At 37.5% G+C, this 72089-nt stretch overlaps 3 protein-coding genes and 1 pseudogene across 4 annotated transcripts; 1 reads left to right on the top strand and 3 right to left on the bottom strand.

Moving 5' to 3' along the window:
• The first annotated feature begins 34176 nt into the window (after window positions 1–34176).
• On the top strand, window positions 34177–37292 carry LOC109014852 (pentatricopeptide repeat-containing protein At4g14190, chloroplastic). The gene is made up of 3 exons (XM_018997346.2): window positions 34177–34617; window positions 35054–36205; window positions 36960–37292. The coding sequence occupies exons 1-2, from the start codon at window positions 34231–34233 to the stop codon at window positions 36188–36190; spliced, it is 1524 nt and encodes a 507-aa protein (XP_018852891.1). The 5' UTR covers window positions 34177–34230; the 3' UTR covers window positions 36191–36205; window positions 36960–37292.
• A 4755-nt stretch (window positions 37293–42047) lies between these two features.
• Window positions 42048–45152, bottom strand: LOC109011708 (annotated as a pseudogene).
• LOC118343725 (protein THYLAKOID FORMATION1, chloroplastic-like) lies at window positions 43499–43825 on the bottom strand. The gene has a single exon (XM_035683769.1). It carries the CDS (start codon window positions 43823–43825, stop codon window positions 43499–43501), a length of 327 nt encoding a protein of 108 aa, XP_035539662.1.
• A 3685-nt stretch (window positions 45153–48837) lies between the features above and the next one.
• On the bottom strand, window positions 48838–71201 carry LOC109011706 (protein transport protein SEC23-like). 2 transcript variants are annotated; one of them, XM_018993003.2, is made up of 13 exons: window positions 71112–71201; window positions 70177–70936; window positions 69911–70084; window positions 68252–68413; window positions 66529–66671; window positions 66128–66203; window positions 65816–65988; window positions 65600–65681; window positions 63930–64007; window positions 63026–63187; window positions 62615–62878; window positions 62300–62404; window positions 48838–49442 (listed from the first exon to the last, which is right to left on the bottom strand). In XM_018993003.2, the coding sequence occupies exons 2-13, from the start codon at window positions 70924–70926 to the stop codon at window positions 49296–49298; spliced, it is 2316 nt and encodes a 771-aa protein (XP_018848548.1). In that variant the 5' UTR covers window positions 70927–70936; window positions 71112–71201; the 3' UTR covers window positions 48838–49295. The 2 variants fall into 2 exon arrangements, with proteins under 2 accessions (XP_018848548.1, XP_018848547.1); XM_018993002.2 differs by lacking the exon at window positions 71112–71201 and having other exon boundaries at window positions 70177–71080.
• Between the last annotated feature and the right edge of the window lie 888 nt (window positions 71202–72089).

The following is a 72089-nucleotide window of genomic DNA, read 5'->3' as shown; positions in this document are numbered from 1 at the left end:
AACCATTCCAATAACCCCTTCATACCAATAAATATATATATATATATATATATATATATATATTCCACTTCACTACCATTGTAACGCCCCGGTCCCGAAGGGGTCGAAGAGTTACTCCCTAAAACTTAAAACTCACAATTCATCAATATATTTACAGACTCCAAAATATAACGTCATCAGAATACTACAAAATCTCTTAATAAAATCCGCCACTTCTCAGAAATCTTCTATGAGTAATCCACTATGCATAAATAATCGTCTCATCGATGCTCCATAATCCTGATTCCTAGCTGGACTTTTCAAAATCATCTGAAACATATATGGAGATAAGGGGTGAGTTATCAACAACTCAGTAAGTAGAGGACATATACTAGTATGTAAACATGAGCATTTACAGAGTTCGGAATGCTGAACAAAATATTTTCTTTCAGAATGCTGAATCAGTATAATGTTTTCAAAATGCAGTGTCAGAACATGTTATCAAAAATATCAGAGCAAAAGTTCGAAAATATTCATAATCAAAATCTCTTTGGCATAGCATAAACTGAATCATCACATCTTATCTTATCATATCAAAATAAATACCATGTTTAACCCTCGTGGTAGAGTTGTGCAAACCTCAGAAGCTAAACGAGCAGAAACAGAATGTGAATCTTCCCCTTATTCATTCTCGAAGCCCCGAGTGTGCACATAGGAAAGATCACGCAGAAAACCACTTTGTTTCCAAAGTGGGTGCACCAGAAACAGAAAAGTTGGTACCAACCCGAACAGATGCCACAATTTTACACCTGTGGTGAGGTCAGAATGGAACAGAAACAGAAATAGAATGTTATGCCAGAGGTTTTCAGAAATCACATCAGATCATATCGGAGTACAGAAAATCTTCAGAACATAACAAAATCATTACACAACATAATTTATGCACAAAATTTCATATTCGCTCTCTTTTTCAAAGTTTAGAAACAAAATGTCAAAAATAAGCTCATGTCTACACCAGTCATGACAGAAAATAATTTCTTCTTAAACAGAATCTCATGAGTAATGCAGAACAAATAACTGAGGCAGTTCAAATTTCTTTTCAACATCAAATATGTATATTTTTCAAAAATAACCTCAGCTCATTTTATTTTAATGCAAAGTCTAGCATAGGAACCCCGCTTACCTGGACTTCTTAGCTTTTTCAGAATTTTCCTCAAAATGTTGAACAATAATTAATCGTCACCTATAAATAATCACATAATTCTCGTAAATTTCCAATTAATATCATATTTCGATATTCAATCCTACACTTCTAAAATAACCTATTAAATTCCTCAAAACCTAAAATTTCAAATTATCACTTTCTAAAATCATCTTTGTTGATTTAATAACTATGACAAAAATATTTAAAAGTCAGATTTATTTATTATTGAAAGCCAACTATAAAGTTTAATACTAGATAATATAATTATCCCAAAATATTTTAAAATAAACCATAACTATTTTTAAATAGACTAAATCATATCTAAAATGTGAAAAAAAAATAACATTACACCAATATTGTTTACTCTTAAAATAAAACTTTACTTAATAACATGATAAAATACATAAGTGATTTTCTGTAAGCACAAATAAAAATAGAGTACACTAGTACATATTTAAAAGTATAAAGCACGCCAATACAGCTTGTACTCAAAGGGTAAAGATGTAACTTACCTCAAATAATGTATGCTTGACCAACTATACGGTAAGCTTTGTTATTTGAAAACATGCTCATACTACGTGAGGTAGTTTACGCGGCAAAGGCACACCGTGAGGGAAGGGAACGTGCAACAACGTATGGAGCTGGCTAAGGTTAGCGGTGGTGGGTGCGGCGCTCGGTGCGGTGGAAGGTGATGAACTCGGTGGAGCACAGAGAGAGAGGGAGAGAACAACACGGTGAGAGAGAGCGAGGGCAGCTCAAACGTGCTTGCGATAGCTAGGCCAGGCTGTTTCCGATTGAGGCTTGCGGTGGTGAAGGTCATGCAGGGGTTGATTAGGGGGTTGAGAACGTGGAGGCTAGGCTTCTAGGGAGGTGATGGCATGGAGGATAGAGGGTTGTCCATGGTGCAACTACTCTGTTTCGGGGAGGAAAAACAGGAGAATTCTGTGGTTTGCAAAGGAGGCTACGAGAGGCGTTGGGCAAAGGCTTCGCGTGGCTGGGCACGGTGGCTTATGGTTCCACAAGGGGCTGGGCAAAGGCCAGAGGCTTCCGTCGTGCATGGTGTGGTTTCCGTTCAGCTGCGTGCACATGGGCGCTGGTTTTTCTGATGCAGCAACACTCGAAAAATGACGCCAAGTTGCGTCTCGACAGTCTCGTTTGTGGCAGTGGAGTGGTGGTTGAAGAAGATAGCAAGGGCTAGACCTTGAGAGGCGGAGGTATCGGCGCGAACTGTGTTTGGTGGATTCACGTCACGAGGATTGGCTTTGGGTGTGGCGGTTTACTGGATGCAAACCGAGCCCTTCGGTTGGTGTTTTACGGAGAAGGTGGTGGCTGGTTGCAGTCTGTACTGAGGTTCACGATGGGGGTGGTCTTTTTCCTAGTGGCTGAGAACCGGGCTGGAGGGTGGTGCTGCTTGCAAAGAGGAGTTGTTGGCTACAGTTTTGCGTGGCAGGGCAGCGGCGTGAGGTTTCTTCGTGCTGGAAGTATGTGTGTATTTATATTGGTGATTGAACAAAAAAAAAAAAAAACCCTAGAGGGATGAGGGAGGCGTGCGTGCAGAAGAAAACTGAGTTGTGCGTGTGTATGGAGTGGATAAAAAAAAAAATACACTAGACGTGTGTGATCATGGATGCCGTGGGCGACAGGAAACTTAGGGGTAAAAAAATATATATAGACGGAAAGATGAAAAAAAAAATTAACATGCAGGAAAAAAAATTAACGTGTGAAGAAAATATAAATAAATAAAATGAGCTTGACTAGGCCCGGGTGTTACAACCATGTTCTTCACAAGCCTATATATAAATTTTTAATATCTAAACCAACACAGACTATCACTAATTTTTAATATATAAATTAACTTCACTATCAGTAATATATAAATTAACATCCTATGAACGCAATTGAACCTTTACATCTACTTTACCAGGAGCTTCATGCAATTAAAGCCTCAAATAGCCTTCGAATGAAGGAGGACTAAAAAGCTTGTACCTTTAGTCGAGCTGGAGACAGTTGGGAAAGTTTTGAAACCGCCCTACCAAAACTATCTCACAATCTCACTTAGACATAAAAGCCCTCAAACCACATGTTCAATAAACGATAATAGGAACAATAGAGGTTGAATCCCAAACCAAAACTAGCGACTGACGACTAAAACAAAAGCCCCCTTCACAAAAGCTACAAAACCCACAAACCATAATGACCCCCAAACCAGGATATAGAGTCACTGAAGATGAAAATCAATAGAATTGGTCAAATGGAAAGACTCATAACTGTTTGATCCTTGAAGGGAATTCTCGTGAGCCTCTGTTCTTCGGTGCAAATATGAACCAAAAAATGGTAGCTTTCAAAGCAAAAATCGCCTTTGCCTAAGAGTGGAAAATAATGGAACCCTAGAATTAGTCTTTTGAAAGAAGTTCGAATAGCAAAAGTGTTTTGGAGGTAGATATGTTTAAGTGGTCTTTTCAATATATCATGGATGGGCACGCTTTGTTTCTCCCGCGCGAACATAGATTGGGGAAATTATAATATCTGGACTTTCTTTATTATTAACCCTTAATATATAAATGGCTAGCTCATTTTAGGTAAAAATGTATTTTAAATTTTTCATCATGAATTTTGTGCCTAGATATTAGCTAGAATTGTACAATAAGTAATACTTAATTATAAAGCTAGTACTTGAATGGTAATGCTATCCTAAAAATGCAAAAAATATGTTATTTTTTGTGAAAGCCAATTTTATTAATTACGAGTGAAGTATTCCATGGCATCTCTCGAACGAAACATCTGCTCCATCTGTTGTCCGAACTACTGTGCATGTTATTTACATACTAAGCCACATAGAGTCTATCGAATGGACGAGCCAAATAGTAAATTGTTCAATCATCTCTCCAATCCTTCATTTTACATAGGCAGATTAGAAGTGGCCGAACGGAGAAAGCTGAAGGGTCTGTCATTCAATCAGCTTGCAAAAGGAGAACTTACATTACTATCTTAGAGTTCAACAAACGAACTAGTGAATGGTAGGTCGGTCGATCAGTAACAAAATACCACATTTGAAAGAATAGCGTATCAGAGTGGCTCGAACGGATTGGATGAACAGGCATCAGTTCAAACACTGGAACTCGAGTTGCATCATTAGTTCTTAACAGATTTTGTCGAACAGATCAAAGACAGTTTGCCATCCGAACAGTGCTTCAGGTAATGATGGTTGAACGGTGATTCAAAGGATATCTAGTTCGGACGACCCACTTGCCTTAAATACTCCCAAATCTAGTGTGTCTGAACTGCATCGTTTTGAAGCCCCTCCCCCACACTCTGTGATCAAACAACGCCTGAAGAAATTGAAAAAGAAAATGGTTACCACCGAGCACCAAGGTAACGGTTTCCTTTTGTTGAGTGTTTGAATGCTTAAATAAAAACACTCCCAAGGGACCATTCTCTGCTTATTCTTCACAAATCTAGACTCTATTTAAATCCTAGATCCTATCAGCTTCAATGTCACTCAAAACTCCATTTGATGGTACTTATTCTTCTCTATTTATTTGTTTCTCAAATAAGATTGGTTGTGTTGTCATATTTGGATTCCAATGTGTTTAAAATCATGATTTTTATTTGAGGAAGCCTTTTGTTTTCTCCAATATACTTTGTTCTCCCTTTCTCAAATCTTGCACACCAATTATTTGAAAAAAACTCTAACCTACCATGACCACTCCATTTGTTCATTGCTTTAGGCATTTCTAATGCGACATATGTTCATTCATGCTTACGAACAACACTTGATATACATCACTCATGTCCTTAATTCACAACCTCACCAATTATGTAATTCAATGTCTTTATGTATGTAAAAGCATAGTGGACACTAACAGGATACCTACCATTGTGACGTTTGTTTAGAGAACCATTGTACAAGTTAAATTGGACAAGGGTAAGTCATTCGTTTTGTCCAATATCATTTGTTCTGGATTTATCAATTCTTGCACACCAACTGTTTCATAAAAACTCTCACTCACCACCAGGAATCGAGTTGTTGGTTGCTCAACCTTTGTTTCTTGTCTATTAATACAATATTGTTCATTCATGTAAGTACATTAAGTCTATCATATTCATCACTCGGGTCATTATTTCACAATCATACTACGTTGAATGTAACTCAATCTCTTGATGTCTATAACTTCATAGTGGACAGTAACATATATAGATCTCGTTCTTTTCCATCCAACAGTAGGTTGGTGATATACATTACGACCTAATTTGGCTTACTCATTTACAGTCTGAACTTGTTATATCTTTTCATGGTCACATGTTAGTTAGGATTTGTCCTCCTGATCTCACAAAATTAATACATTATTCCCATACATCTTTGTACGCAGTGATGACTGGATCAAAAGGCAAATGCTACAAGATGCCTGCTGGCAAGTTGAAGAAGCATAAAACCTAGGCTGGGCCCTCTTCGACCAGAAGTGGTGATGTTGGTACCAAGTTCAGGAATCGAGGGAGTGAGAAGACGTACTATAATAGGTTTCAGAACCAGCCCATACTAGGTGAACGGGCTATTAAGCTATCTAATTTAACGGGGTAAGGCTTTCAGTTTTATACCACAGATATTTTAGTCCCAACATTGGGAATACTTGACTTTCGAACCAAGATCAATCTATGTTGAACTTGTTAGAGAGTTCTATGCAAATTTCACATCATTTATTGAGGATCCCCTAACATTTATTACATTTGTTAGAGGCACTCAAGTTGAGGTAACCCCATAACTTATCTCCCATGTCACCAGCATTCCTATAATAGATAATCCTACATACCCCTATTCTAAGGAGAATGCTCCCTTAAAAGAACTTATGTCAATAAATTTTGTCCATGTAGATAAGCCTTGTTATTGGTGTGAGCATGATTGTTCATTCAGTTTGGTTGATATGTCAAATCCAATGCATTTACTTGCACGGATACTTTTTCAAAACATCTATCCTATCAACCACCGATTTGGCATTAACATTCAAAGAGCAACGTTCCTCTATGCGTTGCTCAATGATGACAGCATTTGTTTTCCATCTTTTGTCATTGGCATCATGGAATCGGTATTCCACAAGAAAACAACTAGCTTGCCTTATGGGGTATTGATTACTCAAATTTTGTGCCATCTATCTATGAGTATTCACACTTCCGAATCTAGTCAAAAACCTCAACTACCTTTCTCTAAACTGATTGTTCGGAAATTTGTGACCCAAATATTAGAGATGAAGGCGAGATTCATTGACCGTGTAACGCCTCGGTCCCGCACAGGTCGGAGAGTTACTTCCTAGCACTTAAACTCACATTCCAACAATATAAAAATAGACTCCAAATTCCCAATATCATTTAGAAAATTCGATTCAATCTAATTTCCTCAATATAACCAATTTTCCAAAATGCCAAGTCATTACAACACAATAAAATTTCTTAATAAAATACGACAATACTCATAAAAAAAACTTCCTATGCTTGAACCACTACACTTAAAACATCTCACCCAATGCCTCATAATCTTGATCCTCAGCTAAACCATCATAATATCCGAAAAATATTATGGAGATAAAAGGTGAGTTATCAATAACTCAGTAAGCAAAGAGCATATACTAGCATGTAAACATGAGCATTTATAACATTTGATAAGCAGAACAAAACATTTACTTTCAGAAAGCAGAAACAAAATATTTTCTTTCCGAATGCATAAACAAAACTTTGTACAAAAACATAAGAGCGAAATTTTCAGAAAAACAAACTTATTACCGAAAAGAAAATCCTTTGGCATTTCCAAACTGAAACATTATAATTAAATCATCTCTTAGCATCACATCGAGACAATACCATGTTTAACCCCCGTGGTAGGGTTATAAACCACCATTATACTCGTGGCTGGGCCATATTCCATGTTTCACCCCCGTGGTAGGGTTATAAACCACCATTATACCCGTGGCTGGGCCGTATACCATGTTTCACCCCTGTGGTAGGGTTATAAACCACCATTATACTCGTGGTTGGGCCCTATTCCATGTTTCACCCCCGTGGTAGGGTTATAAACCACCATTATACCCGTGGCTGGGCCGTATACCATGTTTCACCCCCGTGGTAGAGTTATAAACCATCATTATACCAGTGGCTGTGCCTTAACAGAAACAGAACAGATATCATCGAAATCCAATCATAATCATATACAGAATCAGAAATTCATGCCAAGGTTTTCAGATGACACATCATATCAAAACAAAATACTTAACAGCTTTAGATCACTTCACATGTTCGAGATAAACAGAATCAAAATATTCTCATTTGTGCATAACAAAACTTTTAAATTTTCATATTCGCTCTTTTGCATAGTTCAGAAACAAAGTACACAAAACTAGCTCATGTCTACACCAGTCATGACAGAAAAATACTTTCTCTTATAGAATTTATGCATATGCAGAACAAACATCTGAGGTTGTTTTTAGATTTCTTTTCAAAAATAAACATGGATATTTTCAAAGTCAACCTCATTTCATTTCTTTTATGCAAAACCAGTATATGAACCCCACTTACTTGGACAACTTAGCTTTTCAGAATTTTTCTCAAAAAATGTCGAGTCGAATATAAATCGTCACCTATAAAAATAATCACATAATTTTCATAAGTTTTCAATCAATAACGGATTTCGATATTTAATCTTAAACTTCTAAAATAACCTATTTTTATATCTCAAAACTTAAAACCCTCGTAATCCCAAAATATATCATCACTTCCTAAAAATCTCCAATATTCACCATGACCATCGTCAAACTCAAAATACCAATATTCAAACCCGAAACAGCCAACAAATTTCATAGCATAAACCAATCTCACACAAACAACTCCATCATCAAATCCAACCGACCCCCCTTACTCCTCGGACTCAGTCCGGCACAACCAATAAACTCACAGTAAATATGAATTAGCGCAGAAATACATTTAAATCTCAAAAGTTCTTTGGGAAAAATACTTACAATACTATAATATAATTTTTGAAAGATCACGGAGGTGCTAGAAAAGGCAACGCAGCAACAAAACAGTGTGAAATGCACTGTGGCCGTGGGTCTCAGAAACCCACTTTTGAATGGGTGTAAACGAAGTCCCAAGATTGATAGCATAGGGCCTAGGGATGTTGGTGAAGCTAGTGGTGGTGGTGGTTGGCCGTGGGTGGCGGCACAAAGGGTGGTTGAAGTGCAAAATACCCAAAATGGAAATATTAATGGTGGGGCTTCACCGGTGACAGATCGGAGGTGGGGTTGGGTCCATTGGGTTGCTAGGAGGTCGAGGATGATGTGGTGAGAATATGGTGGCCGGAGGTGGCGCGACGGCGGCGCAGCGGCGCAAGGAGTGCCGCGGCTTGGTGATGCGCGTGGAAGCTAACTGCGGCGCGGTTGGGGCTGAGATTACAGGGAAATGGTCGCCGGTCGAAGGGGAGGTGAGAGGGAGGGGCGGTGTCGGTCACCGCCGGCGCATGGCAGCGAGCTGGGGGAGAAGAGAAACGGACGGAGAGAGGGAGGGGGGCTTGCGGCGCGCGGGAAGCAGGGGGAGAAAAAGAAAAGAAAGAAAAAGAAAAGAAAAAAAAGAAAAGAGGAAAGAGAAAATGTAGGAAAAAAAAATGAGGTCCAAACCTCATAACTTGGGTCACAAAAATGATTCAACGGAAACGATTTTAAAACAGCAAGTAAAATAAAATAATTCAAACGTAATGATTAAAATGAAAATAAATAATTAAACCCAACAATAAGTTAATTTAATATGAAAAACAATTTAAATGTATTACAATAATCAATTATAAGAAAGCACTTTAGAATAATTTTTACAAAATTAAAATTATAAAAATAAATCCACTAAAAAATCCAACCAATTTTAAAACAAGAGAATAAATTTTTAAATTAATAACAAATAATCTTTCAATTAAAAAATACACTAAAAAAAATACGGGGTGTTACAGATCGCCCCTTAAAAATTCCAATCGACCCAGTCATATGCTTTAGCCATGTCAACTTTGAGCATAATATTCCCACCATGAGACTTTTTATTGATGGAATTTACCATTTCTTGAGTGAGACTGATGTTCTCAAAAATACTCCTACCTAGAAGAAAAGCACCTTATTCCAACGAGATCATTTGTGCAAGAAAACCTAACAACTGGTTAACAATAATTTTGGAGCAAATTTTATAGAAAACCGAACATAGGCTAATAGGCCTAAACTTATCAAAACTCGTTGGGACATCTACCTTTGAGATCAAAACAAGATAGGAAGCAGAAAAAAATCTTGGAAGTTGTTTATGAGTAAAACAAATTTGAAATAGCCTCAAAGACATCAAGTTTCACAATCTCCCAACAATTTTTAACAAAACCCCATCCAAATCCATATGGCCACGAAGCAGTATTAGGCGGAATGGAGGACACTACATCTAAAATTTCCTCCATAATGGGAATTGAACAAAGACGATCACATTCTTCCTCCAAAATAACTGGCAATATTAAGTGAGACAAATTAGGAGTCTCTCTCAGTGATTCCCCTTGAAGGAAATTAGTAAAGAAATCAGCAACCCCTTGGTGAATCTGTTCAGGCGGCTCATAAACAATCCCGAAAGGAGACCCCATTTCAAGAACTCTTTTACGCCTTTTATTTGCTAAAACTGCATGAGAAAATTTGGAATTATGATCCCCATCCACTTGCCACTTCAATTTGGCCAATTGAGCTAGTCCGTTATCATCTCTTCTATGCCAAGATGCCAATTGTATCGATGCATTGTGAAGCTCCCTATCCGTCACCTCATCCCAACCCCTTTGTAACCTGTTTTCCAGCTCATCAATATGAATTTCCAGCCTATCAATCTTGTCATTAGTTTTTTCGAAGACCAACTTATTCCACTCACGAAAAGCCACCTTAGTCTTCTTAAGTTTAGCACTCAATTCATACAACCCCTAACCCGGCACCTCTTTAGATCAAACCTTCCTAACGCAATCTAAGAAGCATGGGTGCTCAACCCACATCTGTTGAAATCTAAAAGGCTTCAAACCATAAGAGACTGGATCAGAAATGAACTCAATGAGTAAGGTAAAATGATCTGAAGTGGACCATAGAAGGATAGAACACGCAATATTCGGACACAGAGATAGCAAAGAAGCATCCAATAAAGCTCTATCAAGTTTTGCCCAAGATCTAGCCCTCCCAGACTACCCATTGCACCAAGTGAAAATGCTGCCCTTGGTCTTCATCTCAATCAGTCCCTCTTGATGAATCCAAAAATGTAACGCCCCGGTCCCGCACAGGTCGGAGAGTTACTTCCTAGCACTTAAACTCACATTCCAACAATATAAAAAAAAAAAAAAAAAACTCCAAATTCCCAATATCATTTAGAAAATTTGATTCAATCTAATTTCCTCAATATAACCAATTTTCCAAAATGCCAAGTCATCACAACACAATAAAATTTCTTCATAAAATTCGACAATACTTATAAAAAACTTCCTATGCTTGAACCACTACACTTAAATCATCTCACCCAATACCTCATAATCTTGATCCTCAGCTGAACCATCATAATATCTGAAAAATATTGTGGAGATAAGGGGGTGAGTTATCAACAACTCAGTAAGCAAAGAGCATATACTAGCATGTGAACATGAGCATTTATAAAGTTCGGTATGCAAAATAGGACATTTACTTTCAGAATGCAGAAACAACAAATTTTCTTCTAGAATGCAGAAACAACATATTTTCTTTCAGAATGCATAAAAAAAACTTGTTACAAAATATCGTAGCGAAATTTTCAGAAAAACAAATTTGTTCCCAAAAAGAGAATCCATTGGCATTTCCAAACTGAAACATTATAATCATATCATCTCTTAGCATCACATCGGGACAATACCATGTTTAACCCCCGTGGTAGGGTTATAAACTACCATTATACCCGTGGCTAGGCCATATTCCATGTTTCACCCCCGTGGTAGGGTTATAAACCACCATTATACCCGTGGCTGGGCCATATTCCATGTTTTACCCCCGTGGTAGGGTTATAAACCACCATTATACCCGTGGCTGGGCCATATACCATGTTTGACCTCTGTGGTAGGGTTATAAACCACCATTATACCCGTGGCTGAGCCTTAACAGAAACAGAACAGATTTCATCGGAAATCCAATTACAATCATATACAGAATCAGAACTTTATGCCAAGGTTTTCAGATGACTCATCATATCAAAACAAAATACTTAATTGCTTTAGATCGCTTCACATGTTCAACTAAACAGAATCAAAATATTTTCATTGGCTCATAACAAAACTTTTAGAATTCTTTATTTGCTCTTTTGCATAGTTCAGAAATAAAGTGCACAAAACTAGCTCATGTCTACACCAGTCATGACAGAAAACACTTTCTCTTTGAATTTATGCATAGGCAGAATAAACACCTGAGGTTGTTTTCAGATCATTTCTTTTCAAAAACAAACATGCTTATTTTTCAAGGTCAACCTCATTTTATTTCTTTTATGCAAAACTAGTATATGAACCCCGCTTACCTGGACTTCTTAGTTTTACAAAAAATTCTCTACAACAGTGTGGCCCCCCAGACCCCCATGTAAGGAAACACGAGAATCGAGACGCCGGGATGATGACAACATGGTCACGCATCCCAACGAAAGTGCCAAGTGTGTGTACATGCGACTGTGTACAATAACAACACAGCGGATAATTAAGTCTACTAAGTACCAGAATTTAAACACAAGTAAATATCAGTAAAAGGGTTTAAATAGTTATACAGTCATCCAAAATAAAGTTTAACACATGTTCCAAAATACAAATGAGTAAAATAAGATAACTAAGCCAGTGATCCCAGATCACTACTCGGGCGGAGCCATCTCCTCAGGCTCGCCCTCCTCCTCCTCATCTGCATCAAAATCTGCGTTACCACAGAATGGTACCGCAGGTAAGTATAACCCAAATAATTCTCAGGAATAAAATGCATTAATGCAACCAACATGCATGCATATGATGAAATATGCATTTTCCTCAAAACATCATTTTTCCCGAAAATGATAATTTTCCAACACACGCCAAAATCCCATTTGGCCCAAAAATAATCCGTAAAACATTTTCCCAGAAAATGATTTACACAAAATCCAACTCACACTATTTTCCCAGAAAATAGCCAATTAATTCGTTATTACCCTATGCACCATGGCCTCCCCTAGGGACCATCCGCACGTCCTAGCTTCGTAGCGATGCCCAGTTCCGCGCCCAGCGCGTTCGTAGCCAAGCACCCACTACGCAACGAGCGATGCCCAGTTCCGCGCCCAGCGCGTACGTAGCCAAGCATCCTCTAGTCCCTGCCAGCAGAAGGACCACGGAGTCGGCACGAATCTCTCGTCCGATCCCATTGTCGCCCAGCGACAATCCAGGGGACGTTACTCAGTATATTCCGCTCCCGAGTAACCAGAGGAGCTCCACTGAGATAATACCCCATCTCGGCTTGGGGTCGTGATACGCACGCACCCAAATTCCATTCTTACATGAAAATCCAGTTTTCATAAACACATGAACATGAATGCAATACACGAAAACCCAGTTTTCCTTTACAAACATGATCATGCATGATATCATGAAATGTACATGTACCGACACTAATCAACAACCATCAATAATCAACCCAAACAAATCCAACCAAACAACTCCATTCACCAAACCATCCGAACCCCGTACTCCTCGGACTCAGTCCGGCAAAACCAATCAACAGTTCAAATACAGTGAAATGTGTTAGTGCAAAAATACATTAAATTCACAAGAATTCTTTGGAAAAATACTTACAGTGCTATATAACAATTTCCGGAGGATCACGAAGCTGCAAGAAGTGGAAAAACAGCTGCAGGACAGTGTAAAATACACTGTGGCCGTGGGTCACAGATACCCACTTTTCAACGAAGACAAATGAAGACCCAAAATTGATAGAGTAGGGCCTAGGGATGTCGGTGAATCTAGTGGTGGTGAAGGTTGGCCGTGGGTGGCGGCACAAGGGGTGGTTTAAGGCCAAAAATACCCAAAATGGAAATGGAGTTGGATGTGCTTCACCAGTGACGGATCGGAGGTGGGGTTGGGTCCAATGGGTTGCCAAGAGGTCGAGGATGAAGTGGTGTGAAGATGGTGGCCGGAGGTGGCGCGACGGCGGCCCGCGAGCACAAAGAACACCGCGGCTTCAAGCCGTGCGTGGAGGAGAACGCCGGCGAGTTAGGGGCTGAGATTGATGGGGAAGGACGACCAGCGGGAGGGGAAGCTACTGGGCTGGGCGGTGTAGGCCACGGTGGCGGGGCGACAGTGGGTTGCGGGTGAGCGACGGAACGCACGCAAGAGAGGGAGAAGCAGTTCGCGCGCGGGAAGAAGGAGAAATAAGGAGGAAAAAAAAGAAAAGAAAGAAAAGAAAAGGAGGAAAAGAAAAATAGAGGGAAAAGAAATGAGGTACAATCCTCATAACTTGGGTCCCAAAAATGATCCAACGAAAACGATTTCAAAACCTCAAGTTAAATAAAATAATTTAAACGTAATGGTAAAGTCAAATTGAAATAATTAAATCCCACAGTAATTAATTAAATATGAAAAGTAATTTAAATGCACAACAATAAATAAATATTAAGAAAGCACATAAAAATTAATTTTCACCAAATTAAAAATCCTAAAAATAACCCAATTAAAATCCAATAATTTTAAAATAAGAGAATAAATTTTGAATCCATAAAAATAATTCATTCAGTAAAAATACACTAAAATACAGGGTGTTACATTCTCCCCCCCTTAAATAAAATTTCGTCCTCGAAATTGGCAAGGTCAACATTAAGACTAAGACAGGAGAAAGATTCAACTAAGAGCAAACTAAGAACATACCGTCAAATTCGATCAAACAAGTAAGGATAAAGCTCCCTCATGTCGACTTCTCTCTCCCAAGAGAAATCTTGAGCCAACGGATCACCCCATGACACTTTCACCAAACGTATTGTCTTGGACCTTAATCTTTGCTCTTTCCGATCCACAATCTGCGTCGGGGCAACTTCATAAGTAAGGTTAGGCTGAAGTTGAATGCGTTCAGGGTCAACAAAACGTGGCTCTTGCTGCCCAAAACTCTTCTTCAAGGTTAGGCAAGCTGATGTGCTCGAGGATGAGTCTTTAGGGTAGGAGGTTGTAAGTTCAACGAATTTCAAGGTTAGATTTATGATAAGTTCATATGAGGTTTGAGGCTTCATAGTTTTTAGGAAATAAGTTTATGAGATTTAAGGTGGTAGGTTCAACAAGCAATTAAAGGATTACTTAGATTAGAAGTTTTTGATCTTGCTGACCTTGTAAGCAATTTGATAACATTTGGAGTTTTAGAATTTACAAGTTTTATAAGGTAAATATTTTAGATTTAAGGTCACTGATCTTCAAGATTTTGGAAAATGATTTTTATCTGGGTTAAGGTTTTAGAATTGCAGAGTTGAAGGGCAGAATTAAAATAGGATTGAAGAGAGATGGAAATACGGGAATCGAGACGCCGGGATGAGACATCATGTTTGGTGTATGATAAGATTTTTGAAGTTGAAGCTTAGGCATTAACAGTGGATGATATGATCAAGTATGTGAGTTAATAAAACATTAGGATCCATGGGTGTTGTGCAATGGCTTTTGGTGGATTAAAGATTTGAGCAGTATGGTTTGCTTTGAGGTTTAATAGTGATGTACTATTGAAGGAACTAGTTGTGTTAATGCTAGCTTATTGGAGTAGAAATAGGTGGGCCCATAACCCACAAACAGTACTGATCAATTGTCAATCGTCACCTATAAAAATTCATGTGACTTAAATAAATCTCCAATGAACAAATAATCTCATATTACACCTGAAGTACCTATTTTAATTCCTCAAAAACCTAAAATTTCTCTTAATTCTAAAATACCATCACTTCCTAAATTCCTCAATATCCCACATACCTATTAAACTCAAAATATTTCTGAAATTGCATAATAATATTAATAATAAATACAACTATGCCATAAAATACATTTTTGGTTTAAAGACTCATTAAAACAAAAATTGATTAAAGTAGGAGAGAAAATATTTCATTTAATAAAAAATAGACTAATTAGTATCTCTTTAAAGAATTCAAAATAGAAGTCTTGCACTACTATGTTCTTCAAAAAAAATATATATATATTTAGCACTAATACTGTATTTTAAATATTTATTTAATCTGTATTTAAAATAAAACTCATACAAAGTGAGTTTAATATATAAAAATTAAAACACGATCAATTTATAATTACTTTGTTAAAAGCATAAGTAAACTGACTTAGTAGTAAAAGGCCATACGTCTACGTCCAAATAAAAATATAACATGCACCTAATATAAAACTCATGATTTCAAACCCAATATAAATAATCAACTCATTGGAATATAAATCTAAACATCTGAAATAATATATCTGAAAACATCATAGGGGCAAAAATGGTAATGGAGTTCATAATCTATTAGGTTAACCGAGACACCACATATTTCATCTTTTAAGTAAAGCTATCACAAAAACAAAGCAACGGTAGTAACACTTACCCAAGGAAAACTACGAGGCAGCGGCACCGAGGGGAAGGAGGTCGCAACGGAGTTGGGTTACGGAGGAAGGTGGCTGTCCCGACAGTCGTGCACTGAGAGAAAGAGAGCGAGAGAACGGTGAGAGAGAGACGCCAGAGAGATGAAACACGGTGAAAGGGATCCATGTGAGATGCTCACCGAGGCAGCAAGAGACAGCGACAAGGTGGTTGGGGCGGCAGCAGATCGCGAAGTCGTTGGGCGTCAACGTCGCTGGACTTCCCCTACCGTGGCTAGCGTCACCGAAAGGGTTGAGTGGTGCTCTGTTTTGAGATGCAAAAACAGGGGTGTTTCGGTGATGCGTGCGACAGAGCTTTACGTTCGGCGGCTAAGTGTGGGGTACGGTGGTGCAAGGCAGAGCAGTGGAGGTTTAAAATGTGGCTCGGTGGCTTTCGACGTGCGTGGGAGAGTACCTCGGCATGCTGGTCAGCGTCGCTAGATGCTGTGCATGGAGCTGGGCAGTTTCACACGGTGGTTAAACAGGGGTGTTGCATTGGTCGTACGTGGAGGAGTCGAGGCTTACGAGGTGGTTGGATGGTGCCGTCCGTTGGAGGTTGCTGGGTAACTCGGGTTCACGCGGGCAGTAACTGGTTTGTGGTGGATTCTAGGTGCCTTCGACTTGATGTAGAGAAGATAGAAGAAAAAAATAAAATAAAGGTAGAGAGCATCGATCTAGAAGGTGAAGTTTATTGAGAAACCAAAACGCATGAGAAAAGGGTGGTTACACGCATGGGGCAGCGGTTACATGCAGTTGCCGTACTTGATGCGGGGAACTTCTTGTATGTGGGCATGAGGAACGAATGAGTGAGAAGAGAATGGTTGGGAGTAAAAAAAAAATATATATGTATATTGACTGCGAGCTCTATGCTAGACCCGAGTGTCACAATAAAGCTTGACACTCATACCTATTGCATATAGCATATATGAAAGTACACAAGAATTGAGAAGAACCTTCACCAAACCGAAGCATTATGAACTGCAAACCCACATAAACAATCTGAACAGCAATGTCCTTCTCCCAGAAGACCCAAAGTTTACCACCTGCATTATCATTAGCAACCATAGAATCCATATGCAAAAGGGTCATCAGACCTTAAGCTCGATCTAAACTCTAAAACGGTTCAAACAAAGCAGCTTTTTTGGTTTAAACTTGCCAATCAGCTTCTTTAAACAGCCCCTTGAAGTGCCAATATGCCGTATATTCCAAGAAAATATAGGACCAATCATTGAGACCAGATGAATTTCGGGCCTAAACCCAAGTGGAGCTTCTGTTTTCACGAATTGCTTCTTATGGTATTTCTTTTTCCTTATCATATCTTCAATCTCCGTATGATAATCTTTCTCTTGTGGGAGGACTTCAGGAAGTATTTCATGTTCTGGCTCCGAAGAGCAATCATCCTCCAAAACAAAATCTTCTCAGTCCCCATTTCATTTGACAATCCCGTGTCCTTAACTTCTCTATCACCATTAGGATTCTCCACAGGAATAAACAAAGCTTCGTTAGGTAACCCAGACTGATATGCAAGAACAAAAACTATACTCTCAACACCTCTAGACACACCAGTCAGATGTTCCTCAGTCTCAATCCTTACTTTAACAAGTGACGAAAGAACACCTGACTCATTCAAATTCTTCTCTGCATCTGTAATTGCGGCAGTGCTTTCCACACCTTCAATATAATTTTTATCAGATTCAATATCTTTCAACTCCTCATTTTTCCCTGTATCACTATCTTGCATATTCATATCCGTAGCCATTTCCTCGGTACTACCTTTTATCTGCACTTTCTTGTGAACCCAAACTTTCTCACCAGGCCCCTATTTCTTTAAGGAACGACAGTTACTTGAGTTATGACCCTACAATCAACATTTACAGCAAAAAGCTGGGAGAGTTTCATACAAAATCTCCTGTTTTCTACTAGAAAAGACCCCTGGCGCACCAATCCAAAAATGAGGAAGAGGCACCTTGGCTACATCCATCTCTACACATATTCGGGCACCATCCATCCGAGTCACACACCTTGTAGGATTATCCCTTCGATTGAAACATCCAAGAGGTGTCGTGAGAATTCGTAAGAATGATTCATGATAAAAGTTTGGCGGCAAACCTGGTAAGGAGATCCAAACAGGGACCAACAACGGCTCTTCATCCTCTTGAAAATTAGGGGTCTAGTGGAAGACATGATACGAAACTCCATTCACTTCATTTGCTTCACGCGAGAAAGCCGTCACAAAGTTGGATTCCAAGGAAAACCATATAAAATCATTTCGTGGCCGCCTCCTAGCAAGACCATGGGCATAGCCACCAAGCCCCATCGACTATGAATGAAAGCACGAATAGAATCCAAAGATGGGCGTTGGCAAAGAAATTTTAAAACCATGGAGAAACGGAATGGGTCTGCAGATCAACTAATTTCTTCCTTAGAGAATTGAAAGAAAACTTCCCCATCCATGCACTTCTGCACCTGAGGTGCAACAACCATTTCTAATGAAGGTTGAGGGATCGCCGCCACTAGATCAGCATAAGTCTACCGACTAGCACTACCTTTTGCGGCTGCCATGCAGCCTTATGTAGCGAGGACCAAAAGACGTGTTTTCGTAACCCTAGCAGAGCGTCAAAACAGGAAAAAATTTCATAATCTTGTGCACATGTTACGATGTGATATGCTCACTCAACAAGGTTGAGTATATACATTTATGTAATCTCGTCCACTGATTACATTTACAAGTAGATATATACTTCTATTTGGTGAAATAGCAATTTCTTAGTTAAGTAAGAAACAAGGTTGTGTTGCAAAGTCCACAATGGAAGCTAAATATATTGCATGTAGCACTGCAGTTAGTAATTGATATGGATGAAAGCTTGAGATTAGATATATCTACTAGACCAGTCAATGTATTTTATGATAATAAGTATGTTATCTCATTAATAAAAAATGGTACACAGAGCTCCAAAAGAAAACACATTGATATGAATTATTACTATAGTTTAGATATAGTAAAAATATGAGAGATTAAGGTCAAATTTATTCCCTTGACTAATATGGTAGCCGATCCCGTGACCAAGGGATTATTTCTGAAAAACTTCGAAGAGCATGTAGCTAATAAGGGGTTCAAAAATACCTAGGCAAAGTACTCGCATGATTAAAAGACAACTCAAAAAATGTTTCATGTATTCGATCATAATCTTCAATTGAGTAAAAATGTAGTGAGATGAGCTCACCCTTAATATGTAATCAGTGGAAGAACATATGGCAAAGGATGTGGTCAGATAAAGTAATGACAAACCAGTGTGCAAGTAAAACTCTATCATAATCTAACACCGATTTGTAGGTGTTACAGATGAAAGTTGACATGTAGCAAACTTATTATTGGTACCAAGGGAAACATGTTCAACTATATTCATCATTGTTTTTGTGTATTCAATTGGGAGATGTAGATGGATGGGGTGATCACACAATAACAGTGTTCAACCTACATCATATTCAAACTCTCCCATAGTGACGATTTTCCATGGGCTGATGCATAGGTAAGAATGGAGAGGCAAATATTCAGTTATATCCAAGAATTGTGCCTCTTGTTAACCATTGCCATTGAGTCTATAAATAAGGCCCCATGTGTAAATGTCAAGGCACTTTTTGCATTCTCTGTTTTCACCCATCCACGAGACCAACACCCTAACGGGCCGGGAGTTCATCATTTCGAACCTTATTTTCCATCAACTTACACAAGAATTCTGTTAACTCTCAGCTTAGGGAGAGTGGGATCTACACGTCTAAAATGACATGTAAGGTTCATATTAATAGATGATCACAAGAAATCAGTCTTGATCACAGCAAATCAATTTTTCCTTGATCTTGACTAGCACACATTGCGCAGTCAACTGTATTTACTTTCCATATTTTTAGCTCATGTATCAATATGTTTTACTATGTACAGCAGATTAAATCAATTGCTCTTTCCTTTCTCGTCCATACAAGTAGATATGTATAAATAAGAACTTCCTCTATAATACACGATGTGACAGAAATTTTCAATACAAACACTAAGTGCTCAACCTTTCCCAGTTCTTTCACTGTGTTTCAATTCCCTCCCTCTGTCACCAACTCTACCAATTTCAACCTTCCATCATGCAATAATATTGTTGCCATTAACGCCCATGCTCTGCTTCCCTACAAGCTCAACTCCTATAATTTTCCTGCATGGTGTGCCCAACTTGACAGCCTTGTCATTGGGTATGATCTTCAAAGCTTTATCGATGGATCTAATCTGTGTCCTATACTTGGGACTAACCCAACTGCTGAAGCTCGTGCTACTCGCAGTCGTTGGATTCATCAAGAAAAACTTCTACTTAATGGTATTTTTGCTTCCGTCTCTAAAAGAATCATGCCCTTGATCACTTCCTCTGGCACTTCAAGAGAAGCTTGGCTCAAATTGACTCGTCTCTATGCAAATCGCTCTTGTACGAGAGTGATGAAACTCAAGGATACTCTCACTTCCTTGACTCATGGCTCCAAAACCGTCACTAAATATCTCCAGCAAATAAAAACCACTGCTAATGAACTGGCATTGGTTGATTCTCCTCTCACGAATGATGATTTAACGCTATATATTCTCAATTGCCTTGGATTTGATTTCCGTGTTATTGCAGGTCCGATTTGCACTCGTGAAACTCCTCTCACATTTGAAGAACTTCATGACCTACTTGTTAGTCATGAAACCTATCTCAAATGACTTGAGACACTGTAGCAAAATACTATTGCCACTGCAGACTATCACCAAAAGAAGTCTTCTTCTCCCTCACATAGAATACACCATAAATCACTTACGGCCCAACCAGCGACCCTCTTAGCCACAACATTCTCGTCACTCCTCCAATAAGAATTCTGTGGTTTGCCAATTCTACTCTATCTCTGGTCACACAGCTCATCAATGCAAGAAGTTCTGGACTCCATCTTCACCAAAGTCAATTGTGCTGCCATTGGCTCTTTGATGGATAAGTCTTGGGTTGTTGGCTTTGGCGCCTCGCATTATATCACCTTCGATATGTCCAAGCTCTCTATCCATTTTGAATATGGTGGAACTGACAAGGTCATAATAGGCGACAGATCAGGTTTGAAAATCTCTCATGTTGGCACTATGAATTTTCGATTACCAACTAGAAATGTCACTCTCACCAACACATTGTGTGTTCCTAGCATTCATAAAATTCTAATATTTGTCCATCAATTCACCAAGACCAATAATCTTGCTCTTGAATTTCACCCTTATCATTTTTTTTGTGAAGGATCCGAGGTCAAGGTTGATACTAATGCAAGGACAATGTGACAATGGCATCTATAAACTATCTACTTCCTCCTACAGTAATGGCACTTCGAAGGCAGCATTTTCTACTGAATGTGTTTCTTCAGAGATCGGGCATAACCATTTGGGTCATCCCTCTCGGCCTCTTGTTCATCATTTGATCAACAAGTTTCAATTACCTTCAAATAATCAACTCTCTGAATCTTTATGTTCTACATTTTCTATTAATAAAAGTCATAAACTCCCATTTCATGCTTCTACCATTTCCAGTTCCTTGCCTCTTGAATATTTGTTCACAGACGTCTAGGGTCTTGACCCTCACACATCTCTTGAAGGATATCGCTATTACGTTCCTTTTGTTGATCACTTTACGAAGTACTGCTAGTATTTTTCCATGAAATTAAAATCTAAAGTTTCAACAATTTTTCCCCAACTAAAAGCCATTCTTGAAAAGCAATTTTTCTTACCCATTAAAAATCTATATTCTGATAATGGGGGGGAATTTGTTGCTCTTAAAGGCTATCTTAGCTAACATGGAATCAATCACCTAACGGTAGCTCCTCACACTCCAGAACAAAATGGAGTGGTTGAATGCCACCATCGGCATATAGTGGAAACAGGCATGTCCTTAATCCACCAAGCAAAACTTCCACCATCATACTGGAATTTGGCCTTTCAAGCCTCGATTTACTTGATAAATCGAATGCCAACCCCTTTACACTCTCTCAAATCTCCCTTTGAGGTCTTGTTTAAATCTAGTCCCAATTACCACAAACTTCAAATTTTTGGATGTCAGTGCTTTCCCTGGCTCAAACCTTATTCTCAACATAAACTGGATCCTAAGTCTCATCCATGCATTTTTATTGGCTACTCCACCTCACAGAGTGCGTACAAGTGCTTAGATCCCAACACTAGTCGAATTTTCTTGTCTCTTCATGTTCGATTTGATGAGACTATTTTTCCTCACACTCACAAACCTCCCACTACTCCACTCTCTCAGCCTGAGTACTCCTCATCTAAGCTTTTAATTCTTTATGCTCATATGCCAACTCAATCCAAGAAACCATCCATTGTCAAGCTGCCTCGAGTTCCTTGTTGGAAGCTGCTAGTCAATAGACGTCGTCACCTCCTTGTGTTAGTGTCTCCCCTGCGCAGCCTTTACATGATGAGGTACCTACACCCATGGCTTCTCCTAATTTAGCTACTGAAAAGGATGTTGCACCCAGACCACCTTAGCCTTCTCACATGGTTAGACGCTCCATAAATAACATCCATAAACCCAAGAGGCTATTCATGGCTACCAAACATCCATTACCTCCAGCTTTAGAGCCTACTGGTATTCAACAAGCTCTAAAAGACCCTCACTAGCGTCAAGCCATGAGTGATGAACTCACAGCATTTGTTTGGCATGGCACCTGGAAGTTGGTTGCTCCTCATCTCCGATAGAACCTAGTTGGCTCAAAATGGGTGTTCCGCATCAAAAGAAAATCCGATGGCTCCATTGACCACTACAAAGTGTGTCTAGTTGCCAAGGGGTTTCATCAAAGACTGGGAGTTGATTACACAGAAACATTCTCCCCAATTGTAAAACCTACCACCATACGCATCATACTCTCACTTGCTGTGATGAATGGTTGGTCCATTCACCAACTCGACATTAATAATGCCTTTTTGCATGGTACCCTCAATGAAGATGTGTTCATGGTGCAACATGTAGGCTTTATTGATGCCTCATGCCCTCAGCATGTTTGCCATCTTCAAAAGCCCATCTATGGACTGAAACATGTGCAGTGGGCTTGGTATCGTGCTCTTCATGACTGCCTCTGCAGTTTTGGCTTTATAAAGTCTGCATCTGACCCATCTTTGTTCATCTACAATCAACAAATATCAATGGCATACTTTCTTGTTTACGTCGACAATCTAATTCTCACTAGAAATGACTCTAAGTTCATCTCTAAAGTCATTCATCAGCTTGGCCTTCAGTTCTCATTGAAAGACCTCGGGCCCCTTCATTTTTTTCTAGGTATTGAAGTAATCCCCACAACTAATGGCTTATTTCTCACACAACACAAATACATGTGTGAGCTTCTTCTCAAAACAAGTTGGATGGTGCTAAAGATTTCACCACTCCTCTGGCAACCTCAAGTCGACTTCAACTAGATGATGGTTCAAGTGGCGCTGTCAGCACTACATATAGGAGTGTCACTGGGCTGCAGTCAAGAGGCTCCTCGTGTATCTCAAAAATACTCTCTATCATGGCATCCACTTTTGTCGTTCATCCACTCCTTAGCTCCTCACCTTCTCAGATGCCGATTGGGGAGGAAACCTTGATGATTGCACTTGTACTTCAGCATAAATATTTTTTCTTGGTGTCAATCCCATTTCTTGGTGCACTCAAAAATAGTGAGCCCGCTCTTCCACCGAAGTGGAGTATAGGGCACTTGCGAGTGCCACCTCTGAAATTGCATGGCTCCAATCCCTTTTCTGTGAACTTGGTGTCATCTTTCCGTCTACTCCAAAAATCTTATGTGACAACGTCGGTGCTACACAGTTAAGTTTGAATCTAGTGCTTCACTCTCAGATGAAACATATTGCAATCGATTTACATTTTTTGTGAGACTATGTCAGGAAAGGTATACTTCAAGTTGCACATGTATCCACTCAGGATCAACTTGCTAACTTAATGACTAAGGCACTATCTTGTCCGCGATTCCAGCTTCTACGTTCCAAGATTGGTGTCGCTGATGGGAGCACCATCTTGCGGGGGTGTAATAGATGATCATAACAAATCAGCCTTGATCATTGCAAATCAGTTTTTCCTTGATCTTTGCCTAGCAAACATTGCGCAGTCAATTGTATTTACTTTCCATATTTTTAGCTCATCATGTATCAATTTGTTTTACTATGTACAGTAGAGCAAATCAATTGCTCTTTCCTTTCTTGTCCATACAAGTAGATATGTATAAATAGGAACTTCCTCTATAATACATAGTGTGATAGAAGTTTTCAATACAAACACTAAGTGTTCAAATTCTCTATACATATGTTTGTGGAAAATGGAGGGTGGGTTGTGAATGTGGTAGATCAACAGATTGGTCAATGCAAATGGCGGCACACATATACTGTTGGGTTGGCCAATAAGCAGTACTAGATTGGGCATTAACCTTCCCAAAAAACAAAGGAACGGAAAGAAGCCAAGAACAAAAAGGCAAATTGTACTTCATTTAAACTTTTTAACACACCAATACTTCATCTTTAGGATTCGACCAGAAATAGGCAAATGACCTATGGATCAAATAATACTATCACGCACTACATCTTGCAGGCTCGACCAACAAGAGCTAAAGATGAAGTATTGGTGTGTATAATGCTCTATGGACCGATAATACTCCCAAGCATTATCTAGGAGGCCTATCCATGAAGATGCGATGCCCTGTTAATTCTTTCACACAAAGACAATGCATGTACATACAATAAGAGTTGCAATTAAAAAAAAAAAAAGAGTAATGCTACATGCAATCGTAGAGTGCACAAGCACCGTAAAATCGTTTTGAAAAAGAGTAGGATTTTCTATTAAAAAATTAATTTTTTCCATGTAGGTCCCGTATTTATTCACATTTTTCAAAGTGATTGTGTGGTGCTTACGCACAACTGCAACTATCATTTCTAAAAAAAAATAAAAAATGTTTGCATGGAGAGATTTGAATCTAAGGATTATATGTAGTAGTTATTATCCCTAAAGTCTCAAATTAATATTTTGTACTTTGCACTTTGCACTTGAAACTAAGAAAATGGATACATTGTCCAACAATATATAGCTAAGGAAAATGTTGCATCCACCAAAGATGCATCCTGACAAAAACTAGCGATTCCATTTTTTTTTATTTAATTTTTAAAGAAGTGTTTTTAAATGATTTTTTTAATATTTTTCTTTTTAAAAAAATTAAAGGGATTTAAAAAATACTTAAAAAAATTACAAAATAAAAAGTACATTTTGCACTTCTCGACAAGAATCCTCAAGGGGGCCACTCTCGGCGGCCTATGACCCTATAACTAATTTTCAAACAAGAGCGATGCTACGAACAATCTCTAAATGGGGACTACATTGTAAGTTTAGTTAATTTTATCTTTAAATTTTTTTAAAATTACAATAATATCCTTATCAAAATAGTACTTTTTTTCTTTTAATGAAGGGCTTGCACATACAGTCCCCAAATAAGGACTGCAAATAGAATTTCTCTTCAAACAAAACCATACAAGAAGATCTTTAGAATCAAGATTACGCCGCGCGAATCGCTATTTTTCGTTATCCTAATTGCCATATCTTGACGAGGGTGTTACTTGCTAACTAGTTCTTGGTAGTTTAAAGATGAAATGTGCCCATATCAATATCTTAGGAGGTAAAGAAGAAAGCATCTAGAAGTATAGGAGAGAAAAGTGAACAACCAAACTCCCAACTAAAGCCTTACGGCATGTGTTTATCGATCTGATTAACCAATTTATGAAGATGTTGTGTCTCTAATTTGCACTTGTACCAGAACTGGCCAATATTCTTCATGATCGTCCTAATAAAACTCTTTGCTCTTGGTAACAACATAATTAGGTACCCTCCTCTCCCTGCCCTTTCCTATTACTTAATGCATTAATAACATCACATTAATATACAAATTCATAACTTTAATTAATCCATTAAAAGTTTTGAAAAATTGATGAATTAAAACGATAGTCTGCCGATACAAAACAACAAAGCTTCCAATTTCTATATAGGATGGGTTTAAGTAAAAATAAAATGAAGTAATCTAAAACATGTCCGGTTTTTGTACGTATCTCTTCTTAGTGTATGAATAGTGATGATCTCTATCGTAGTTGCTGAATCTCCTTGTTTCCATTTAACGTCTTCGGCCGAAAGCTACAAAAATGATTTTTTTTTTTTTAACTCATTAGCCTAAACTTTTATTATCTTTAGAGAAAATGCAAATGTGTGCTATTTTGTTATAATCACATCTTCCCATTTAAGAGATAAGGCTGGTTGACTACTATTCACAACTCATCTCATTACTATTCACAATCCATCTCAACTCATCTCAAGTCATCTCAAATCATCTTCAAATCCAAACATCTCCTAAGAGTTTATAAGTAATGCCAAATCAACGCGATGAGACGAAAGTGCCATGAATGTGTAGTAGTACATAATGCAACTCAGCTGCTTTTTCTTTTTTTCTTTTTTTCTCGAAAAAAGTGTTTGCGATCCTATTTTTGGGACTCACACACCAGTGATATAAAGTTGGTAAACATAAAACCAAAATATTTGTATTTTGACTTTATTTTAATAATTGTAATGAGTTCCACAAAAATCATTATGTTTATTGGTTGAAAAGAAAGTGGATTTGAGGGGATCCAATGAAGTATCGTGTCTCTAGACATCAACAACAAAAGAAATCAGGGTATTAGTTTCAAGAAAGCCTCCTAATAAAGCAGTCATAACGGCTACCTCCCAAGCGTGATCAATGGAAGATTCTCCGGTCCAATCACCTTGACTCATGCAACGGCTATTTAATTGTATTTGTTTTCCATTTTTCACAAGTTACCTTATTAAGCTCTAATCTCCAACGGTACAATAGCTCATGTCTTGGTATATTACTTATTATATAAAGGAATAATAGACTCTCTATGCTCTCACGTTAGTTGAGGCATTTCATCAAGCACTGTGTTCACTATCTTTATGGTACCAAAGCTCTTGTGAGAGAAGAGTCTTCCTCCCAAGGCTACCATCGCCCTTAATGTAGGTAACTTTGTTACCTTGAAGCTCAACAACACCAACTATCCTTTGTGGCGTGAACAGATTTTGGCCTTGGCTTAGAGCCAAGACCTTGTTGAGCATCTCATAGATGCATCACCACTTCTAGAATTATCCAACCCCATTGATGTTGCCTCTAGTTTGAGCAAATCCGAACCCACTCTAGCCTTCCTCCAGTGGCACAAATCGGGCTAATTGCTCCATGGTTGGATTATAGGCACATTATCTAAATAAACACTCGGCCTCGTTGTGGGGCTTGATTCTACTCACAATGTTTGGGTGGCTCTCAAAGAGGCTTATGCGCATGACTCCCAAGAAAGGGAGTTTCATCTCACTCAACAACTCACGTACCTGCACAAGGAGCCTACGACACCGCTGGCCAATCACCTCCGATTCAAATGATTGTGTGACAACCTTGCTTCGATCGGATGCCTTGTGCAAGACAAGATGAAGTCTTCTTGTTGCTGAATAGCCTCGGAGCCATGTACGAGCCCTTCACGACAGCGATTTTGAAACCACCCATGCCTTCCTACGCTGAACTACTCCTTCTGCTCTAATGGTATGAAATCGTATCCTCACTTCATGATTCCACTAATTCCTTTGCATTCTATGGATAGAGAAGTGGTGCCCTGAACACCAATGATCACCGCAGCAACCATCATTCTCAGCCTCAGTCCTTCTCCTTGAAGGGATGTGGGTTTCAACCCTCCAACCAGTCAACTAGGACCAACTTTGGGGCTGGAGGACAAAACGTGTGTTTTGACGAACCCCATGGTGGGTCTAACACACGTGAATTTGTTGACTATCCCAATAACAAGGCTTGTGACTCCTCCCATTGTGAAATATGCCAAATTTGTGGAACAAAAGGACATGCTACTCTTAAGTGTTTGATATGAACCCATGGGAATGAATTCCCTTAAACCCACAATTAATTTGAAAACTCTCCAAGAAAGCCAAAATCAAGTCAAAGGATGGAGAATCTAGACCCGATAAGAACCTGTTTCAAGAACCTAGATTATATTAAAATCTAGACCCATTAAAGAACCCGTCTCAAGAACCCAGATTACAAAGGAGGAACGCCACAAAGGTTGTGATTTACCTTTGATAAGTTCAAAAGTTCAATTAAGAACAAGAGGAGTAAAACTCAACTCACAATGAATAAATTCATCAAATTTCATAAACTTCATAAATTGATTAGAATGAGGTTACATAAAGTATTTAAAGCAAAACCTAATGAAACCCTAGCCAAAATAAACCCCCATCTTCCAAAAGTGCTCCTGGATGAACAGTGTCGCGGCTACAGTGCGTGCTACAGTAACCCTAACCCTAGTTCAATAAAATAATAATTTTTCCAACATGCCCTTGCATAGGCCCCCTTAAGTGCTTCTCATAATAAAGTCAATTATTCTAAACTAATAAAATAAGTTCTTTAAATGAATTAAATAAGTTGAAACCCTTCAAGAGCCTAAAGCCTTTAAGTCTTGTCGTTGCCATCTTCCGTAGCTGATCGAATGAATTAAAATTGGATCTTCATCCTTCAAGCCCCATCTTGAATGTTGGGCTCTTGCTAAACTTGTCCCAAGTGGATTGCATCAATCTTTGCATTGTCTCCTTGATCTTCTTGGCTCATCTGGAAGTTGCAAATGATCTTTAAGACTAGGCCCATCTTGGTTTCCATCAGTGTTGGAACAGGTTCAATCATTCTTACCAAACTGATGATATTCCTCAGGCCCTTGCTACAATGACACTTGAGAATCTTTCTCATGATGTTGAATGGACTGCTGACACTAGGGCATCAGCTCACATGATCGGCAACCCAGGTATACTCGAAAATATTTGCCACTATTTTAGTAATGATTCTGTTATTATTGGTGATGGTAGCTTTCATGCTATTACTCATATTGGTAATACTTATCTTGATAATTGTACTACTAAGATTAAATTACACAATGTTTTATTAGTACCTACCTTGGCTAAAAATCTTTTATCTATTGGGCAACTTAATACTAATTATCTCTATAATTGTGAATTTTATGGTGTTGGTTTTGTTGCTAAGGAACGATAGACCAACAGTGTCCTGTTAATTGGACAACGGAAGGGTAACCTCTACATCGTGTCCCCCCCTTACCAAGTTCACTTCTCCACATGCTTCCGACGAGTCTCTAAAGACGTGTGACACCAGTGCTTGGGACATCTTCAGACCTCTGCTTTACAAGTCCTAAAATCCAAAGGACTTTATCAAATTTTTGGTTCTAATAAAAGATTTTCCTTTTGTGACAATTGCCAATTAGGCAAGTTTTGCAAACTACCATTTTTACCTTCTTGCAACATTACTGATGTTGTGTTTGATAAAATTTATTGTGACTTATGGGGTCCAGCTCATGTAAGTCCACCACCATCAAATTACAATCACCCTTTTCCATACTCTACGGATCCTATCATATCTCCAGTTCCCTACATGTCTTCGGATCAAAATGCTTCCCCTACACATGGGATACCAAATAGAATAAATTTGACCTTAAAACTTTGCCGTGTGTTTTTATGGGTTATAGCAATAAGTATCAAGAGTATAAATGTTATCACCCTACATCTAGCCGTACCCTCATCTCACAGAATGTTGTCTTTGATGAGTCTACCTTCCTTTTTAAACAGCCTGGGAACCTCCACCTACCTTCCTCCAACGAGCTTGTTCTCTCCACCTTTGACATGTGGATTACTCCTACTACTTGTTTATGACTCCACCGTACCCGTATCATCTATCTCCACCCTAGCTAAGGATATTCCCCTTCCCCTCCCACACCCATCCACTCTCGCACCTTCCCCTGCACCTGAAACACCCTCTGCTAGCGCCAGTATTCTACCATCCTCCCCTTTACTTATTGCTGATCCGCCCATTACTGCGCCCATTCCACCTACTGACATTTCCACCACTTCGTTAGTGGCCTCCTATAACACCATTGTTACCTGCTCTAAACCCAGCATTCGTAAGCCTAACCCCAAATATGCTCACTTGCATCACCTCCCTTCCATTCCCATAGAGACAAAATCAATCTGCTCTGCTCTCAAACATCCTAGTTAGTTACAAGCAATGCATGATGAATTACAGGCATTACGTGTGAATAATACTTGGACTTTTGTCCCTCGTGCGTCTACCATGTCTATCATTGGTTGTAAATAAGTTTTCAAAACCAAACTCAAAGCTGATGACAATTTGGATAGGCTGAAAGCTCATTTAGTTGCTAAAGGTTTTCATCAAGAAGATGGCATCAACTATCATGAGACCTTCTCTCCCATTATCAAACCATGTATAATCCGGATTTTTCATCACACTCGCTCTGATCAACCGTTGGAGCATTTGTCAATTATATGTCAAGAATGCCTCTCTTCATGGTGTCCTCCATGAATCTATTAACAATTTCCAGGTTTTGTTCACCCAACGCACTATTCTTATATTTGCAAGTTAAATAAGCTCATTATGGTCTCAAACAGGTTCACTGTGCATGGTTTGACAAGATTATCAATTTTTTATTAACTTATGGCTTTATTTGTAGCACTGCTGATTCTTCCTTATTTATTTGTCATTCCTCTCGTGTTACTCTTATTTTACTATTGTATGTTGATGATATTTTATTGACTGGTTCCTCCTCTGCTTATTTTCATGAATTTATTTCCACTCTTCACAATCAGTTTGCCATGAAAGACCTTGGCCCCTACACTATTTTCTTGGTATTCAGATCATCCTAGCAACTGATGGACTTACCTTGTCTCAAACCAAATATGCTATTGATATTTTAGAACGTGCTAAAATGCGTGACTGTAAACCCATGGGTACTCCCATAATGTCCAAGACCAAAGGAATTACCTCACAGACACCTTTCCCTGATCCTGCTTAGTACCGCGGTATTGTGGGTGCACTCTAATACCTTACTCTTACTCGTTCTAACCTCTCTTACAGTGTTAATTTTCTTTCTCACTTTATGCATTCGCCTACTGAAACCCATTATAAAATGGACAAGCGCATCCTTCGGTATTTAAAAGGTACTATTTATCTTGGTCTTCATTTTAGTTCTCATTCTACACTAGATCTGCATGCCTTTTCAGTTGCAGATTGGGCAAGTTGCCCTCTCACCAGACATTCCTCCACCGAAGACTGTGTCTTTCTTGATAGCAATTGCATATTCTGGTATCCAAAAAGCAACATATAGTTTCCCGATCAAGCTCCGAAGCTGAGTACAGAGCAATTGCCCATACTACTGTTGAGATAACTTGGATATCATTCTTACTTCGTGATCTGAGTATTCACCTCACCTCCACTCCGCTCTTACTTTGTGATAATATCAGTGCACTTTATATGACAGTTAACCCTATCTTTCATGCTCGGAGCAAGCATATCGAGATTGATTATCACTATGTTTATGAACTTGTAGCTCTTGGCGTCCTTCATACTCAACATGTCTCTGTCTCTCTCCAACTTGCTGATATTTTTACCAAGCCGTTTGGACAACCTGCTATTTCTAATATTCGCACAAAACTTGGCCTCGTACCTCGGCACAATTTGCGGGGGCATAATAACACAAAATGAAAGTTACAAAATGAAGACTCACACATAACAGCAACTGTCACAACTGCTACATCAAAAGCATGATCAATGGAAGATTCTCTCAATCACCTTGACTCATACAACGGCTAGTTAATTGTATTTTTTTTTTTTTTCATTTTCCACAAGCTACCTTATTAAGCTCTAGTCTCCAACGGTACAATAGCTCATGTATTGGTGTAATACACATTATATAAAAGGAATAACAGAAATAACAGATTCTCTATGCTCTCACGTTAGTTGAGGTATTTCATCAAGCACTTTGTGTTCACTGTCCTAACCTCCTATCACACTTTTATGCTTATGGTCAGTCTCCATGCATTATAGTGGTTACTGGTTATATATCCCAACGAAATTTATATTGTCGGATCCGGCTTGCCTCCTGTTGGAAAAATAACAAGACATCTCATGTGTGAATCCAATGGCTACTGTTGCTGTTGGCAAGCCAAATCCTTTAATTTTCTCTCTTTTCTTTTCCTCCACTATGGTACCCATTTTGATCAAACCAAAACCAAACTACAATTCTTTATCTCAAAGTCCAACCATGTTGAGAATAAACTGCAACATTAATTTGGAGAGCCAGATGTTGTTTTATTCTTTTATTAATTTTGTCAAAATTTTATTAAAAATAAATTTAAAGAGACGAACAAGAATGAAAAAATATTAAATATCTTTGATACTAGTTACTATGTTTAATGGATAGATAGACTTTTCTCTTAATTACTAGCGCATTTAATGGGTAAATAAATGATTTTATTTTTTTATTTTGTGTTGAAAAATTATAGTTGATGAAATATGTCGGGCACATAAGAGATCGAGTAACCATTGGATTTTATAACAGAAGATTTCCTGTTATTTTTGCAACAGGAGGCAAGTTAGATCCTATATTGTCATACATAAATTACTATGAGAAGGAGGGAATGAAAACAGAGTAGACAAAATTTAAATTTTGTTCAGATTACTAAATACAGTCTTATGATGTGCAAGCTCCACACATTCTAGTTGAAAAAAATAGAGTTCACTTCAAAAAAAAAAACAAAAACAAATTCAAGGGACTCCTAAGGTTAGCTATTTTTTTCAAAAGAAATGCACGGGAGTTACAAACTCTAAAATAACAAATATTATTTTTCTTTTTCTTTTCCTAAACATCTAAGCTTTCAAAATGCAAATTATTTTGAATAACTTTATTTTAAGATCTCTACATCACACATTACTCACATGATATAATTTAATTTTAAAAATAAATATTGAAATTTAAATCTTACAAATAAAATCATGTAATATCAATTGTGTTCGGTGTAATTTCCTCCCAAGTTGTGTCTAGACTAATATTTTGAATACCATACCGGTACTGGCCGTATTAACCGGTATGTACCATACTGAACAGTAATCGACATGGGTGAGATAGGGATTTCGTACCGGATTAAATATCGGCTGTTCCGATGCATTTCGATCAATATCGGCCAGTTTCAGTATATCGGCCGAATTGTTTTTTTAATTAATGTAAAAATTCTGAATTTTTTATAATTTTTATTCCAATTCTCACATCTGAAGACAATTTTCTTAACTTTTTTTAATCTCTTTTTCTCAAATACTAAAAATCAAATCTCTACTTCTCTTTTCTTGATGAAGATGAGTAATTATTTTTTTAAATAGTTAAATTGAGAACTTAAAAGTATTATTGAGTTTTATAAATATGTGTTTTAACTTTTTAATACTTGCATGAATATTATCTTGAAATATAATTTATACATATATAATTAATTTATTATATATAGACTATCTAAATACGATATTGGTATCAAAATATTTCATTTTAATGCTTTAATCCAAATGGTCACTGACACGGTATTAAAAACTTTGGTCTAGACAACAAGTAGATGGCAAAATTCAAACAATATAACAAAAACTATTTCGGTTTGTAAGGACTGTGGGTAATAAAATCTATTTGGGTTTGTAAGGACTATGGGTAACCTATTTGGGTTTGTAAGGACTATGGGTAACAAAATCTATTTGGGTTTGTAAGAGCATTCACAATAGATTCTTTATCTTATCTTTTAAACTATATCATTAAAATTCACTTTTTCTATTTTATATACTGATTTTTACAATATGTCATCCATCAGCTTATCTATTTTTTCTCTATATCATTTAAATATTCTTTTTTTATTCTTTTTAAATATTTCATTTCTATCAATAAATTTATAATATCCATATATTTTTTTATATTTACAATTTATTTTTATATACAATGTAAAATAATTTAGTCCTATATACACGTAAAACAAAAATATATAAGCCAAATAAAAATTAAAAATAAAATCAAATATGAAAAAATTGGTTTAAAAATAATTCCAAGATATTTTTTAGAAGAAAATGAAATATATGTGTTTTAAATGATGAACAATAAAAATAATTTGCTTATATGATACAAATCAAAGTAAATAAAAATGAGGGAGTAAATAAAATATCAATAATAAAAAAATTTTACAGGATAAACAGTACCCGCTACATGTAACGGGATACTGTAGTTAAATGTATTTTACACTTCATTTTACATAATCGGATGGAGTTTCTTTTCGAAACAATTCTTCAAATTATTTATATTTTTTATATAATACAAATGGCTGCTCTAAGGACTATGGGTAACATAGAGACAATTGCCGGAGAATGAAAGCTACATTGCCATTCATGTTCAGTGCAAAAGATGGCATTCACATGGAGACCTAATTCGGTTTCCAACTCCGGTTGCAGTTATAACAACCTCCTCCTCTTCCCTAAAACCATAACCAAAGCAGCCTCCTCCAAATTCACATTCTCGGCCGCCAAAACTAGCATTTCCTCTGCCCAGCCCTCAACAGCGCAATCAAGTGCAAAAGCCTCACATGGTAATGGCACAAGGACAAGGCACACTGCCCCTCCTCTCAACACAGTCTCTGAGCGCGAGAGTCTCCGAGACTTGCTTGCAAAGCTGCGCCAGAAGAACTCATGCCCGTTGCAAACGCTTAGAGATGATGGAGATTGGACTGAAGACCATTTCTGGGCTGTCATCAGATTCCTCAAACACGCCTCTAGGTCCCATGAAATTGTTCAGGTTCTCTCTCTTTCCCTTTCGCTCTCGCTCTCTCTCTCTCTCGCATCCACACAAGTGCACACCAAGATTATAGCTATTGGGGTTTTCAGGGTTATGATAATATGTACCTTAATCTTTGATTGCCTTCTTAGTAACTTTACGTTTGGTTAGTTATAAAGAATAGATATGGTTCTGGATTCTATGTTTCTGGTTGTAACTTGTGTTTCGTCCAATAAACTAAAACTACTCAACCTGTAACTCTATTAGGTTCAACTAAACGGAACTCTGTTTCGTGAGAATCTTAATTAAGGACGAGTATTCTAAAATTCGATATCATTTCTTTGCGTCTGTTTTCTCCGCAGCCAGAGGAGCATTGGCGGAATTTTTTTTTTTTTTTTTCCTCCTTGCAGGGGGTTTCCTCGCGTGTCTCCAATTGACTTTTTAAATGTATGAATAGGTGTTTGATATGTGGAAGGACATTGAGGCATCGCGGATTAATGAATTCTACTATGAGAAGATAATAGGGCTGTTAGGTGAAGAGGGTCTGATTGAAGAAGCAGTGTCGACATTTCGAGAGATGAAAAGCCGTGGCCTTATCCCTTCTTTGGAGACTTATAATTCAATTATTCATGGTTTTGCAGGAAAAGGGAGCTTTGAAGATGCTTTATTTTACCTCAATGAGATGAAAGAAGCCAATGTGACACCTGAAACTTATACCTATGATGTGTTAATTCAATCTTACGGGAAATATAATATGTATGATGAAATGGGTATGTGTCTTAAGAAGATGGTATTAGATGGGTGTTCACCTGATCAGATTACTTATAATTTGCTTATCCAAGAGTTTTCACAAGCTGGGTTACTCAAAAGAATGGAAAGAATATATCAGACCATGCTTTCTAAAAAGATGGATTTGCAGTCATCTACCTTGGTTGCCATGCTTGAGGCTTATGCTAGATTTGGAATCGTAGACAAGATGGAAAAGGTTTTTAGAAGAGTTTTGAACTCGAAAACCCATTTGAAGGATGATGTGATAAGGAAAGTGGCTGAGGTTTATATTGAGAACTATATGTTTTCAAGATTAGATGACTTGGGAGTTGATGTTTCAACAAGGTTTGGCGCATCTGATCTTGTTTGGTGCCTGCGTCTTCTTTCTCATGCTAGTCTTTTGAGCCGAAGGGGTATGGATTCCATTGTTAGGGAAATGGAAGAGGCAAAAGTTCCTTGGAATGTAACGGTTGCAAATATTCTCATGCTGGCTTATTTGAAAATTGAAGATTTCACTCATCTAAAATCCTTGCTTTACCAATTACCATTCCTTTGTGTGAAGCCCGATATAGTTACTGTTGGAATTTTATTTGATGCTATGATGATTGGATTTGAAGGAGCTAGGGAAGTAGAAACATGGAGAAGTACGGGCGATCTCTACAGAGTTGTGGAAATGAACACTGATCCCCTGGTTCTCACTGCATTTGGAAAGGGGCGTTTCCTGAGAAACTGTGAAGAGGTATACTGCTCCCTTGAACCTCAAGCTAGAGAACAGCAAACGTGGACTTATGATAGCCTCATTGATTTGGTTTTAGGGAAGCCTTAGTTGAATGAAGTCGAGGTAAGCTCTTCAATGATACCTTTATCAAAATCTACATCTATACACTATATTTTCCAAATATAGAGCTTTGCTCGTATGAAGCCACATCATCAACCATTCTTCCACTCTATTACTATTAGAGGTATTGATACACATACAAACTTTTTTTACAATTGTTATACAAGTCTGTTTTAACTGGAAGACAGCTATGTAAAATTTAAAATTTAAATAAAAAACTTCTGTATTTTTTATGAAGTGGCACTACTCTATTGGTTGGTTGTAAAATGGGTAGTAAAATAGTTGTAAGGATATCATTAATCTATTTTGAATTGAAGACAGTAGATAAATTAGCCCTATAAAGCCACATCATCCACTCCTCCTTTGTGATATTATTAAATAATAATTAAATAATATATGTTAACAAATTAAACTCATTAAATAATAAGAATCAAGATTGCTATGATGGCCTTCACACTTTTCTCTTCTTCAAGGAGAGGCTGATGGAAAGGGTACAAAAAAAAGAGAGATTTCTCATTTTCATTGCTTATCTTGAAATCCTTTCTCAGTTTCCTTTTCAATTAAGATCATTAGAATTTCACTCCGCTTCTCCGATGTAATGGCTTTACGCTTGTTTCTTGAAGTTATGTTGGTGAGTTAAGGATTTACCGTTCACATGCCATCTGGTAGTGACATAGTGTTAGCCCTGACAAGTTCAGTGGTTGCTTCTGAAAGGAACTTTTTGATGGTATTCATACTTCATTCATTTCAATTTCAGCGAGGACAGAAAGGCAGGAAGCACAAGCTGTGGTTGTCGAGGTGTGCGTAAGCTGGCCCGGACGCCCACAGTTATAAAAAAAAAAAACAAATGTGGTTGTAGCGTAGTAGCTAGTAGGTGTAGCTCATGGATGGTTGCTTGCTGTTAGGGATGGGGCGCAGTAGGTTGGTTGGGAGTAGGGTGAAATTGATGATGGTGTACAATCATATGTTGCCGGTAAAATTGTATTTTAAGATGTATCTTGTAACTGTTTTCTGAATTTACTTCAAACTCGATAGTATAAACTTCAGTTAGCTGTACTTATCAAAAATAAATAAACTTCAGTTAGCTGCTTTTTTTTTTTAGTACAGGAGGTAATGTGATGCAAGTCTGACGCTCATGTTGGAAGGAAACCGTAAGCTCCCAAGCAGTAGGAGGAGCCCAGCCCAAATTAATAAACTTCATTCTAATGTTGACCATTAGTTTATCAGATTCCCCTGTATTCCTGATGATTACACCGAATGACTAAAGATTATTCGATGCACCAAATTTCTTGATGATTAGGCTTGATGGTTCTGCAAAAATTGACAGCATACACATTTGCCAGAAAAGATCAAATGAGGGATATTCACTCAAATATGGCAAAATGGCTCTGATATGATTGCAATAGCTGTCGTCTTACACTGTTAAGGTCCTAAAAATCAACTCTTTATCTCTCCTAACTGCGTCCTATTCCCGAAATGTAATCCCCTAGAATCCATATCTAGAGATGACTCAAACGACCTCAAGTAAATGAGACATACTCTCAAGCCTCTCCCAAATCATTCTGGGGTGGTAGCCATCTTCTTTACATGCTCACCTGATTGATCATCTTTAGTAATTTCAGCATGCATTTTTGTTTTCTGCAAGCAGGAGTATTAAAAGTGTTTGTTATTCTTTTTCTTATTACACTGCATTTGATTGGTTCTGTCATCCTATGTCAACCGGTTGAATCTTATGAATCCTTCTAATAAAAATGGCAACTAGTGAGAAATAATGGCATTACAACATCGAAATAACGATAATAATGAACCATTGAAAGTTGTTCGTGCAAGACATCTAAAACAAAACAACTAATCCTTATGTTTCATTGCTATACTGATTACTGGAAGAGCATGATATAGAACAAGGAACTGTCACCTGGAATACTCAATTCATGCTAACAATCTGTTCAGTCTTCAGGAACTCAAAATTCAGTAGCTCCTGTTTTTTTCTTTTACAAAAGATAAAAAAAAAACAGTTGCTCTCGAAACAAAAATACCATCTCTGTGCTCACATTACTCGCTGCAGGGTTTTCAATTATGAAAGAAATGCATGAATCCAGCGCCGGCTCAATAGATTTTGAGGCCAAAGGCGAGAGAAGCTAAAATGTGACATATTTCTTGAATCAAAGTATATTTTTATTTAAAAATTATTCTTCTTGTTTATTGAGATGCAAAATTGGTAATTAAATTTTTATATTCAAGTTTTTCTAATATTTCATTCTCAATTGATAATATGGTTAGAATATTCTTACTATGCTTATGAATATTCTAGAATAAAATAAATATTAACATAAAATAATATAACATGGTTTAACAAACGGGATTCACTTTTATATAATGAGCACCACTTTTTATATAAAATTGTTAATTTGCATAATAAAATAAAATATATTAATATTAATATTCAAAATCAAGAAATAAAGTATACATTATAGAAGTTAAAAAAAAAAACAAAATTTGAAAAAAAAAAAGAGTCAAGGAATACGTGGCCTATGGGCCATGTGAATCAATTGTGAAACCTCTGGTCGTCGTGGTCGGTTGAAGTCTTGAAGAAGAAGACAATAAAAATAGAAAACAAAAGATGTTCTAGAGACTAGAAGACAAGTCACGTGTCTGTTTTATTGCCACAAAATTTTACTGTATATATAACACAAATTTTTCAATTTTACATTTACCTTCATCGACCATAGCACAACAGAAATGTCGCTCAACGTTTGCAATTGCGATGCAGCAATGAGAGAGGCTGCCAGTACCAAATATGAGCAAGATGGATGCAAGAGAGTTAGAGATTACAGGTTGTAGACTATAGTCTAGCGTCTAGAGTATAAGAGGGATGAAATAAAATTTGTAAATTTTAAGTATAAAAGGAGAGTTTTTGAAATGTTCTAAAATTTTTTTGACAAATAGATTGAAACATCTTTTTTGAAATTTTATTGTGACTTTTGGTTTTTTTAAGTGAAGTTGTAGAGTCTATATAAAGTCTGTTAACGTCTTTTTTTTTTTTTTTTACCATGCAGTTAAGAATTGGTTTTTTTTTTCAATTTTCAAGATTAATATCGTTTAGTTTAGATAATTTTTTAGAAAAAAAAAATTATTAATTAACTTTTAGTATTTTTGGGCGTTCTTTCATTGCAGGTCCTTAGGCAACTGCCTAATTCGCCTTATGGAACAGCCAACCCTTCATGTATTATTGATCATAGATCTCATCCACTTCGGAATCTTTTGGAGTTTGGGAATAGAACAACTACATGAATTGTAGGCTTGTAATGTTAGAGGATGTTTGGAAATAATTTTCATCTCATCTCATCTCATCTCATTTCCTTCCCAAACATTATTCAAATACGAACACTATCAAATTAATCATTACAACTTTTTCAAACTTTCAAATAAAAAACAAAAAACAATTGAACTTTTTCAAATCTTAAAACAAAAATTATATTAAAAAAATTATATTCTAATGATATTTTAATTTTATAATCTTTTTTACTTAACTTTTTATCTCTCATTTCTCAACCCAACAAATACTTAATTCAAACTATCTCACCACTATTCACAAAGCATCTTACTACTATTTACAAAATTCTCATCTCATTTTATTTCCCAAGCATTCCTAAGAGTTTGAGGCTAAACAAGGAGCCAGCAGATATGTATCTCTTCCTCAATAATCCTAAACCAACTCTTCTTTTCTATCACTTTTGTCTCCTGCGTGCCCAACGATTGTTGGGCTTGTTTATGTGGAGCTTGATTCTGTTTCTTTGCAGCCCAGTTTGATAACTCAACTAGACAAGATTTCGTTGTGGTTTTTTGGTGGATTTTCAATTAGGCTTAAGCCATGGAGTGAAGGATCAGCCCAAGCCGGGGCGATCATGAAGAAGCTTCATGGGGATCTAGGGGCTTCACCCCGTCAAAAATTTTGACATGTTTTTGGCTCTTAATCCAACCCATTAATTAAGGTTTACTATATATTATATTAAACCATTGTACAACCGCACATTGTATCTTTGAATATCATTTGAATAAAGTCCTCTACGCTCCATGAATGTAGTAGACACATTGTCGAACCACGTAAATCTTGATCGTGTATAATTGATTCTAATTTTTTATTACTTTTTCTCTTATCATTCCTAACACCTGGTATCAAAAGTGAAGTTTGGGTTTGAGTGAGAATGATGGCCGGAGAAGAAGTGAATTTGTCTATTTGAGTTCATGTCATGTCCTCTACCCCCAAGTGTCAATGTTAAGGGTAGAACCCCAAACCCAAAGTCTCACCATAATATCTCCGATGCTCCTCTTCAACAAAAATCAAATCTTGGATATCATTATATTTCAACTTCGTTTTTCTAGTAGAATTGATCACAATTATTCTCATTACCTCCCAACTATTCAACAATGAGGCAAACAGAATCAATGCTTGGATTTCATCATCAAACTCGATCTCAATAGATGACAATTCATTTGTAGTAGTGTTAAACTTATTCAGATGATGTGCAACATACGTACTTTCTACTATTTTCAGATTGAACATTTTTTTCATCAAATGCACCTAGTTATTAGCTAAATGCTTATCTTACATACCAGACAAGGCCACCATAAGATCCGCAGGGATATTTTCCTTGATAATGTTGTGTGCAACTGACCTGAACAAACTCCCAGACAGTGGTACATAAAGTTTGACAACTTCGTGTACAGTTCATATTACACCAGAATTCAGGCAAACCACTATTGTTATGTTCAGCATTTGACAACTATATTATTCTATTAGTGTATGTGGATGATATGCTTTGAGTGGGATAGGAAAAAGGTAAAATGTGTGATATTAGGCAAACTTTGGCTAATGGGATGGGCAAGCTGATGCTAATGCTCTAAAATAAATATGATAACCTAAATAGATGGAAATGATTTTGTTTAAGCAGTACTTTAGTCAAATGCCACTAGAATCCTTTAAATGACTAATATCACCTAAAACCGGCCTGCAATGGATTAGGCATCGTGGTTCAACATCTTTGACATGTACTGTAAGTCATCCTAGATTTTTATGACTATTTCATCTCAACTGAACTACACTTTCTCCTTTCCTTTTCCTCATGCAAGTAAGTCTTCCCATGCTTTTTTTACTTTCCATCGATTTAACAAAAGAAAAATCAGTGGAATCATCATATTTTTCGTCCAATCGACATCAACCTTTTCTTCTCAGATTTTCTCAATGACTCGATACTCATCTTCGTCCTCCTAAGTTTTTCTGATTCCTCCATTCACCCATGGAGTGAAGCCATCGATTAGTTCTCTCATCGAGGTACATCCTCCATTTAAACACATCCATTCGAGATGCACATCCTACACACAAAACAACTGTAACTTACCAGATGAAAGGTGTTTGGATGAATAGATAATGTGGGAAAGTGCAAGAAAATTGGTCAAATTCAAGGTTGACATTGCCTCCAAGAGAAGAAAATAGAATGAAAAATCTATTGTATTAAGCTTCTGGATGATTTTATACAAGGCCTACAATCAACACTTATAAAGGAACAAATGATTGAACTATGGGCCTTCAACCAAATATAGGTCAAGTCCACAAATTAGACCTTAGGCTTCCACCCAATTAGGCGTATGATAATATCGTCCACTTTAGAAGGCCTTGCCTACAAGGTCAATACAACTTGCCCCTGGGATAATGAAAGACCAATGTTAGCAGGTGGTTTGCCTCCCGGATTAAAAAAAGCCTACGACAGACTTTGAGAAGCACTAAGATGTTTGAAATCCCCACTAGGACACATTTGTGTAGCATGCTATTGACGGTCAGCTGGAACTAAAGGTATGAATTGCATTGGCAATGGTGGTTGAAGTGGCAGATGAGGAATTCCAAGGGCCTGTAATGTATTTGCAAAAAATGATAATAATCGATGTAAGGCAAAGGATCCCCATTAACTTTTGTATGCCGGAACAAGTAGTTCTTTGAAGGCAACAACGTTTTTCTATTACTAACTACCATGTGTGAAGGCAAAGGAAAAACTGCTATTAGTTTGGAACCATCCCTTCCAGCACCAGAAAAAAAAAAAAAAAAAAAAAAAAATCATTAAATTTGGGTATGGACCATGGATTTGTTTGAGGAGATGATGTTTATTCATCACAACATTTTTAAATGCATGAAAAGTTTCTTTTGGAAGGTAAGCATATGTAGTGCCACTATCCAAGATAGTTCACTATCCAAGATAGTTCCATGCTTTCCATCAAAGACCCTTGGCTTTAACTTCAATGGCTTTCCATCAACATGTATTTCTTTCATCTCGATATTAAAATATGTACTGCAAAAAGGGTCTGAATGGGTAAATACCAGATCATGGGGAGAAGAAATACCACCAAGTATCATGGCCCCCCCGCCTACATCCATCCCACCATAACATAATGAAAATAGATCACTAATGGCACCCTTGTCGACAAGTTGATCTATCACACTAAGCCTCATTATACCGTTGACACATGGAATGGAAAGATCTCCAGTTTTCATGTTTTCACAGCCAAAAACAGTAAGTTGGGGCACAAGCACGCTTTCATTGCCGGAGGAAATTATTTCCTCACCAAGCATGCCACTGCTAGAGCTCATCTCTGCATACCATCTCTCATATGTGCAGTGGATTCCAGCACTGTCACGATTACAACTAGTACTGCACCTTATTTATTTATTCGTGCTAGACAACGCTGGTTAGAACCAAGGATCCTGCCATTCAGAAACAACCACATTCAATGCAATACAAGTGTAAAGTCTTTGGCGTTGACATCTATTTTGCAAAAGCATCGCAACTCCTTGCATCACAGCCCATTGTAGGAAACGTTGAACCCCTCTCTGCCTTTGTGCACAATTTGGTTGTCCTCTAGTCCCCCATTTGAGACTAATGAGGGCCATAAGCATAGCACAGTAGGGATGGTATATCCAGCATGGATGAATATCACTTCCATTCACTCTCAAAATATTTTCTCGCAATGCCAAACGAGTGTAGAGGAACAAAAGCGAAGCCTGGTATAGCTTAAGAGGAAATGCTGCAAGCACCTATTCCAAATCCAAGAAATAAAATCTCGCTTATGCATTTTATCGAACAAGTTAGGCACAAAATCCAGACACCCATTCTTACCATACAATCCCAGCTCACTATGAGCATATAGATCACTTAGCTCATCCAAATCAAAAATTAAAAGTTCCAGAATCAAGATTGTGACAAAATTAATCATTCCCAACATTAATACTAGGTAGTAAGGAACAAGTTATGCACCTTCAAGCTGACCTTCAATATCCCCAGCAAAGAAACGGTTGTAGCTGAAACTCTTCTTACCCCTAGCTCTTTCTGCGATGTCCTTCAATATCCCCTCAACTTCTCCTTCAATACCCCCAATCTGAGCCCAAGCCCAATCTTCCAAATTTTGTGCATCAATTCTATATTGATCTGGGTCCTCCTTCAATGTCCTTATGTATGCTTGGAAGATGGCATCTCGGTCCTCATCACTAGGATATCCCTCGATGAGTTGATCAAACACGGTAACAAAACCAAGGGCGAACACAGGGTCATATTGGTATATTCTCTTGTACCTCATCAAATGTTCCTAGACAGTAAGTTCCTGAAGCACATTGTTATAGACAGTAGGAATAGGCTGATCATACGCCTTAAGGAGATTCAACTTTGTATCAGAAATAATGGGCACCCTTTCAAGCTGACCTTGGTAATGAAATGGTCCTATTTCATCCTCCCATACACAATCTGTTCTTGTACTCCTCCTGTGAAACCACAAGAGGTGACCACAAAACCTCCATAACTTGTTCGGGTATACAGCAACTATGCCACAATCGCCAGCATTTTCGATGTTCAAATGAAATTGCCAATCCTCGAGGTTGCCCTGAGTAGTAGTCCTTGGGAATACACCCATCCCTAACAAATCTGAATCTCTCAAATGGAATGTGAAGTTCTGGTCTACAATCCAGTGGAATATTACAGACCAAAAAGCTTCCATGGTTCTGTTCCTTTCTTCTTGGAGTCCTTACTAGTAAGTTAGTCTTCAACAGCAATGTAGATGATTCGTCTTCTTTTTCTTCTGCAGATTTTTTTGTCTTTCAATATCTTTCATGATTGTTGTGTTTGCTTCGGCAACTACTACCTTTTCTTCTTCTATTTCCATTAAGCCCAAACCAATAAAGAAGATAAAACCACTTTCTATACACCTTGGTCTCAGTCACGGTTTGCTCATCTTTCAAGCAAATACCATTGTATATCAATTATTACTGCTCCAATGGATATATCTCTCCCCCGTAAGCATATTCAATACTTAGCTTCACGTCAAAGATTGTGTAAGAGGGCTGAATCAAGATCTGTAACTCTTTATTTTCCAGCAAGAACTTCACGAGTGAGTACTTTTTCTCCTGGAACCCTAAGAAATTCATTCTTAAGGGCAGCATGATAATTTTCAAAATAGAGATGCAATTCAGTATCACATAGATCTGCCATTTTGGGATCAACTTCTTTGATACCAATTTATAACGCACTCGATGGAAGATGTTTGGATGGATAGAAAATATGAGAAATTGCAATAAAATTGGTCAAATTCGAGGTTGGCCATGCCTCCAAGAGAAGAGAGAAACTGAAAAATCTATTGTATTAAGCTTAAGGATGATTTTCTACAAAGCCTACGATCAACACCGGTAAAGAAACAAATGATTGAACTAATGGGCGTTCAACCAATATGGGCTAAGCCCACAAATTACATCTTAGGCTTCCACCCAATTAAGCATATGGCAACAGCACCCTTGAGTTAGTCAATCCTCCATGGACGATGCACCACCTTCATCACTGTGAGCCCCCTACACATCCTTCGTCCCTCACTATCTCACCTCGTGTTAATTTCGAATCAAGGGTAAATTCAAGCTCTAGTTTTCTCTTTGGGTTATTTTTTATGTGATTTTTTTTTCAAAGTTTATTTTTCTGGTTTGATTCTTTGGTAGTGTTATATACGATGAGGTTGTTTCTAGAGACTAGGCTAGTCTTGGCTTATTTAACATAGATGATATAGTAATCAGATTAATAGAAATCAAAGAGGAAAAGCATTGACATCTTGTAAACACTAACAAATTATTTGAGACAGATGAATCTAGGGTGAACTGTGTTCTCTAGCAGTAAAATTAAGGTAAGTTAAAAGACTTCTAGGGACATGATAATGAGAAACAACTCATTTGCTTAGCCCCTGGCATGACTAGCTAGTTGAGCCCAAAGAACCTTGAAATGGCATGCTGGTAGTGTTTCTTTTCTCTTTTGTTATCTTATATCATAAGGGCAGGTTTGAGATTTGAAAAAATTAAATTGTTTATTATATTTTATATGGAGATTTAAAAAAAATGTAATGATGAGATAAGATGAGAATTTTATATTTTATCTCCTAAAAAAACTAATAGCATGCTGCCTGCATGCTGGTAGTGTTTTATGTTGGTTCTAGTGTTTCATCTTAACAAGCAACCAACACTTGTGGATGTGGTAACTAATATCATGTTAATGATATATTTTTAGAGTAATGTTATATACAGTCGTAGAGTGCGCAAGCGCCGTGCAGTCACTTTGAAAAAGAGTGGAGTTCACTATGAAAAACTTATTATTTTTTCATGTGGGTTCCCTATTTATTATTTTTTTTTCAAAGTGATTGCACAATGCTTGTATACTCACGACTACAATTATCATTTCTCATATTTTTATTGTTGTGTTTCTTTAAGTTGTTTATATTTGCTGCTAGTAACTAATAAAACACATGCTATGATTTCTTAAGTTGTTCGGTGGTTATATTTCAAACGATAACATTAAATGAGAGTATAATTTGATTATACTATGCAATCACTAATGGTAAGATTTGTTGTTTTCTTTGCCTAACAAGTTCTATCCTCTAGCATGTCAACCTCAACCTTATTATTCGATATTGGACTTGCGGGATATGCCAAAAATTGATAGCCTTAGTGGAAAGTACAAGGGGGAGAGGGTTGGAGACACTAAGGTAGACAGGGTTGGGGACTAGCTCACAGAAATAAATGAAGCAAATGGGAGGCATCATTTCTGAGTTAAGGGCATGTTTGAGTAATGAGATTAGATGAAAATTCTATGAATAGTAGTGAAATAGTTTGAATTAAGATGTTTTATTAAATTTTGAGAAAAAAAATGGATAAAAATATTATAAAGTTAGAAAATTGCATGAATATTGTTTTTCAATATTATTTTTATTTTGAAATTTGAAAAAGTAATATTATTTTTTGTGTTTTGTTTGGAAATTTAGAAAAATTATAATTATTAGGTAATGATTAGATGAAAAAATTGAAAATTTGAAATTAAAAAATATTTTGTATTTTAGTGATATTAGAGAATGAAATTATAAGAAGTTCTAAGATGAGATGAAAAATTTATCATCTCATCTAAGTTCCCAAACAACTCTTTGGGCTTGTTTGGACACTTAGATATTCTTATATATTCTCAAATATTCTAAAGACTTTTCGTAATTTTCTTTCCAAACATCACTCAAACTCAAAACACTTTTCAATTTTAAAATTTCAACATTTTCATCTAATCATTATCTAATTATTATCCAAACACAAAACACAATACAATTTTTTCTAACTTTCAAACAAAACACAAACAATTCAACTTTTTCAAATTTTAAAAGAAAACAATATTAAGAAATTATATTCAAATAATTTTTAACTTTATAATATTTTTATTCAATTTTTTCTCACCTTTTCCAAAAGCCAATAAAACAACATAATTCAAATCATTTCATTACTATTAGGGGTATAACCGGTCCGGTTCAATCCGATTTTATACATTATTTTAGAATCGAAGCGGTATACACCGGTTTTGAAAATTTAAAAACCGATACCGGATCGATTCACTACCGAAATAGAAAAAAACTAGTTACTGTTTGGTTCACTTTTACAAATTATCTATGTTATTAATAATATGATGTTTACATATACTAAACTATTATTCTATTTATACTAAACTATTATAGTATAAGTACATTATTTTATAATAATTAACATATACTAATATAGTATTGAATTTAAATTTTTTTGTATGAGTTTATATGATCAAATGTGTAAAAATATATTTACAAAAAGTAGATATTATAATTTATTATGCCAAAAATGTAATATATATATATATATAGATATCAAAAGTAAGTTTATATTAATAACTTAATATTAATGTTTATGTTTAAAATTAAAATTTTATATTATATTAATTTTATATTACAAGATTAAAATTTATATGTTATATCAAATGTTATATTAAAATTATAAAAGTGATTTTATATTTTATCACATGTTATATTAATTTAATAATAAAATTATAATTTCATGTTATATTAATTAACAATTTAACATAAAATATATATAAGATAATATAATATAAAAAATTATAAATATATATACTTGTCCGGTTCGGTTTGAACCGATTTTCAAAATATGAAAACCGGTACCACACCGGTTTAGGACCACTTACAAACTGGACTAAACTCACTGGTTCGGTCCGGCTCGGTTCAACAGGTTTTCTGGTTTTTTTTACACCCCTAATTACTATTCATAACGTTTTCACTATTATTCACAAGATTATGAGATAACCGCTCAAACCAACCCTAGTTTGATCATTCTTGAAACTAGCATGAATAAAAGTTCGCCTAAAAGGTCTGGAAAGTTGAGGAACAGTTTATTATTGAGGAAAAGTTAGAGGTTTAGTTGGTGTGAGAGTGGTAGTGAGGAACAGTTCAGGAAAAATCATAGCACCCTTGAGGACCAAGAAACACCTCTATCCTGATCCATTGCTAGCTGAGGTATTCGGAGCTCTTAAAACGGTGCAATTTGGTCTGGAGCTTGGGCTTACACAGATTATTATTGAAGGAGATTCCCTTCAAGTCATCAACAACCTTAGAAGGGACAAAGAAGGTTGTAACAGTACTAGTATGTATGTACATGAAGCAAAACAACTCTTAAGTAATTTTGCTAAGTTGGAGGTTTCTCATGTTAGGAGAAATGACAACTCTTTAGCTCATTTGTTAGCAAAAGATGCTCTATCCAGTTATGATCATATTGTAATGTTGAAGGATCTCCCTCCTTATATTCAGTTGGGTTGATTAATGGAATGAGCTTTTTCTTCCAAAAAAAGGTCTGGAAAGCAATTTGACAGGCCATGGACCAAACTAACACAATACGCTCGCGAACCATCAATGTTTAAAATTTGAATTCCAAACTACTAAATTAGCACATTACACCTTCCAACTATAAAATAGTTACCAAATCTTATTGATAATATCGATGAAAAAATAAATAGCATGATATAATCTTAATTAGTGTGATTTTAATGGAGATTAAAAGTAATAATTTTTTATAATTTAGAATCGAATGTACCACTTGTAAATGTACTTATCCCTATTTATTTATATTCAATGAAAGCTTCAACAAGAATAATGCAATTGCCTTTCATCCCATCCCCGCCAAAGAAAGTTTCGGGAAAAGTCAAAGATAAAATTGAGTCGCCACGCTAAGTTAAGAGATACATAGAGAAGAAGAAAATGAACAAAGCAGGTAGAGTTCCCGAACTGTCCAAACAAGGAGCATCAATTCCATAAGAGTATATATAACTATAAAATTTAGATACACAAGGCATACTTCTGATTTGGGTTAATACAAAAATGTAAAGATGGAAAAAGAATATCTTTAGACAAATATATCTTACTGATTGGCTCCCCTGCTGAATCCTCCTCTAACTTACATTATCATCATATACCTTTCTTTTCCCATAATTCAGAACTCAACCGACATCTTTGTCCCTCCCTTATTCTTATAAGGAAGCAATACCTCCCCCAAAGAATAACCTAGGCTGTCCTTATTTTTTAAATAACCCGGGGCCTGATCCGTCATCTTTAAAAACAAGGGAGAGAGAGGGAGAACCCGAATGAGCAGGACGAAACCAAAACCAGACTGGGAATTTACTCGAAACAAAACCCCTAGAGCAAGTGTATAACTCTCAACCCTTGCCTGCTGTCAAGATTGCACAGCCAGCCTCTGAAGATGCTCAAAGAAGACTTGAAGGCTCACATCATCTGTGAAGATCACATCTGACCCAGCAGCCATCTCATTAGCATTATTGTATGTAGCTGATGGGTTCAATTTTGCCAATAAGAATCTAGCCTGTTCAGCACGGAATCACAAACATATAAAGCTTTGCATGAGATAAAAGCTAAAATAAAATCATATCAACCACACTGTTTCAACTAGACATGCATTATTACATATAGAATTCAAAAACTCTGGGGACCAAGAGCAACCATCAAGTAGACAGAAGTTAATTGTATTGGACATTATGTGGATTTGAACACTCAAGACACTGACTTTGTACCATCTGCGAGATCTAAACATCTTTTTTTAATAGGTAAATTACATAAGGAGTATACAAAGGAAACACCTAAATACACATTAGGAACTAGTAGAAGCTACAAGAAAATCATAAAAACTAGCCCTATTGAAATCAATGACAATAGCCCAACTGAATAAAGTATTGAAGACAAATCTCTTTAACTCCTCCACAGAACATTCCCGGTCTTCAAAAAACCAACCATTTCTCTCCGACCAAAGACACCACATAACACATGGGAATCATTGTCCACAAAGCAGTTATTTGGGAGTTACCCTGAAGGCCACATACAAAACCAATCCTGTTAAAGATGTCATTCCACAAAAACCCAGCCACCTCACAATGTAATGATAAATGATCCACAGATCCACCATTTCTCTTACACATGTAACACCTATCAGTAATAAGTCCACATTTCCTCACATTACCTATGGTAAGGATTTTGCCAAGATCAGCTGTCCAGACAAAGAAAGTTATCTTAGGCAGAAGCTCCAAATTCACTTCCACGGAAAAGAATCATGGGTCTGGACTATTAGCATCTTGTACAAATATCGAACCACGAATCTCCTCCATTATGAATCAAGCCATCCTACCACCACATCATTACCAATGTTTATAGCATACAACAAGCTGAAAAAAACCAGAAATAGCTCCTAATTCCCAATCCTGCACTGCTCTTTTGAAACTAGCATTCCACTGCAGTGAGCCACAAGATCTATCCATCATACATACCACCAAAGCCTCCTTATCACATGCCATTTAAAAAAGAATAGGGAACACATGCTTGAGGGCCCTATCACTACACTAAGTATCATGCCAAAAACGAATTCTAGAACCCTCACCTACTTCAAATCTGAAAATTTTAGCGCCCCCACCCCCCAAAAAAAAACCCACTCCCATACTTGGGCCCTGTTTGGATGTTGAGATGGTCTCAACCCATCTCATCTCAACATCCAAACAACATTCAAACACAAACGCTTTTCAATTTCAAATTTTCAACTTTTTCATCTAATCATTACAATTTTTCCAAAATTCCAAACAAAACACAAAAAACAATTCAACTTTTTCAAATCTCAAAACAAAAATAATATTAAGAAAATTATATTCTAACAATATTTCAACTTTATAATATTTTTATTAAACTTTTTCTCTCATTTCTCAAAACTCCATAAAACATCTTAAAGCCTAGTTTAAATAGTGAGATGGATGAGATGAGATAATCTGTGAATAATAGTGAAATGGTTTGTAAATAGTAGTGAAATGGTTGAGTTAATATGTTTTATAGGATTTTGGGAACTGAGGGAGAAAAAATTGAAAAAAATATATTATAAAGTTAAAATATTATTAGAATATAATTTTTAATATTATTTTTGTTTTGGGATTTGAAAAAGTTAAATTGTTTTTTGTATTTTGTTTGGAAATTTGGGAAACTTGTAATGATTAGATGAAAATTTTGAAAATTTGAAATTAAAAAGTGTTTGTGTTTGTGGTGTTCGCATATTGAGATGAGATGAGATGAAATGAGGTGAGTTTGAAAGACTTTGCTATCCAAACCAAGCCTAACTCTAACAATTTCACTACAATTCACAAACTATTTCACTATTATTCACAGATTTCTCATCTTATCTCAACATCCAAACAAGGCCTTAGAATCAATAACAACCCTCCACAAAGTCTCCTCATAATGATACCACCACCACCACCACCACTTCTCAAGAAGAGCCTTATTTAAAAATTCTGAATTTACAAACACCCAATACTCCTCTAGAAATTGGGGAGCAAACCTTGTCCCAACTAACAAGATGCAACTTGGCCTCATCCCCAATTACACCAAAGAAAAGCACGGAAAATCATGGGCAACAAAGCAATCTTGCAGCCCAATATACTTGCCAAACTTTGGATATTTCTCATAACATCCATGGGAACCATTTCAGACTTCACAAGATTCACTTTCAAACCAGAAACAACTTCAAAACAAAGCAAGAGTGCCCTCAAAGTTTGAATGTGACCTATGTCCAGCTCGCCAAATAGCACGCGTCATCTACAAAAAGGTGAGAATTATTGAAATACACAAAATTAAGACTCCCCACATAAAAGCCTAAAAAACCATTCCAACAACAACATCCAACATACAACTCAATGCATCCGTAATATTAGCAAAGAGTAAAGGGGAAAGAGGATCTCCATGTCTCAACCCCTGCATACTGGAAAAGAAACCCGCCGGAGAGCCTTTCACCAAAACTGAGAATCGAATTGTAGATACACAATGCTTGATCCAAGTGCACCATCTCTCCCCAAAACCACATTTTTTTTTTTTTATAAGTAAAAATATTATATATATATATATATTAAAAGGAGTAACTAAGTACACTGAATTTATACAAGAGAACACCTTGCCCATAATAGAAAACCCCTAATAACCCAAAAAGCCCGTGAAAAAAAATCCAAAATACACCAAGTCCGACCCCAACCCCTTGCTTCCCGTAGAACTAAAACTCTACCCAAAAACCTCACCCCAACCCCTTGTTTTCCCGTCTTCACAATGCCCTCCCTTTAGCACTACGGGCCTGCAATTTGGAAGTGGATCCAGGTGGATGCTGTTCCGATCTAATTCGGATCATAACATAATCCCCAATATTAAATACAATATGTCGCTTATGCAAATCAACTCGAGGTTTATATGATGCATTACTGGCTTCAAGTTGTTTATTGATCTCAATATGCAAATCATGAAGATGTTGTACAAATGTCTCAGCTGACACAGACACACTAGCATGTGGGGACATGGGAATAAGGTCTAAAGGCTTCCTAGGCTTATAACCATGAACAACTTCAAAGGGACTCACACCTAAAGACCGATTCATAGAACTGTTATATGTAATTTGAGCTATAGGGAAAATCAAATCCCAATTCCGAAGATTTTCCTAGAGCAGACATCTTAATAAATTGTCAAAACTGCAGTTAACAACTTCAGTTTGACCATCCGTTTGAGCGTGGTAAGCGGTGGAGAATTTAAGTTTAGTGCCAACCATATGCCATAAGGTTCTCCAAAAATAACTAGTGAAACGAACATCTTTATCGGAAACAATAGTCTTAGGAAGACCATACAACTTGACAATCTCACTAAGCCCGACCCCAACCCCTTGTTTTCCGTAGAATTAAAACGCTACCCGGAAACGTAACCCCAAGCACTTATTTCCTCCTTTAAAACTAAAACTTCACAATGCCCTCCCTTTGGACTTCCCTCTAGTTGAGCTATCACTCTTAGTGTCGTAGTTGATTGCCCAATGAAAACGTTGTAACTCCCTGCTTTTCTTGAAACTTGATTTGGTTTCAAGCGCATGGATTGCCTCAATCGCAGTAATTAGTTCTTTAAATTGGTCTTCACATCCTCCATGTGAAATTCCCACAAACTGCTGAATCTCGCTAACTTTAGGCAGAATCCAATCTGCTATTGGAGGAAGAGAGACCAAGGGAGCAACATTATCCCCAGACACAGCATCCAACTGCACTCTCGCCTTTGGACATTCCTCTATACAAGGCACCAACGCCAAGCTCATTGGTTCTCCAGCAACTCCATCGGTTCTCTCCAATGGTTTCAGACCCATTGGAGATTCTGGGGTGACAGCAAGTTCCTTCACCTCTAGGGTGGTATCGGATTCTACATCTCTTTCAGACCTCGGCAGTACATCATTTTCGTTCAACTCCACCGAGGGAGCCATAGTTTTTTCAGGGACCAAGGGTGTAACAAAAGACGAATGGCATTCCATTACTAATGTCTCAACGCCGATATTGGATGTAGACCCCACTTCAAATATTCTAGATTTCCTTTTGACCCGCCATACTCTCCTCAATCTGGTTATGGGGGCAGGGCCAAATCCGATTTTCCGTTTTCCTTTAGAGTTTAAAGGGTTCGGGCCCGTCTTGTTTCTTACAACTATGTTGTCTCCAGCTGAAATTAAGTCTATTTTCATAGACAAGCAAGTTATTGCTGCCTTCAACTCGACCAGTTAGGTTTCCATCTCCTTTAAAGAATTGTGCATCTCTACAAGCGGGTCCTAAGTGGTGATTTGCAAACCCCCTCATTCTGAAACCCCGAGGCATGACCCGTCTTTAAAGTGGTCGCATAAGATCGCCTCGACACCGAGAATGTACTTGGGTCTTTCCCTTCCAAGCTCTCTTCCGCGCTACCTACATGTTTTCTATAGCCCCCTTGCATTTGAGTTGGAGGGACTGGCCCCCCTCCAGCACCTCTTTGTCCTTCCACAAGATTGGTCTTGCCGTGAGAAAAATCATGCAGTACCTCCCCCATCATTCTCCAGCCACTGCCCTCCTCCTCGGGGATGAATATAAAATTCCTCCTCCCACCACCACCATACTCCTCTACTGCCATATAACGTCCTCGAGAATTTGAGCAGCGATGCACTATGAAAGTACGTATGCCTTCCTGGACAGTGGAGTAAAAATCTTGTTTCTCATTTGTACACACAGTCATGACCTTAGCCAGCCATTGTACTGTTGTTGAACCCAGAACCAATTTCGAAATCACCCTTCGACTCCTTTTAGTAATACCCAACATGCTCCCTCCTTCACGAGTGTAGAGGATTTAGATTCTATGATCAACCTCATAGAAGAAACCATTCTAAGCCCAAACAGCCCCAACACCTAGAAAGAAACCTGGTCAGCAACCAAACGTCATCTTTCAGAAACCATGGAAAGATGCGGCTGTTGGTTGCCAACTCACCGTAGCCCTCTAAGGCAGCAGCACGGCCACTGGAGCACTTTGGAAGGCGGCAGAAAAAGACCTAGGGAAAAATCAGGTCGCTGGCGGGATGACCGTCGCCGGATGGCCCTCAGCGAGGTCACTGGGGCACGTCGGCCATGTCTGTGGAAGTGGTGAGGATGCCATCATCGGCAAGTGTGGTTGGATCTCACGAAAATAAGCTCCGAGAAGTAGTCTCGCGAAAAGAAACTATTCGCCGTAAAGGACCAACGCCGGGCAACCCTCGCCGAGGACACCGGGGTCCGTCGGCCACGTCTGTGACGGAGGTGAGGTGCTACTCTCCGATCAACAGTGGGTAATGGGTGACGGCTGAATGGGTGTACTAGGGTTTACGAGTATCATATGGGAGATGTACGGAGAGAACAAAAGGCTCCTCGTTCTGTTTCTGTTTCTGTGACTATATATGTATGTATGTAAAGTTTTTCAAAAATTAAGCCTATGTTAAATTGAGTTATGTTTACCATATGATTGTAAATCTATGATGATGTATGAATGTTATGAAGAGTCTTTCAAAAATAAGTCTATGCTAGGCTAAGATGTATTTTACGGTATGATGTGCTATTTACTGAGTATTCGACTTATTTTTGTTTGTTTCTCTATTTTCTTCTATGTTTAACTGTCATAGATGATGAGTACGAGGACACAGAGCTTGAGGGCTAGGAATAGATCTAGTGTAAAGACTTATAAAGGAATAAGTGTTATTTACACAAGAATTAGTTAGTTTATGTTTTTACTTTATGTTTTCAATTTCATGCTTCAAAAATAGCTATGTTCAGTTTAATTGATGTTTCAATAAATGAGATATTTCAGGATACGAATCTCTTCACCAGGCACTATGTTATGAATATTAGTAATATTCCTAACCTACGGGAAGGGGTGTTACAAGTACCAACCATATGCCATAGGGTTCTCCAAAAATGACTAGTGAAACGAACATCTCTATCCGAAACAATAGTCTTAGGAAGACCATACAACTTGATAATCTCATTAAAGTACAACCTAGCGAACTTAAATGCATCTGAAATCTTGCTACAAGGGATAAAGTGAGTCATTTTCGAGAAACGGTCCACGACAACAAAAATAGAGTCATGCTTCTTTGGAGTGCGTGGAAATCCTAATACAAAATCCATACTGACGTCTTGCCAAGGACAACTAGAGACGGGAAGAGATTTGTAAAGACCAGTGTTTTGTAGCTTTTGTTTGGCCAACTAACAGGTGTTACAGGTGCTAACTATCTTAGCCACATCTTTCTTCAAGCTAGGCCAATAGAATTGACGTTCAATCTCCTCTATAGTCTTATCACATCCAAAATGTACGGCCCAGCCTCCGGCATGAATTTCCCAAACTATAATGTCCCGAACTGAAGTCCGAGGGATGCACAACTTATTGGATCTAAAAAGATAATCAGTCTCAAGACAAAAGCCATCAATGGTATCAGACTGCCCACTTTGCAAAGCGAGAAAAATATTCCTAAAACCTGGACAAGACTCATACTCTTCCTTAAGTCTTTCAAAGCCTTTGACCTTGACATTCATGATAGACAAAAGGGAGATGCGGCGGCTCAAAGCATTAGTTGCTTGGTTCTCAACACCCTTCCTATGTTTCAAAACAAAAGAAAAAGCCTGCAAATATTCAATCCAACGGCCATGCCTAGAATTCAACCTTTTCTGGGAGTTAAGGTAGAGGAGGGCCTCATGGTCCGAATAAATAACAAACTCCTGGGGCAACAAATAATGGCGCCAATAGCATAAAGCCTGCACAATTGCGTACAATTCCTTATCATACTTCTAAGTATCATACTTCTAAGTATCATAAAGCCTGCAAACAGTCCACTGCAAATATCATACTTCTAAGTATGATAAGGAATTGTACGCAATTGTGCAGGCTTTATGCTATTGGCGCCATTATTTGTTGCCCCAGGAGTTTGTTATTTATTCGGACCATGAGGCCCTCCGCTACCTTAACTCCCAGAAAAGGTTGAATTCTAGGCATGGCCGTTGGATTGAATATTTGCAGGCTTTTTCTTTTGTTTTGAAACATAGGAAGGGTGTTGAGAACCAAGCAGCTGATGCTTTGAGCCGCCGCATCTCCCTTTTGTCTATCATGAATGTCAATGTCATATTTTGAAAAAAGATATGGCTAAGATAGTTAGCACATGTAACACCTGTCAATTGGCAAAACAAAAGCGACAAAACACTGGTCTCTACAGGCCCCTTCACATCCCTAGTTGTCATTGGCAAGACATCAGTATGGATTTTGTATTAGGACTTCAACAGACTCCAAAGAAAGATCACTATTATTGTTGTAGTGGACTGTTTCTCAAAAATGGCTCACTTTATCCCTTGTAGCAAGACTTCAGATGCGTCTAAAGTCCTAGGTTGTACTTTAATGAGATTGTCAAGTTGTATGGTCTTCCTAAGACTATTGTTTCCGATAAAGATGTTCGTTTCACTAGTTATTTTTGGAGAACCCTATGGCATATGGTTGGCACTAAACTGAAATTCTCCACCACTTATCACCCTCAGACGGATAGTCAAACTGAAATTGTTAACCACAGTCTTGGCAATTTATTAAGATGTCTGGTCCAGGAAAAGCTTCGGAATTGAGATTTGATCCTCCCTACAGCTCAAATTGCATATAACAGTTCTGTGAATCGATCTTTAGGTACGAGTCCCTTTGAAGTTGTTCATGGCTATAAGCCTAGGAAGCCTTTAGACCTTATTCCCATGTCCCCACATGCTAGTGTGTCTGTGTCAGCTGAGACATTTGTACAACATATTCATGATTTGCATATTGAGATCAATAAACAACTTGAAGCCAGTAATGCATCATATAAACTTCGAGCTGATTTGCATAAACGGCATATTGTATTTAATATTGGGGATTATGTTATGATCCGAATTAGACCGGAACGGCGTCCACCTGGATCAGCTTCCAAATTGCAGGCCTGTAGTGCTGGTCCTTTTAAAATTTTAAAGCACGTTGGTCCAAATGCATGTCATTGATCTTCCATCACATTTTGGTTGCCACTCTACTTTCAATATTGAGGACTTAGTTGCTTACAAAGGCCATTTCAATCCCTCCAATGATCCTCTTCTACCTCCATCTGTGGACCTTGACCCTAAACCTTTTGTCACTCCTACTCCAATGCCATCTATCACAGCACACAAAGATAAAATTGATGCTATTTTAGATTAACAAATTGTATTTACCAATGATGGAGAGGTTTAGCATTTCCTTGTTCGTTGGGTAGATCGACCTGATTCCAATTGTACATGGATTCCCAAAAAGACACTCCAGCAGCTTCATCCAGATTTATTGGAGCTTTATCGGAGTCAGCAAAATCTTCCTTTGCCCGGGTCAACGTCCACCCGTTCCAAGAGAGTTAGTGGGGACACCAGATTCAGGCCTACACTCACACGTGTTTATAGGCGGCGGAAGAAGCTTGCTCAACCACTTAGCTTATGGTTGGGTGATTGATTGCAGCCTTATTGTGATTTGTCAACTCGACAGAGTCGAGTTTATTCTCCCACCCTGGGAGAGTTGATGAGGACATCTCCTATTATTGTTATTTTGGTTATTTTACTTATGTTTTATTTATTTTATTTGGGTTTGTATTAATGGGTTTGGGCTTTAGCCCATAGACTTTCTATGGTTTATTTAGGGTTTGGGTTATTTTACTATTTAAATGCTTATAATGAAACATTGCAGGAGAGTTTTTGAGATTAAACAATTGAGTGCGTGTTACAGCCGCCATTCTTCCAACCCCCTTTCTCTGTCTTCTTCCTCTCTTATCTTTTCTGGCTTCTTTTCTTCTCTGTTCTACTATTATTCTGTTTCTCTTTCTTATTCCACTATTATTCTACATCAAACAACATGACAATTAACATGAGCATCTCAATAGAATTGTTCCTCCAATAGGAATTGGCCACCAAATGGAAGAACATGAAGATCAACACCTTCAGAAACCACAATGGCAACAATAATGCAAAACGAAGCTTCTCGAGACATCACACCCAATATCTCCCTCATCAATGAGGCCACCAGCGGCAAAGTAGTCGGATGTTCAGAAACGGTCGATGACCAATTTTGTAACAGCCCAAGTGGCAGAGGAATAGCTACCAACATGCTAGGAATGGTTATCAAAGTAGAACCCAATTCGAGAGAAGCATACCCATTTACATGCTTGACCTACCACAAGGGAACTAGCCGAGTAAGCTTATGGGGCCCAGTAATGGATATTCCTTACCATTGTTGCTAGCCCATGACACAAAGGGTAAGCCCATGCTAAGGACCATTAATCAACTCATTTGGACTGGGCTCAGTAGAAAGACTTGAACCCACTAACAGGCCCATACCCGCATCGGCCTTTGAGAGAAGATGGTTGATCTTCTCCATAATCTTGAGTAACTAGATCTTCAATGCCATTAACATCCCCGTCTTCCTTGTCAGACACCACCCTCAAGAAAGTTGGCAACAACATCCTTTGCATGTGGCAAACAATTAGGAGCCCTTTGAAGCCAAGACCATCACACTACCACTAGCAATTGACGCACCACCCACCCCAGAACCGCCACGCATAATAGAAAAATTCTAAGATGGCGGATGAAGCACCAGCTTCTCCAACAATGCCTTATACAATTTCCCCCCACCTAAAAAGATCCCAGATGATGATAGCCTCAACTAATACTACTTCTCATGACAAGCCATTGGCCCACTAGCTGATACCGTTGTTCTCAACCTCCGAAACAGGGGATGAAAAACTGCAAACATCCCTAAAAGTTTTCACAAAACTGGTCCACACTTTTCAATGCACCCCTCAAGAACAACAATAAAACCATGCCTACCACTATCCACGTGTTCCGCAATCACCAAGTATCTACCATAGAAATTTGAACAACATTGATCCAAAAAGGTACGATTACCCTCATGCGAAGTTGTATAGAACTTGCTGGAACCACCCAACCGAATATAGGCTTCCACCGTCTGCACCAACCAACCCATCTTTCCATAACCAAAAGTGATGAACTTCTTCACCTTCCTGCTCTTTTCCGTAATCCAATAATGCTCTTTTCCTTAATCCAATAATGTTGTTGGTCCACTTTGTCGTAGTCGAAAGAGTCACGCTTCAGGCCGGATGGGTTTGAAACCCATTTTCACACCGACCAATAAAACAATGACATGTAGGCATTCCATAGAAATTCTCATTACAGCCACATATACCACAAAACGTCTCCCCCTCCTTTCTCCCCTCTCCCTCCCCCATCTGCAAGACGCACGAAGCCCTAAAGCCCCAAAAAAAAATGCACAAAGCCGAAGCTCCCTCTCCCTCCCCCAACTAAGAAATTGACAGGGGAATTTCATTTACAAAATGGAGTAATCTCCACACAAGTTCCTTAGGGAGAGCCACTCTCAAGAGGTCCATCCCCATCCCCCCACCCCAGTTGGATTAATTCCCTGTTTTCCCCTGCATCTCAGAATCTACCGAGATGCTGCATCTAGTTTTGGGTTGCATAACCAAACTGCGGCACACGGGTGCTCAAGTTTCATCACTATCAGTGTAATGCATGAGTATGTATGAAAATGATAGAAAAATGCATAAATTTTATTTTATAAAGATACCCTTTTCAAACAATTTTGAAAAATATCATGTCAATCTCTATAAATTGGACTTCAGTATCAAGATATTAGAAAATGTCAAAATGGGTATTTGGGTCGGTTGGGAATGGGGGAAAAGCAACACATGCACATGGGTAGCATTCATTTCGATGAGGCAGGCAAGCGATTAGGTATTGCACAAAACAAACGGAACCAAAATGGTGATTTAAACCCTCCATTTAAACTTTTCCAAGAAGCATCAGTGACTATAGTGGGATCCAATCGAGCATTGTTCGAATAATTACCATTCAGAACTTGTTTTCTTTTCTTTTCTGGGGCAGGGGAGACCATTCGCATTTAGTCTGTTGATCCGTCCTAAATCTCTTGGTGCAACAAGTGGTGGGATTATTTTCTTCGATAAGGTTGAGGTATTGGTGGGAGAGGGAGCTTCGGCATGAGGGAGCTTCAAACGGAAGACGATTTTGCAAGGGCTACCTTCTGTCGGCGTTGAGCGCAGATGGGGGAGGGAGAGGGAGTTTCGGCTTCGTGCTTCTTTTTTTTTGGGCTTTAGGTCTTTGTGCATCTTGCAGATGAGGGAGGGATGGGGAGAAAGGAGGGGGAGACATTTTGGGGTGTATGCGGCTGCAATGCGAATAATATGGAATGCCTACATGTCATTTTTTTATTGGTCGTGAAAATGGGTTTTAAACCCATCCGGCCTGAAGCTTTTTCCTAGTTGAAATCCTTAGTTTCCACAACCAGACTCCTCAAAGAACCCATCGTTGTGAGGTTAAACATAAGACCTAGTCCATCCCCAACCTCATACCATCATCACCTAAACAAAGACCAAGGTACTTCAAGTGATATGCTAAAATTACTTCTTTTTTTGTATAGGCATCAGTACCCCCAGGTATAGCAAAGGGTTCAAGTAACACTAGTCGGTGCTTCTTCAAATGTGATTAGATAAAGAACATAACTGTAACTATTTTCATAATGGAAGTCCCATAGATATTGCAAGAGACATAATTCAAGTCTTGACAGATTTACATTGTGAATAGAACAGGCCCCAAGTTAATTGACTTCTCTTACCTTTAAAGTTCAAGTTCAAACAAGGGAATTTATTTGAGGGAAAAAACTGTTTTACAAAAGGTATGAATGGAGAAAGGGCATGAAATATTGTCTCAAAGTCCCATATATTTGTTGGGAAAGTGCAAAATGAATAACATTTCATCCATCATGAGGAAGGAGTAGTTAATAGAACAATAACTTGAACAAACAGAGAAATTCTGAAGAATAATGCACATATTGACAATTTCTCATTAAATTGAAATGATCATAGTTTGATGTTTTTACCCTATTCAATACTCTGCTAAATTAAATTTTATTTACCTAAAGACAACCTTCAAGCCCAAACTTAACCTGTATATTTTCAAAGATTTGATTCTTGAATTACATTATCTAAATCAAGATTCAATTTGTTGAAACGTATTACTAGACAAGATCACCAGATTGTAGAACACAAAACAGATCCAAGGACAGAAGCTTTGCACGAAACTTGGGCATTAATATAAAGAACCACTATAACTGAAGATAAGGATAGGCCAGTAATATCCTCCCCCACCCAAAATAAATAAATAAATAACAAAACCCTCAAATATTACAATCAAAACATCATGAACAAAAGTTCAAATCACTTTCGGGAGTTATTAGAATTGTTTGTCAAGCAGGTGTTATTAGAATTGTAGAAGATAATCGAGGTTAAACAACTCAATATCACTGGAGCCCAATATAAATTACTCGCAGTGAGTTCTTAATTCTGCTAATTAGCAGGAGTTATGTAATGGCATTACCAGCACTTAAGGAAGATATTTACATAGGTCAAGGGTAAGCCACCATTTTGCAGGCTAGAATTGCCATTTTATCAATTCAAATGCAACAAATTCACCATTATATTCTAAGATTTGTCACTATGCAGATCCGAGAAGAGAAACCATTCCAGCATTCCATCTCCCTAAGAGAATCTCCCCTATACTACATTCGTTCTATCTGACTATGTTGCTGAGAATACATATTACAAACTACAGAATCAGTCTTCGGTATGTAAACAACTGCAAAGCTTCTAGTGAGATTCAATTGATTAGAGATGAATTTATGTTAAGCATCAGCAACTGCTTGAAGAAAATGGATTTTAGAAAAATAATTAATAGCAACAACAGAAGCTCAAAAAACTCAAACTTGGAAAAATGTACTAACCTGGGAGCCATGCTGATCGCATACAACCAATCTAGGGACAGGGAATCGTTCCCGAATGATCACCTGGGAATCATCATGAGGAGCTTGCAATAGATGTGCAAATGCCTGAAAGAAAACAAGTATATTCAGTTAAGGGAAAAAGCTTATTTGAAACAATCTCTGAAATGAAGTTTACTTGTAAAGACTTGCATTGTGTAGTGAAACTATCCAAAAAATAAATAAAAAATTAAAAAACTCGTTTCCTTTTTATTGATAAAATTAAAAAACTTTTTAACACTAATATTTCAACCATTTCCAGAACAATTGCATTGATACCTGGTGTTCTGGCTGATTATGGTATCCTGCATTACGCCACTGAGCTATTTGCATTCCATGGAAAATTACAACACTGAAATAGGAATCCAGCAAGAGAATACGGTCCGCTGCAATGGAAGCCACATCCAACAATGCTGGAGCAGGCAGTGAATTGAATGAATAGGATATCAACGACGGTTGAATCATAACAGCAGCATTTGTGATATTTTCCCTGTTTAACAACATGCGGAAATAGGCAGTCTCATCTGGACTGTTGTTAAAAACCTGCCAACACCCAACCAGAATCCCCCCCACCCCCCAAAGCAAAATAATAAAGTACATTAGGTGCATATGTAGACATCAACTACCGTATGCGAGAAGGAGAAGAAAAATAAAAAGAAGAGAAGAAAAAAACAACCAAGTCATGAATACCTGTACAAATTGTGATCTTCTCAGATTAAACATAAACTGAGGGAACAACGAAAAAGAAGGATTTAATGTAAAAGATGCTGGATCATCCTTCCGATAGTCACCAAATTTAGAACAGAGACGAATGAGAGACCGATCCAACCACCTTGTAGCGTCAAACCCTTCCTGATTAAAGATAAATAAAAATCAATCATCAGGTGTGCTACTTTGATAACGTCATTACACAACATGTTACAAATCTATTGTTCCACTAGTGAAGAGGCAAGAATTTATAAATCCTCATGTACTATTTCTAAGCAAGATTCTTAAAATGAATCTGCTCTTAAAAGGAGAATAATAAACCCATAGGGGTTGGCTCAAGTGGTAAGAGCCTTGGTCTTGATGACATGCTCCCTCCAATCTAAGGTTCGATCCCTTAGGTGCAAACAATTTATAGGGACCATCAGAATGGGAAGTTTTCCTTTGAATTACCCAAGGTACACTTTCGAGAAACTCTTTGTGAAAGGCATGTGCACCCCTAGGATTAGTCAAGACTTTGTTCTAGACACCCGGTGCCAAAAAACAAAGAGAGGAGAGTATTCAACACTCCAAACCCAATATATAAATTCTAACAAAAAAACACTTGATTAAAACAAAACTAGATCATTACAATCAGACGCTCAGACAGAGCGTTACTCTACAATTGTCGAGTTTCAAATACCTTTGAACTTGGTCTCACACATGAAAACTATCTCCATGAATTTTTTCTTTCATTTCCCTTTGAACTCCCCACTATCATCTATTCAAACAATAATAGAGCTTGCTTTCAAATTAAACAATTAGAGATACAACAGATGGTGAAATATCTATGATTAATAAATATATACGCATGAGAAATTAACAGCTGATGAAAAAACTTGTAAGATACCTCTGTCTCCATTTTCAGGGAAGTCAATCTTGCCATTACCACAGCAGCAGTCTCCTGATCAAATCCTTGTACCAATTCCTATATAAGAAATAATTTTCCTATCAGCATTTACCTCCACTTCATGGACACATCTTTAATTATACTGTAACAATGGTGAAACACCATCGAACAAGATCGCCAAGCAACTAGTAGAGATAAGCAGAACTCAACTTTTCATAAAAATTAATGTCATAAGAATCAATACAAGCAGTGAGAGATTAAATATCATGCAACAACACATACAGGACCCTAAATACGGCCAACCATTCAACAGAAGCTTTAATCAAATCAACATATGTTTAACAGAGGTTTACCAATAGACGTATTATAATTTTCTTTCTATAAGTAAGAATAAAGTTTTGTTGATTGGAAAGAGGCATAGCCCAAGTACACACAGATTTCACCTAGCATAATCTAGGGAACTAGAACGTATTATAATTTTAACATCCATAACCAAGGCAATCATTGAGGAACAAAACCTATTCAATGTGATAAGAAAATACAGACATGACAAGACAAATCGCAGAAACATGAGATAGCCATAGGAAGGACTCATCAATAGATAAAATTATTCTTTCCTAGTAGTTGTTAGGTGTATTCTTTGTATACAATCCGAAATGGTGCCTCCAAGGAAAATGTGTCATAGACATCCAATATGACGTACTCGCCTTTAGAAGCATTCCTTCTGCATAGACTTCCATCTTACAATTGAGAAGTTGGACCTTCAGAAGTTCAAGCCAATATGTCGCGTCCATGGAACACATATCATCCACATCCAATAAGGCACGCCTTTAAAAGCATTCATTCTAGTGGGGCTTGATTGAAAAGTTGGAGTAACAATGTGAACCTTTATTTCCCCAAAAGTCTTTGGGATTTTATTTGTATTCCACCTTTGTTGAAAGTGAAATTGCAATATACATGAACATTCACTCCCTTTTTTATTTAGAGTAACTAGAAAATTAAGTATGCGCATGCACGCATGGTTACTAATGTGTGTGCACACCCATGCGAGGGAGCAGGTACAGGTGTGTGTCAAATGTGGTGAACAGTCTCAAGTACGATCCTAGCTCACCCTACAAAATTAGGTCAAAAACAAAATTTACATAATAGGCATAGAGCACGTTCCATAGTTTCATACCAACTCTATAAGACTTCCCCATTGAGTTATGCCACAACAATCTGAGAAAATTAACCGCCATTCTTTGGGCTTTGACTATTGTATTAAATGGAACTAGTATTCATGATTTTATTGTATCTTTTTCTAGTTCATATACTTCCTATATACTTGGGCTTTACCTATTACTTTTTTAAATAAAATATTTCTTATCAAAATAAATAAATAAATATCCGCCATCTTTGGCACCGGAAAAAAGAGGGAGATGTTCCAGCATCAATGAACTGACAGATCAACCTGTGTGCTGTTATGCATTCATTTACAACATGTTAATGTAGTTATTGCTGATTATCTTAGCCTGTAAATTGAACCAGTAAATCTCACATAAAATCTATGGTTTCATGCCTTAAAATATATACACACGACATATGGATGAAAGATTCAATTAGTTTTTGAACAGTCACAGACAAATGAGCTTCATCGCAGAAAAAAAGATATGAAAACTGAAGTCGCAAACCTCTGAGCTCACTGCACTATCTATCCATCCTCTACTAATGGTTGTCACTCGAAGTATTAATTGACCTTCAGGGTTTTGATAACTGCAAGTACATATAAGACCTCAAAAGTCAATTAAAAACCAAAACCAAATAAAGAAAAAGTGGCACAAATATGTGTGCACGCACATGAATATACACATATGGTAGTCCCACACTGATACAATCCAGAAACATACCTAGTGAGAAACTGCAAGTACAACAGGGGATTTACAGTTCCTGGGGTATTTGATCGATCACTTGATGAAAGATCAAAAAAAACCGTCAAGCAAGTACTTTTATCAAGACCACACAATTTCCATGCTGTTGTACCACCTTCCCCAATGGCTGTATCAGCAACAGCAGGTCCTTTCTGCAAGGTTTGCAATAATCAGCATCAAACACCATCATTACAAATTTGCTTGGTCTTATTTCCATGGACCTTAAACAATTTACCAAAATGATGCCATCAAGCTAAATAAAATCAGGCCTTTAGAATTAAATGGTGCGACCTTTTCCAACGATGTGCAAGGCCCAATTATCCCCTGGATTTTAATGTCCTTTGAACAATTGATCTCTAGTGTGCCACTGAAACAAATTAGTTAAGTGAGATTGACAATTAATTACAAGCATTACATGGGCCATGAATAATAGCAGCAAAAAGCCAAAGCTTTTTTTTATTTTATAAGCAGCATAAAACCAAAGTAAAAGAAGAATAAAAGTAAAAGAGAGTCTTCACTGGTTAGAGCAATTGTGTGAAGCACAAATGATGGAACTTGAGAAATCCTACTCTCACAGGCACAATTTAATTTGAAATAAAAGGGACCTTAAAGCAAAAATTAAAAAAAAAAATTAGGGTCCAATCCATTGAAGTAGAAAATAGACATCAAGTGTTCAATAATGACAAACTCACTTAAAACAAAGGCCCAGAGACTGCTCCCCTTCTTCGAATACCTGCTTGAAAGAATCTTTAAATACAGAATGACCAAAACTTTCAGCTTGAACAACAAGGCCACCAGTTTTTTCGACTGCAACTTTCATTTCTGCAACCCCAACCTATATATTTAAAATTCCCAAGAGTAAACGCATATCAGGTACAATCTACAATGCATAAAAATTGTGATTATCAAATAAAACTCAATTATTCTGATTTATTAATTGTTCGTAACTATAATATTTAAAATTTCATGATAGAAGCCAAAACTTTTGCCACAACACCCCCCCAAAGACAGCCCTACAGAAGAAGCAAAGGCAACACAAGCACAAGCACCTGGGATTAACATGTTATGCATTAGGTTTTACTTCAAACAGTAAATTGCTGCAATCAGTTGTAATAAAAAACCCACTAGGTAAAAGAAGTACCTAAACAACAATATATTGAATACTAATCAATGACAATAAACAAAGTTCAAGAAACAAACAAGATCTTATTTCTTGAAAACATTAAATTATAAACATGCTTATGTTTTAATGTGAGACCATCGGCCTTCTTAAATGTTGACCGTTCCTGCATCAAGAATAAAGAAAAAGAAAGATTATACTAACGCAAAATATGAAAAACACACTTTACAATTTATTTTTTGGTTTTTATTTTTCTATAAGTAATCAAAGAAGTTAATAAAAAAGGGCAAAAGACGGTCACTTCAAATAAATAATAAAATGTTCCAAATCATACACGCATACTTGAGTTCTTTTTTTTTTTTTTTGGTAAGTACGCATACATGAGTTCTTCAAAGCTGTAATAAATCTACTACAATATTTAAACGGGAAGCTCAATTTCCTCCCCCACTTTCTCATGTAAGTTTCTTTGTAAATAAAGTCTACATAAAAAATCAATTATTCCACATGTAAGCTCTACATGACATGTTACCATGAAAAGAAGGTGTCAGGACCCACACTTTGATAGTATAACAAGAACTGTAAGAAGGAATCTTAGACTACTTGACAAATTTCAAATAAAAAAACAGATGAAAAGTAAAATTTATACGAGAAAATTAGTCATTTGCTTGTGAGTGTTAGGGACCTGCATGAACAAGGCTACTCAATATTCAACTCAAATTTGACTGTCATTTTTAACTCGATTTGATTATTAAATAAATCGTTCAAGAACACAAAATTAGGCTTTATTATCAAACGATGCAAACTCATAAAACTCACACAGCTTGACTTATTAGCTCGTTCAAAATATTACCATACATATATAAATACATTCTATCATATATGTATATATGATGAAATAAACACATACACGTATATATAGTGATTATTATCAATAAATACGATATTATATAAGAAATATATAATTTAAGTTTTAATTCCTTATTTATAAATATAACTAACATAAATGTTGTAAAATATACTCATTGTTTATATAAGTTCATATGGTTACATATAGTAGATATTAGGCACTATAAATATGCAAATGTTCCATACAGGTTGAGCTTGAGTGACCCAAAAAGCTTGAGTTGAGTTTTGAGTCAACCTCAAGCTTGATTTTAGTACAATTGAACCAAGCTTGACCAAGCATAACTCACTCGAACTTGGCTTGATTACAGCCCTACTGAGGGTACATGAAAAATGATAGGCTAAAGACTTCTAGAAGTCATAAAAGAATTAAAAAGCAAACTAACACAGACCTGATCGAGGGCAGAAGCAAAAAGGTCCAAAACATGACCCTGGCTAACCAGCTGATTTGCAAGATTTTCATAGAATTTGACTGCTTTCTTAAAATAAGGTGCTGCATCCTTATCAAGATCTTTATGTGATCGTACTGGATCTGATAGATCTTTTGATATAATCTGCAAAAATATATTCAACCCAATGTTGTTACCATCAAGAAATTACAAGAACAAAAATAATCCTTGGAAATTTATCAGTTTAATAAAGAAAAAAAAAGTAGCTGTCTCCCAACTTTCTTTTTTTTATAAGTAAAGCTGTCTCCCAACTTTCTTATGCTGCACATGTGACTATCAGGTCCAATGAGTAAATTCGAGGATAAATTCCAGATTAAAGAGGCTTTTCTTCTACATGGAACAGAGCATAAACCAGACTCAGGTTTGATTCATGAAACATTGAATAGGAAAATGATGTGTGAGTGCCTTGGCCTTGGCTCATGTTATAAATGCATGGGACCATATTGGCATGATATTGGGCTTGAGCCTGGAGACTGTGCAAATGCAACAAGTCTTATACTCAGTTAAACCCCAACCCCATCTAAGTTCTAATTTGCACCCATCACACGAATCATAATCGTCGGCTTCTCACCAATGCGACGTGGGACATCATAGCACCTAGAAATTATTTGCACCCAAGGGTTTGAACCTTAGACTTGGGGGAGTCTTTCAGTGATTCAACAGACCCCCCCTAAGCTAGACGCTTCACCAACTTGACCACAAAGAGAATAGAATGAGTCGCCCTAGCCCTAGTCTTACTAAGAGTTTGAATTTCTCTGTAGGATAGTAGGGGCGAATGAATCGCCTTAGTGCAATCTGGCTCGCATAATCGTGCCCAATGAACAATTGCCTCCTTTCTACCTTGAAAAGAAAAGTGTTTACCCTCAAAACCAATGTTCTTACCACTTGGAGCCAACCCCAAAGGGTTAACATATAACTGACTCCATTAATAATAAAGTTGGAAATAAGAATTCCATTAATAAAAATGAGAGACCCAATGAACAACACTTCATCTCATGAGTCAGCAATCATGGCAAATGTAACCTATTTAACTTTCCTAAACTATTTGATTCCACTCTTATGGTGCAAGACATATTATCTAAAAACAGTCCTAACAATATTAGCTAAACTCACCAATGTTGTGAAATAATGTTGAAATCCTTATCATTCATTTTTCATGCTCTACCCACCTGTGGGTACCCAAGTGGCAAGGGCAAACTTGTGTGCATGAGCCCCATGCCACAAGTTCAATTCTCCCCGGGATCAAACTGCGATTAAGTGGGAGACCATGGCAGTGGGTTGTTGTGCTAGTCTCCCCGAGAGTTTAGGTTCCATGGGTGAGTTCTAAGGGCTCTGCCGTGGGGTGGTTCCCCATCATCAAAAAAAATAAAAAATCATGCTCAATTCTTTGTCATGTTTTTCCATACTACCATGCATTCATAGTACCACACACGAAAATATGAACCAAGGTGACTTTGAAAGAATAAGGTACAAATGAAAAACTACAAGAACCGTAAACAATAATAAACATGCATTACAACCGTGGAGGTCAATTAAAGTACAAGATAACATCCAGCACATATTAAAAGCAGTAATAGCAAATAAGACAGGATTTCCTTTTACCGTGCCGGGCCCTTCTGTACAAGGACCACCAACTAGAGCGATAATTCTAGCACCAGTGCCAGTGGAACAGGCTCCAAGCAATCCTGTTGAAACACTTAAAGCCACTCCCGTGCACCGCGATGCCCGACACCCCGGCGGAACAGGCCACTGATCAGTTTCCAACTCTTCCAACAACTGAGATGCACAACAAATTAAAAAAAAAATCCTCAATAAATCAAAAATCAGCCCTACATAACCAAATCACACAATAGGATTCAAAAACCCACCGCGTTGAGCGTGTACTCACAATCCGCAGCGGGCAATAAGAACCGTGTGACGCCTGAATTCGGAAACCCTTTTGGCACGCCCTTCTGGTACCCTGTTCCGCCAGCTAGCCTGGCCGAAACCCCAAGCCCCAATTGGTCCAAAACCTGCTCCTTGGAAATCTCTTTATTCCCCCTGAACACGTACACCTTGGACATGTCTGAGAACCCCAATTCATGCACCTGAACCTGGGTCCCAAACGAAATGAACCCCACCAGCGCGTTCTCCGGCAACAACCCGATGGCACGCATTAGTGCCGATTTAACGAACCCCATTTCCTCCTCGATCATACAGGTATCAAGCATGAACAAAAACACGGGCGAGAGAGGAGAAGGACCGAGATTAGGGTCAGGATTTTGGTGGAGGGAATATTGCACAGTGGTATACTGGGCGTAGAGCTCGCCGGGGAGGTTGGTCTCGGAGATCATGGAGTAGTGAGGAGGGAAATGGTTGCGCTGGTAACAGAAGGGGCAGATCCAGATCTTGGCGGTAAAGTCCACCCGCGAGAAGGGGTTGAGGACGGCGTAACAGGTCTTGCATCTGAGGGGCGCGTAAGGGAGGGTGGGGATGTCCGGGTGGGGGCGGATCGGTGAGATGGAGGCGGCGAGTGGGATCACGCACTTGCTCGCCTCGACCTTGGTGCGCGGCCATACGTTCCATGACATACGAACTCCGTCGAGACCCTCCGGATCTGTGTTCGCCATCTCCGACATATCTATTTCCCTAAAATGATTCAAATACCGCGGAATTTAGAGGCGACCCCTTACAAAATCAGAGAGAGGGGTCACCGGAGAGGGAAAGGAGGGAGGAAATAAAAATAATTAATCCTTACTGCTAAATTATAGATCCGACGCCATTTTTAGTAAAAAAGATGAACAACAGAAATTTCATTTACTACCTTCGTCTTCTACTGCGAGGCCGACGACAGCAAAGTCGTAGGTGGTGGGCTCTCTTTTCTCCATTCCTATTTTTTTAATTCTTGTAAAATATATACAGACGTTTTTATTTTTTTTAAAGTTGGCTTCCTTCGTTTGAGGTGCTTGAGTCTTACGGTAAAACCGATGAAAATTGCCTCGGTTCTTGTTGTTAAACGTGTTGATAAAATCATAAATCCATACGGAGCAAGCTTTTTTTTTACTTTTTAGGAAACGAATAAGTGCAAAATTAATATTTGAGTTATGGTCTTTATGAATAATTGAAATTTTTTTGAGAATACGAAAAATAGAAATATATTCTTTAATCTACTCCATTCTTTTTTTTTAAGTCAAATTTTCATCTTCATTTCATTAAACTAAGGAATAAATACATGCTGGGATCTCTTCCATTGTTACAATATGGTCAGAAAATAAAAGAGAGTCTTTTACTAACAAGTAAGCAATAGAGTTGTCACTTCTTCTAACATGAGAAACCTCTCACTTAGCAAACCTTCGAAGTTACACTTTAGTTTCATTCATGATCATACTTGGGGGTGATAAACGGTCAGTCCGACCGGACAGACCGTTTCGGTCCGGACAGGATCGAGATAGAGACCTATCGGTCTCGATCCACGTTTTAGATAATTGAAAAGTTTCGGTCCGGTCCACGGTCCAAGATTTTGCCAGATCAGACAGGACCGAATAAAAAATAAAAATAAAAAAATATTATATATATTTTATATAATAATTATACAATTAACAATATAAAATTTTAAATATGTTATTAAAACTTGTTAATATTCTATAAATTAACAATATTTTATATATTTTTTCATTTAACCTATCACTATTAACAATATAAAATTTTAAATATGTTATTAACACTTGTTAATATTCTATAAATTAACTAATATATAATATCAATTAGTTAATTATATAGTAATTATATAAATTAATAATAT

The sequence above is a fragment of the Juglans regia genome, chromosome 12, assembly GCF_001411555.2.
Source record: "Juglans regia cultivar Chandler chromosome 12, Walnut 2.0, whole genome shotgun sequence".
NCBI classification, from domain to species: Eukaryota; Viridiplantae; Streptophyta; class Magnoliopsida; order Fagales; family Juglandaceae; genus Juglans; species Juglans regia.
This window is presented reverse-complemented; position numbering and strand designations above follow the sequence as displayed.

Bases quoted from the DNA above. Each gene is read 5' to 3' on its own strand.
- LOC118343725 (XM_035683769.1), bottom strand. From the start codon at position 43,825: ATGAGGTACAAGAGAATATACCAATATGACCCTGTGTTCGCCCTTGGT.
- LOC109011706 (XM_018993003.2), bottom strand. From the start codon at position 70,926: ATGTCGGAGATGGCGAACACAGATCCGGAGGGTCTCGACGGAGTTCGT. The intron at 62,879-63,025 runs GTATTCATGACT...GGGTGTTGGCAG, and splicing joins GAAGATCACAATTTGTACAG to GTTTTTAACAACAGTCCAGA. The intron at 49,443-62,299 runs GTTAGTACATTT...CGTGCTGAACAG, and splicing joins GCGATCAGCATGGCTCCCAG to GCTAGATTCTTATTGGCAAA.
- LOC109014852 (XM_018997346.2), top strand. From the start codon at position 34,231: ATGGCATTCACATGGAGACCTAATTCGGTTTCCAACTCCGGTTGCAGT. The intron at 34,618-35,053 runs GTTCTCTCTCTT...ATGTATGAATAG, and splicing joins GGTCCCATGAAATTGTTCAG to GTGTTTGATATGTGGAAGGA.